The 72,089-nt window shown below is 42.1% G+C and overlaps 4 protein-coding genes across 4 annotated transcripts; 1 reads left to right on the plus strand and 3 right to left on the minus strand.

The window, feature by feature from the left end:
• Positions 1–10,511: 10,511 nt before the first annotated feature.
• On the minus strand, positions 10,512–12,838 carry lrrc4bb (leucine rich repeat containing 4Bb; the record flags this gene model as incomplete). Its single annotated transcript, XM_080517687.1, has 2 exons — positions 10,512–12,497; positions 12,596–12,838. 2 exons carry the CDS (start codon positions 12,836–12,838, stop codon positions 10,512–10,514), a joined length of 2,229 nt encoding a protein of 742 aa, XP_080373813.1.
• A 17,751-nt stretch (positions 12,839–30,589) lies between these two features.
• On the plus strand, positions 30,590–35,217 carry LOC308145838 (heparan sulfate glucosamine 3-O-sulfotransferase 2-like; the record flags this gene model as incomplete). Its single annotated transcript, XM_080517416.1, has 2 exons — positions 30,590–31,167; positions 34,599–35,217. Exons 1-2 carry the CDS (start codon positions 30,695–30,697, stop codon positions 35,215–35,217), a joined length of 1,092 nt encoding a protein of 363 aa, XP_080373542.1. The 5' UTR covers positions 30,590–30,694.
• Positions 35,218–48,450: 13,233 nt separating this feature from the next.
• Positions 48,451–61,303, minus strand: LOC308145920 (ubiquitin carboxyl-terminal hydrolase 31-like; the record flags this gene model as incomplete). Its single annotated transcript, XM_080517511.1, has 16 exons — positions 48,451–49,976; positions 50,089–50,241; positions 50,334–50,492; positions 50,569–50,794; positions 51,129–51,248; positions 51,474–51,603; positions 51,767–51,844; positions 52,709–52,803; positions 52,990–53,101; positions 54,855–55,035; positions 55,279–55,429; positions 55,535–55,670; positions 55,911–56,003; positions 56,750–56,838; positions 56,955–57,092; positions 60,767–61,303. 16 exons carry the CDS (start codon positions 61,301–61,303, stop codon positions 48,451–48,453), a joined length of 3,924 nt encoding a protein of 1,307 aa, XP_080373637.1.
• Positions 61,304–63,495: 2,192 nt separating this feature from the next.
• Positions 63,496–71,516, minus strand: cog7 (component of oligomeric golgi complex 7). The gene is made up of 17 exons (XM_080516600.1): positions 71,109–71,516; positions 70,245–70,393; positions 69,885–70,001; positions 68,846–69,014; positions 68,645–68,727; positions 68,409–68,531; positions 68,121–68,319; positions 67,913–68,040; positions 66,996–67,150; positions 66,788–66,904; positions 66,607–66,672; positions 66,121–66,307; positions 65,870–66,010; positions 65,633–65,716; positions 65,056–65,170; positions 64,422–64,565; positions 63,496–64,295 (listed from the first exon to the last, which is right to left on the minus strand). Exons 1-17 carry the CDS (start codon positions 71,272–71,274, stop codon positions 64,129–64,131), a joined length of 2,310 nt encoding a protein of 769 aa, XP_080372726.1. The 5' UTR covers positions 71,275–71,516; the 3' UTR covers positions 63,496–64,128.
• Positions 71,517–72,089: the final 573 nt, after the last annotated feature.

Genomic DNA, 72,089 nt, shown 5'->3' on the forward strand with positions numbered 1-72,089 from the left:
TTACTTGAGTCAACACCAAGGCGTTAGACCCTGCACATATAAGATCAACAAAGTTAGATGTTCATTTGTGTCATTATGTTTATTTGATATGATTAATATCCTTTCAGTTTATTTACGATATATCGTCCAAATGTTTAGAATCTTTTTAACATTGAGATAATCTTTTACTACGCTCTGTCACAGTCCTGGATGGATCCACAACAACCAAACAAGAGCCACACAAATGTGTTCTGGTTTCATTGTCCTGCATATAGTTCATATATTTCTGGCAAGGTTTAATCTTGCACATTTGTTCTGTTTAGTAAGCCACCATCTGAATCCCTCGCCTTCATGCACTGCACTGTGTGTGTGAGCAATCTCTGAAACACTGGCCTCCACAAATAATCTTACAAGTCAGAGGCACAATCTGTCACAATCTGTTTTTCTATATAGAGGCACATAAAATGTGACTGCTATGCCGTGTCATTTTTAGAGGACAGCCACGGTGCCCTCTCCTATTTGGTGGTACGGATCTTTTTAAGCCTCGTCGCCACCTCTGCAGCTGAGATTTGGCTCGTGCTCAACAGCCTACTGATTCTCCTCACCCTCTGCTCTGTTCAGGGAGTTTAACAATCCAGTTTCTTCAAGCAGGTTTTCACCAGATCTTTCGCAAACATTCTGAGCAAAAGTTATTTCATAACAAACTATTACCCTAATTTATAAATTACATGTAATTGTGGAGTAATTGTAATTGTACTGCAGTATGTGGCCTGTGACACAACCGAAAAAAGATCTTTAAATCATTGGGTTTCACAGGTAGATGTGAAAGATAGTATTTTGAAGAAGGCATCACTTGTTATTACTCTTAAATTACTGTTTCAATGAGTTTCTTTGAAGGCAAAACACATTTTGAATGCATGTCCTTTGATCAAATATTTGTGACATACAATTAATAATTTCCATTCCATTCGATATATTATCAAGTCCTTGTGGTTGATATACTTAGTCACAATTTGGCTGCATTTCATAACTTATATGCAGCCCTCAAAATCATTTTTTTTTAAAAAGTACAAAAAACCCCCAAACAAAACAAAACAAATACACACCTCAACCATAGTTCAATTATAATGTGTTACATTTAGAAAACCACATATTGGTATGTGTATCTCGCTATTTTTTATGTCTATGATGAACAATTCCAGTGCCACAAAGATATGCACTTTTATTAATGATAATACGGTAAAACATCTGACGGAGGGACACCCTATAATCCAAAGGCAAGTGTCCCCTGAAGACAGATGTCCCCTCTCCAGAGGGACGGGTCACAAGGACAAATTGTAGGACCAGTTGGTATTGAACGAACCAAACACGAAAATATGTCATGGTTATTTAAAAGCACATAACTGAACCAATACAATATGTATACAATAAATATATACATATATGTACATGTATATAAGATGTATACAAAATAATTATTAAATAAGATTTAATTTACTGCGGGGACCACATACAATCCAATTTCATCTTGAGTGGACCAGACTGGTAAAAATATTGTCATAATAACCTTTAAATTTACACTTGAAAGTTTTTCTTTGTTTGTATGTGATGGAATTATCTGCTCAAACAGTTAGTACTGAAAATGATTACAATCTCAACATAAACTAAATTTTAATTAAACATCCTGGTACACAATACAATGAAATGTCAAAAGAACCTACATTTGTATAAATCCTATATAAGCCCCTTGCTTGGTGGGTTTGTGGGACCAGATTGGAGCCTCTTTGTCGGTTTTGGCCCATGGGCCTGATGTTCTCTGCTGTAAAAAGAAAATGAAACCTTTGTGTGCGCAGAGCACACGTGACATCAAAATCGTCATCCACCTTGTGCGCGAGGGTCCGCGCAGCCCAAATTTTGTGACCGCGTGACCTGTGCGCGCCGACTGCACATGCGCCAGAGCCGACTGGGCGTTTATGTGAGGAGATCCTCCGTCAATGCGGCTGAACAATTAGAATTTAAAAGCAAATAAAATTAAAAGCGAACATTCCAGATTCTCAAAACTAATCTCCTGACACCACCACAATGTCTGATTATTCCAATAATCGGGTCCAGCCCAAGTATTTTGGCCGTTTCAGTGTCTGCTCAGCTTGAAATTTGCCAGAAAAACCTGTCCGTTGTCCACGTCAAGCAGGTTGTTCGCTCATTAAGGTGTGTTAACAGTTGAATTTGTGTCTGTGCACAGTGACGTGTTCGCTCAGTACAGGGTGTCGCTCATAACGGGTCCGCTTCTCAGAGGTTCTATTGTATTCCTACTTATTAAGCATGTTCATCCCTTGGCGTGCATGGGTTTTCTCTGGGTACTCCTGTTTCCTTCCATAGTCCAAAACCATGCATCTTGTGTTTATTTATGACTAAATTGCCAATAGCCATTAACATGACCATAGCTTCAGTGTGTCTGAGTTGGATAGAGCAATATAGAAGATGGATGGATGTATACTTGTTATGATGGGTTTTTTTTTTTTTTTTTTTTTATTCACTCAGTGTTAAAGATTAAGGATTTAGTACATACGTATATGCATGCTAATTGGAAAGCTGACAACCTGTTAACACAGCTCAGCTTGAAGACTGGAAACTAGGGCAATTAAAAGAGCCAGAGAAAGCCATGCAAGCTTTTCCTCCCTGTTTCAATTCCATGTGCTAAACTGAGCTATCCAACAGCTACAGCTCCTTTTATTCATTTAATTACTCCTGCCACATCAATACAACTGAGGCATCAACACCAGTGAGTTAGCTGAGAGTGGCTCCAGACTTCATAGTCCCATCAATGGCAAAAAGCATCACATTCGCCAAGCTGAGTCTAAAACATTGCCCCCATCTGCAGTTACGGTAAATCAATACTCAAGTTAGTGTAATAATCTCATAACAACATCAGCAGAGCGCCTGAGAAGTGTGTTAGTGAGTGGGAGTGTATGCACTGGGGAACAATTTGCTACATACCATCCTCCAGTAAATACACGGGAAGTGTCTGTTCATAATGCATCCTGGAAGCAGATATTAATAGGAAAGTAATTATCTTCTCATCCTCCACCATGGGTCTACGCAAGGAAACCTGATGACGAGTTTGCAGATACACTGGTTTGTCTTGTTTCTTTGGCAAATTTGGTAACAAAGCAATGTAACCAAAAGTATCCATCACAGGCAGTCACACATATCCACGTATGGGCAATTTATTCCAACAACTAACTTTCGATCCATGTTTTGAGACTGTGGGTATAAACCAGAATACCGATAGAGAACCCCCACCAGCACAGGGTGAACATGCAAACTCCAAGCCACTGCACCATGTAACAACCGATATTGTAATTACTGCCATTAATGGAATAATGTTGGCTATTCTATGTGTAATAATACCAATAACTTAATAACTTAGTAATACTGATGCATAATGTGATTTTTCACAACCATAGTGAAGAGAGTGCCACAAGGTATGTTTCTTCTATGAATTGATATGACAACATTATCACCTAGTGGCCTTTATTACAGTGAAACATGCCAACATTATTACATTATTGACCAGTACTATATTTTTAGGTTTTGTTTTTGAATGGAAGTTTATTTCATATTTTTCTACTTTCAAATTGCTTAACTTCTCTTGGTGTAACGCTTGTGTTGCTTTTAATTTGAAATATGTGGTCGTTCTTCATATCACATGTGCAACTATTAGTGCTGGTACACTCTCAGTAATCCCCATTTATGAACTTTAGTTTGGCATTGTTGTATTTAAACAAGAAATAGTCTTTGCTCCACTTATTTCTTTTCATCACATTTTCAATTGAAAAAGTAAAAGGTAAAAAATATCGTTGGTGTTCTTTAAGTAGTTTCCATATTTTTGGAGTAGTTGTAATGGTAATGGTATCTGTTCACATATTAAAAATAATATGTTTTTAGCTGTGAATTATTTTTAAAAAAAGCCACAGACCACATGAGAGTCTGGCATAAGTCATCATCAGTATCGACACACATATACATGTACAACAGTAACTCCACGCCTACTCAGATATATTTAGTGGGAAAACAGAGTTTGTCTCTAATTCTTCTTATATTTCGTATCATCATATTTATGAGTGCCATGTCTCACTGGTTTCACTTTCAGATTTATCTTCAGAAGAAGTGCAGAGCTGTCTGCAGCCATTTTTCAAAGTTTGCTGGATAATGATACATGTCCAGCAAAATATCCATCCTCTAAGACATCTGTATATCTCCTCTCTCTGGATTATTAATTGTGTGAGAATGGGAACTGTTTCACTGAGCGAGCAGATCTTCAGCATGGCGTCTAATGATTCTGGAAGAGAAAAAATGGGATCTAAATATAGACGGAAACAAAAGCAAAGTATGTTCAGTACAGTAGAAGAAAACCCTCTGAGAACATCAGTAGTAAGCTTCTAATTCACCAACATAGTTTCTTGTAATAACAGTCAAGAAATAAATCTTTAAACAAAGAGAAGACTTTGAATCAAAGAGCCTCTGTTTTTCTTTTATGCGTCTTACATGAATTAAGTCCAACTGGGTCACTTCCATGTTTTTCTCATACTTTCCTCGATACTTTGGGCTCAGGCTGTGCTGGCTGGTGTAGTCCATCTTCAAATCAACAGAACCTAAATAGGCCACGCAATCTATACTTAGTTGTTGTTTTTTTTCCCTGCGATGACTTCAGCCCACACAGCCATATCGACCACACCACTCTCATGTTAAACGAGTGTTGTTGGTCGTTCACCCCCCCACCCCCCGAAAATAGCCTTTATAAGTGTGAAGGAATAAAATGTTTTCACATTTTCATGGCTCCCCGATCAGCAGTGATGCGGCCCACAGACTTTGACACCTCAGCCTCACAGTGGAGTTTATGTTGTGTCAGGTTCCCCACAGACTCTGCAGTCTGTCTGCGGGCCGGGGGGAGCTGGGGGAATCCCTGGAGAAACGCGCAGCTGGGAGGTTATTGAATTTGAAGGGAAAAGACAGCAGAGAGAAGACAAGACTATAGTGCAGACCCAGAGGAGAGAACGACTGCACCATAACCGCATGGATGCTGCAGACTGAGACACGTTGCTTTCACCAAACCTTTTTTTTTGTTTGTTTGTTTGTTTGTGTGTGTACATTTTGCTATACCAAGAGTGAGTTGATGTGGCTCTGTTCTATGGATTACAGTCGCTTCTTGCTGCAAGGGATGGAATTGGCGTATTTTTAAATTCCACCTTCTCTAATTTAAAATTAACCCTCCGCATCACATTATTTCCATGCCAAGATCACAGAATGCTCAAAATGTATTTGCATTTGAGCATTTCCCTTTCATCTTCAGTGCATATTAATGTATTCTTTTTCTGCAGCACACACGCTCCTTGCTCATTCTGGCACCCCACCCTCACATGAGCATCACCCTTTTCAAATATAGCAAGAAAGGACAAATTCAAGTCTTCCTAGCATTCACCATATGTTTGCTTGTTATTAGCGCAAGCCGAGACAGGAAAAATCTGCCAAACATGGATACTAACAATATGCTTCAAAATGTGACACCTCAAGGTGTTACAGGATATGTGGTTACATGTCTTTCCTTTAGGTTACAGAAATACTACAATGTAGCCATAACATAACGAAGCCGCCTCTTCTCATCCTCTCGTGCTGTGAAGAAGCCCCTTTACTGTATATATCCGAGGAGTCCCGTGGGGACTGAGGCCTCTGGAGACCAGAGTACATGCCAAGGACAATTACATTCGAGAAAATTACTTTACATAGTGTCCCCTAAGATATTTCAAATACAATCATCCCGCTGTAAGCCCCAACATTTTATCTAAACATATTCGAGTCCACGGGTACGGTTTGCAGCTGATGCAATCCCTTGAAGTTGCTGTTTACATAATGTGGTTCGAATCTTTTGATGCACAGTCAACTTCTGTGATAGTACATACAACTTTACCTCACCTCAGGGTGTAAAATAATTTTTTATCTGTTTGTTTTGGGTTGGTGATTTTTTTTTTCTTCTTCTCCAAAATCCGGAGTGCGCAGCTGAAAAACACAATTAGGTCAAGAAATCTGGCTTATATTATGTACTTTTTCAAAAAAATATTTAATGACTATAGTCCACATAGGTTCTACACTTTGTCAACAAATTTCAGACATAAAATCTAGATTCAATTAATACCTGTTAAATAAGAAAATTATCTAAAAGATGTATGTTGGTTGTTTGGTTTTTCATTTCATAATAGATACATCTGAAAATAAAACCAGCATTTTTGTGCAGGTTCATTCACAATTAAGTGGTTTAGTTTAGTAGCTGTTCTCCAATCACTCTTAATCAATTAGTCAACTAATTAGTTTTTACGACTTTCAATCAATGAAGCTTGAGATCAGTAAGATGTTTTCAATTCAAGACAATTCTGTCATTATAATAGTTTAAAAAGGTTGTGTTTTTCTTTAATTACGCTCATCCTTATTCATTATTTTAAATACTTACAGTTTATAAAAGGGAAGTGAGACAAACATGTTTAATATGTTTACCTCTTCTGCTAATTGTGTGACTGTTTGACAGTTTATCAGCCAGCTGGCCCTCCATAAGTTCTGAATAGCAGTAGAAATATAAAGATTTTCATTTACCTCCAGGTTTACATATAAAACAACTGATTTTGCCACACAACTATGCACATAGCTGCCACCCACAGCTTCGTTTTGAGAAGTGTTTCCTGTCTCAGAGTAAACAAAAATGGGAACACAAAATGGAGTAAACGCAATTATTGTTCAGATTCTTCTTCATTTAGTTTTATAAAATGTCACTCAACAGCTTTTTTTTTTTTTTTCAAACATCATTCACCATTTTTGAACTTGTTAACTCATGTCTGATGCAGTTAGTTGTGATGTTGTGCAAGATTAAATCACAACAAAAAATGAAAGTGGTATATGTCTCTAATAGCAGTAAAACTCCTTACAGCGAGCGGTAAATTGAAGTCACACAAGTAGCAAACAGTGAAATCAGATACCTCTCAGTCAATGTATGACAGTCATTGAAGTGCAAGTACAGCACGTGTTGATTTTGCTTTAACTGAAGAAAATACACTCCTCTGCCACACTGTGTACCTGGATGAGCGCGTGGGGGAAAAAAAGTACATTTAATGACAATCCATAAAGACCTAAACTGATAATACCACATACTAACTTACAGCCAACACCTGGAAATTAAAAAAAAGAAAGGAAAAACACAAAATGACATTTTATATAGATATATATAGATATATATATATATTTTGTGTTAAAGAAATCTATTTTTTTTGAGTGCTCAACACTTTTCTCTGTCCTTTCAAAAAGCTTTCAAAGCAGACCAAGTTTTTTTGTTGTTGTTGTTTTTTTGTTTTTTTTTAATAACGCTTTATCAAACAGAACAGCTTACCTTTAAAGGACCAAAAATGGTCAGTCCATTTTCTTGTTCTTGCAATTTGGTGTCTCAGATACCATAATCCATTTCATTAAGGAGCTTTGCTTGCAACACACTAAGAAATGTCATCTGGACTGAAGCATCCGCTGTAAGCGACTGGTGGCGCACAGGATACACACATGTCAGTACTCCATCTGTAGCCAAGCTGCATAACGCAGTGAGGTACAGTTGCCCAATATGTACATATTCAGATTCCAGTCTCAAGCTTGTAATCTTCATTAAACTGAGTCATTTGTCACTTAACATTACATGAATGAGTTTCCTTCTCTGTAGCATCAAGTATATGTACAATGGCAGCCACAATACTGAGATGCAATAAAGCCCTTCTGAATGTTCCTGCAAAACTTTAATAATAATGATGATAACTGTGCGTTTGGCGTCCTCTGGATGTTTAGAGGTATGAAAGAAAGGAACACTTCTGTGCCGATTAGGTGAGTCACCGTCATAATAACACATTGCAACAGTAACGCTCAGATAAGAAGATTTGTTCCACTGTTAACATGCAGAAATGTACCCTAATACACAGCACACAAGGAGGTATCTGGTATGCTCTTTGAAATCTGACGGCTGAACCGACGAATGTAGCACATCAAGGGAGCGGCCATATGCTGTGTCTTTAGCCTTCATTTATATTCTATTTGTGTCTCTGCGGGGCTACAGTTGAACCCTGCCTACTGGAGCTGGTGATTGTGGCGCACATTTACATTTACTATGGATTTGAATTGCATCCAAGTTGTGAAAATACATAGAAGCAATTTAGACAATTTTAGTTTTTCTCTCAATCCGCTTTCATCAAGTGCTGTTGTTGGTATGATCAGACACACCGTACAAGGTGGCTTAGATTTTCAGCATTACGCACTGACTCAACAATGTGTGCGTGAATGCAGAAGGTGTTCCTGTTTTGCCTGATATCACATTATCATCATCATTATTACTATTCTTTCTCATGTCGTCTTCTCCGTGATAACAAAAACCTTGGTAACGCACATAAAACACCTCAGAAATGAATGACATTTGCGGGTAAAAAAACAAAACAAAACACTAGGTCAGAGGGAGGGGTGCAGAATTACAACAAAACGAAGCCCAGCAAAATCATACACAGCTGCATTACAGTCAAAACTTTGTACTATCTCTGCAATAACTGGTCACATGACCAGTTTATGCTCAATTGCAACAAACATTTTAGGGTCCTGTTTGATAAGAGCAGTCAAAACATTCAATTTGTTCAATATATTTTTTTTCTTTAATTGTAGTTTTCCATTTCCAACCAGTTCAAACACTAGTGTAAAAGAATGACTATGGGAGAAGCACACTAAGTGACTTTACACGAAGCGTCTTCGTCGAGAATAAGATCAGAAAAACAGTAATTCACCAAAAATCTGTCATGTCTGTAGCCCATCTATAGAAGCATGACTAAAAGCCTGTCGGAACACGTAAACAGAGCAGATGGCACCTATCATTACCAGGCTGACTAATGGCTCAACCACAAACCATACATTCAAGCCAGGTTTAGCACGGGCGACTGCATAATGTCTCACTCTTTACTTATGTGGTTGCCATATTGACCCGCCACAACCCAATATATGATTGATTTATTTCACACGTAATGATACATGGCTAGACAACTGTACACATTATATCAAACTAACAAAAATAAAGAAATACATAGTTGAAACGCAAGAAGCGTAAATGGCATTAAACATATGAAAGTTACACTGTAAAAATGTGGATCTTACAATTGTCATACAACCAGACATTATTATTATTAATATACTGTACATTTCCATTCATTCCAATCATCCTAAGATGGATGTTTAATCCCTTCTTGAATGCTGCTGCAGATAAATGTCTAATCATCCTTCTGACAGCATTTTATGGCATGATTATGGTAACCATGAGCAAGGAGGTCATATCAAATTCCTGTCTAAAAGCAAATATCTGGCTACTGATCTGATTCAAATAACACATTGTCAACACTTTGTTTAACCCATACAGATCTTTGCATTGGATTACCTTTTTGTCTTTGTGAAACACTGCTTTTTTTTCCCACCATTGTTTAATGCTGGCATTTAAGTATCAGAATTGTCAATTCAAATACCAAGTAGCTGGCTTTTACAAAATACATAATACACTCTCAGAACACAAAATATTGTAATGATTATTACTGAAACAACAGACAAAAGTTTGTCAAACAGAGATCTGCATTTACTGTTCCACAACCTAAATGGACTTCATGTTACAAAGCCAATTCAAAGAATCACAATGAGTGTTGCAATTGAGCCCTTATGTTTCTGAGAAGTAGCCAAACTTAAAACGTATCATAACAAACCTCCACCGTCACCGCCCCTGATTATTCACAAAGAAACAAACTATACCAGCTTATACATCCACCCCAAAATATGTCTGCATCGGAGTCTGCAATGATACATATTTAGATGAAAATATATTTATATAATTTGTGGATTTTTCACAGTAGTTTGTACTGCACTGTACCTTTTTGTCCATCTATTTATGCCTACATAATTTTCACCTTGAGAGAGTCTATTGAGTCACTTGAGAGAGAGTGTGGCTCATGGTTCTTTTTTTTTTTTTTTTTTTTTTTTGTGGAAGAAAAATGTCTCTTGGATTTTGTTCTGCAATATCTCTGATCTTCAGTGTGGCAAGTGCTGTGCGTGTCTTTCAACTCTGCTGGCCAACAACGATTTGGGGACTGATTACTCTGAAAGGCTAGTTTTTCCTATGAGAACACAGCTTGTAGAAACTGCAAAAAACATTTGCTTTGGCACAGATTTACATTGTAGCAATGTCCATTCCTTGATCTCCATGGCCATGATCGTTACTACAAACACAAGTGGGCCATTGTGGTAATCCTTGGCTCAGTACACTGTCACAGATAAGTCTATGTGTTTGTGTATTGCCGTGTCCGTCTATCCTCTCTCCTTGTGTAATGTCAATGCACTCTAGTGTCTAATCATTCCGCACGTAATACCCAACATCAATCCCCTCTCTGTCTTCGTCTCCTGCTCACTCTCCCTCTTTACTCTCACTTTAGTTTTTAGATCTGTGTCTCTTGGACGTTTTCCTTTGAGTTCCCCTTGAAGAGAAGAGGCTCCATTTGAGGATTCTGGTTCTGGCCCATGAAACCCTTGATCGATCCATGTAAGCCCATGGTGGGCATGGGGAGAGACATCGGCAGCGGAGGGGACATAGAATTGGGGTTGGGGTTGGTACCGTTGCCTGATGTGGAGAGCAAATTAGATGTAGACATTGGGACTGAGGTACAGGAGATTGGGATTTCCTGGCCTTGCTGCTTCTTGCTATTAAGCATCCCTCCTGGACCCATGCCCTCACCGCCAATGCTAAGACCCATGACGTTGTTGTTGAAATGGTGCGTCTTGTAGTAATGGTTGAGCGTATCTGTACGGCCAATGTTGGGAAGGTTGACCATTTCTGGATGATGTATCCTCAAGGTTCCTTCTCCACCTGTGCCAGAATTCATCGTTGAGCCACCAGAGATGCCACTTCCGGCCCCAGCTCCAATCTCATCTTCGACATTGACAATTTCAATGGCTCTGGCCGGCCCATGGTGCTTGTGCAGCTGGTGCTGTTTGCGGAGTTTATAGAAGACCACCAACATAACAGCCGCCATAAAAGTAATGGCCACAAAGCAACCAATGATGATCTTAGTTGTTTTCATTACGTCGTCCAGGCCCGGAATATTAGTTACATCCATTATGGACACAGTCACTGCATTTTCAGTGGCTCGGTTGGCTCGTGGGGACAGCGAGGAAAGAGAAGAAAGGGAAGGCGATATAGTGATGCCATCTAACCCTCTCTGAACAGTTGGATTAGGTAAATCTATGAAGGTCTCATTAATATACTGTCTTGCCGAGTTCTCCTCTTCTCCTCTTACAGTTTCCACTGTTTCCACAGTGACAGTGGTGAAATAACTGTAGCTGTTGCTGGGGTCTGAAGCAGACACATTGAGCACGGCAGTTGCGGTGGTGTTTCCGGCAGAGTTGGTTACCATGCAAGTGTACTGTCCGGTGTCCTGCACGGTCACATTCGTGAAGTTCAGTGTTCCGTCGTGAAGCACTGAGATCCGAACTCGGTACGATCCATGGGTCATCAGAGTGCCATTTGGAGTGAACCAATTCACAGAGGTCATCGAGGTTCCAGTGCGGCATTTCAGCTCAGCAGCCATGCCTTCAGTGACATTGAGGTCAGTAGGTGGCTCAACAATCACTGGGGCATAGCAGATAAAGTGGCTCTGGTCTAGTTCACCGATGTACTTGCCCTTTAGACCAGGGGGTGCATGACAGCGAGCACAACATGTGGTGTTACTGGGTACTGTTTCTTTAAGCCACCAGCTGAGCCACAGAACATCACAGTTGCACACCCAGGGGTTGTGGTTGAGGTGCACCCTCTCCAACTGGTGCAAAGGGGTGAAAAGGTCATGAGGCAAGGAGTGCAGGGAGTTATGGGAGAGGTTGAGCTCTTCCAAGTTTTTGAGATCATCAAAAGCGTTGCGTTCAATGACTGACACTCTGGAGTGCATAAGCCATAGCTTGCGAAGTGACACAAGACCCTGAAAGGATCCGGGTCGGACTATCCCCAGCTGGTTACCTGATAGCTCCAGCTCCTCGAGTCGCACTAATGGAGTCAGATTCGGAATATCCTTCAAGCCACACATGCCAAGATTCAAGAAACGCAAGTTTACCAGACCTTCAAAGGCAGCCTCTGAGATGAAATCCAGCTTCCTGAGTTCCCCTAGATCGAGACGCCGTAAGGAGGGAACACGGTGAAAGGCAAATGCCGGCAGTGTCTCGATAGGGTTGTTTCGTAGCCATAGTTCCCTTAGTTTGCTGAGGTACTCAAAGGCTTGGGACGGTACCACTGTGAGACGGTTGTCAAAAAGCTCCAATGTGTTGAGGTTGGGGAGGCCATTGAAAGCGCCCACCTCAATCTGCCGAATGTGGTTCTTGGAGAGTTGCAGTATTTCCAAATGCCGCAGATGCTTAAATGTGTCGGACTTGATCACCTGGTATATAAAAACAAGAACACAGGGGCATGTTGTAGCAAGATAAGAATGCATGTGATCACAATGTATGCTCAGTTTATTTATGAAACCATATTTACCTGAATTGTGTTCTCCTGTAGATTGAGGTATCTTGTGTTCTCTGAAATACTGTCGGGGATTTGATCTAAACTCTTCCTCGTACAGATGACACGGCTCGCCTGGTTGGAGCAGGTACAGGGGCTGGGACAGGGGGGTGCTGCCTCTGTCAGCTGAGGTCCATGGTTGTGAAACCACAACAAAAGCTGGACCAACCAGAGGAGGGGGAAAGGGGTACAGGGGCTGGTCACCATGACAACACGCATGGCAACTGAGTCATGACCCACCCCTATTGCTATGATGTTGATAAGTCACCTCCGAACAAGGGAAGTTAAGTGCTTATCTCCATGTTCATAATTGATGCTGTTATTCTGTTTTTCTCCTTCGCTTTAAAAATTTAGAGAAAGATGCAATGTTATATTAAACACTCTATTTATCATTAATAGATTCTCATTTTACTTTGCTCATACTTTTTCTTTATCAAACACATTAATGTTTTTAACATATCATTTTTGGGAAACCAGTATATTTATTCCCATGACAATTATTCAAAGAGAAATCCAATTTGAGGGATGATTTGCTGTTGAAGTGTTGTCACGACGGAGGCTGATGCTTCTTGCTGCAGGGGGAGAGAGACAAAAAGAGAAAGGAAGGAGGTCAAGTAAATGCATGGAGCAGTAGCTTTTAGATATTAACCGAGCAACATGCATGCACGTTTTCGCAGGAATGCATGTCAAATGCTGTCTGTCGTGTAACTGGTGAGTCAGCTGCCATTTTCTTCATCGCTTGAACTCAACACTGAGGTCATGGTCTGAAATGGCCACAAACGTCTAAAACCACAAGTTGGGTGACAAGTGCTGCAGTTGATCCATTAGGATAACGGTGTCATCATCTACGCTGTGATTTCAGCAAAGCTTCAAATGCATACGCACAAAGGTAAAATATTGCATTTTAAGGAACGCAAGGTTGTTGAGTGCCGTCACAACTGCTTGGGGAATTCATTAAGACCTAAGGTTAATGCAGAGATTCATGCAATCCATCATGAGGCAGCAGTACAGCATTACAAATGAGATAACAAATTATGTCTGCATGCAGCAATTTAGCAATTAAGATATGAAGGAATGATTATTGACTCCTGACATTTTACTGCAATGCCCATGCTGTGTACAATATGCAACGCTCAATCAGACCAGAGCCCCAAACACTAAAGTTGATGAGCCAGATATGGAAAGGACAACCACGTTGTGAACAAATAGACAAAAGAAAAAAAAAGACGATGCAGATAAATTTCATGTCTGCCGCTTTTGTTTCACAGATTTGCATTCACTTTTCCGAATGCCTTGTTTTGGTTGAGAGGCCGTCACACATCTTGAAACTGAAATGGCTGCAAGCATCAGCAGACTCACTAAATTTAGAAATCCGCTGGCTTTTTTTCCTGATAATGATCAGACAAAAAGTGTTCATTGTTTGCTCAAGCACGTTATGCCTCGACACTATGACTGTAGTGGTCACAAGCCTGGGATATGGGCAGAAAACAAGGAGGATCTTTGTTTTTTCGTCACAAACGCAGCAAAAATGTGAGCATAACTGGCGTTCTGTTCACAACAACTCCAGGATACATTTTGTTTCCTAATCACTAATTCATATAATAAGCAGATTAATTTAAAAAAGATTTGACGGCAGTCCTATGTGGCGACGATGCATGCTCTCCTAGAAACACGGTTGCTGTGGCAACCTGCTCACTCACCATCTTGTGTTTTTACTGTCCAATGCCCTATTCCACATTACTGTGGTAAGCTGAGCTTGATGAACATTTGCTGCTCAGAACCGATAAGCAGCACCTTTGAGGTTTGAATCAATATGCATCTGACTTAAAGCTTAAAAGTTGTATCTCATCATCGCAGTTTTTTTTTTTTAAACAACACATAAGAAACCAATCGGGCACCTTCTTTATCTTGAGGGGGAATACAGAGTGTTGGAAGTGTGTGTATTCGCATAAGTGCAGACATAAAGCTGAAGAGGCACACGGTTGAACCTTGACCTTCAGTATTATAGAAGAAGGAACAAATCCGCCATGAATCTTAATATCTACAAGGTCTGAGGATTAGGTCAACATCGGTCTTTATTAAAAGCATAGTTCTGAGAACTCTTAAAGCTGCTATTAAGAAAGCTCATAAGGGAATGTATGCTAAAAATAGGCTTTTTCTGATGCTCTGCACATCCCACAGAGTCTCTCACCCTTGCTTTCTCTCACTTTGACACACGCACAGAGGCACACATCCATATCTACTACCATCTTTACTTCTGTGGAGAAATACCTACATGTTACTGACCTCAGAATAGAGCATATATTGTATACCCAAACAACATTCTGTACATCTCTGCACTTATTTACACCAGTGCTCTTCCTTAAATAGCCGTCTTTCCGTCACATAATTAAAGGGAAAAATGAACAATTTAAAAGAGTTTAAAAATGTCACAATGCCTCAGTCACAAATTAATCTGATCCAGAGTGGTGGTTTGATAGTTGCAATGATTCATGAATGCATCAAAACACAACGTCATTAATATTCATTCGGTCAAGGGACAGATCATAGCAGTGAGCTCACAGGTTGTTTTTTTTGTTGTTTTTTATGCAGCGTTTCATACACTGGTACTACATGAACCTTTTTAAACAAATAACTAAATATTTTTTCAAGGATCCTATACTTGAAATCCAGCGACTTGAAATAATAAAATATAGAGGTAATGGCAGAATGTGTGTCGTACACTGAGGGCAGAGGCAGATGGATTCAGAACAAACCCCTATTTGAATTGTAAAAATGCAGAACAAACTTGTGTTTCCTTTATTGCACCATTAAAAGTAAAATGCATTTCCCATCAGATAAAAGCCACAGGCACCTGTCAACAACAAGCTGTTTGATGCTGTATGTTCTTCTTGAGATGAGTGCATTTAGGGGGGGGCTGTGATTTACTTTTTTTTTCTTTTCATTAGATGAAATAAGACAACCAGGGAAACACATTTATAGGGAGGAACCTTGAATCTACAAGCTGGGTGCCTGTTGACTTGACCTCCCATCTTAAGATTTCTCCAGCACATTAAATCCCCAAAACAACAGCATACAACATGATGGGCTTTATTTTTAGAATATAATACCTTGAGTCACCTGAGGGCCCATTCTACCAGGGGCCTTGTGCACAACGAGCTTTGTATGGGGTTTCTGACATGGATTGAAATTGTTTTTTTATTATAATTTTTTTTTAAGAAATTCCACTCAGGTGTATTTCTCTTTCTTGATTTTAGCATGGGTTTTTTTTTCCATGTCAAGTGCAGATTGCAGCCATGTATTTATTGATTATTCGATCAAGCCTGAGAGAGCGCTCAGTCGTGAAAAGACAAATTAGCTGCAAGCTGCTGACCAATTGCTACAAACCAATCACATCATCGTAAGCGCCTGATTGTATCAATGTCCTGCTTTCCACAACAGAGTCGTTAAGGTTTATGAAGAGGAAAAAAAAGAAAGGAAAAAAAAAAAAACATGGTGTTGTTTTCAATAAACACGGAGTCCGTGGGCTGCTGCTGCTGCTTGCATGTTATACCTGCACAAGGCCCAATTAAAGCCCATGTATTTACAGATGGTCTGCATGAGCACAAAGCGACACAGGTGCAGCAGGGCCAACATCATCTACTGTAACTATGACAACACTAGATTGATTCAGGACGTGGGAATCGGGCTAGGATGGGACGCAGTTCACCAGTGTGGTAGAAAATTCATGCATTATGCCCCCTCCTCTTCCTTCTTTCCTCCCCTCCCTCACTTTCATCTGATGATGACAAGTATATTCCCCTCATTTCACGGGTATCAACACATGTTAAATTTAAAAAAAGGCAATAATCTTACTATTTTCACCTGCAGCCTTCAACCTCTAATCTGCAATCTCTCCTCATCATATAGCCCCCGGCATAATATCTCTTACAATTGCACAGAATGGCCTTATTCATCTATGCAGCTGCGCTCACTACGGCGCACCTTCTCGGGAACGCAATTGAAATTCTGAATAGGCCTAATTCTGCACATGCTGCATTACAAAATGGCTTGCATCCATTCTCTCTTCAGGGTAATGACAACATGACTGCACCCAAAATAATCCATAGGCACTGCATTTTGCGGGAGATGATGTATATCTGCGTGTGAATTAGACAGGCTTATATAAGTGAACGATTTGTCAGCCTCGGATTTATTCCACTGGCATCGACTGTATTTTTATTTATTTATTTGTTTATTTATTTATTTATTTGCTCGTATTAATTATTTACTGAAATTGTAACCTATCTTTGCAACCTTTGCACGTTCGTGGTGTCAATCGTTTTGCCATCTGATCGTCAGCATCCATGCAGATTAGGTAACAAAATGAGAAATAACAATTACGCCGGCCATTTCAGCGGCTTCTACCTGTAATATAACCAACACGTACCTTAATGCCTTTTTTTTCCCCCGCGGAGAAGGTCGATGTTTTTTCCACTCCTCGTCAGATTCCCCAACCTCGTTATTCTGTCCTCTCCCTTTCCCCTTTCTCTTGCCTTAAATTGACTCGCTTGTTTCCGCGGCTGTGAGCTGGCTCTTGTTCTTGGAGGATAGATCCGCAGCGCCAACGCAACGCGGGGGGCTTTACAGCGATGGCAGGTTACAGACGAACACAATCCACACTCACACGAGAGAGAGAGAGAGTGAGAGAGGGAGAGTGAGAGAGAGAGAGAGGGAGGAAGGAGAGCAAAAAAAAAAGAAAAGAAAAAAAATCATCAAAAGATCAGATTAAGGGTCGTTGGAGAAGATGATGTTATAATTATCGCGTTTAGGGGACGAGGTCGGGGATGAGTGCGTCGATGCGCCTTATCATCCTTGGAGAGGAGCGCAGGCAGCAAACGCGACGGCGTCCGCTGGGCAGAGCAGTTTGCGTCCAGCATAAGCGGCTCTTTACGCACATTCCGTATGTTCCAGTCTGAATCCGACTAAGACGGCGCTGGGAAATAGACGAAGGAGCAGCCACTTATATGGATGCTTTCGAGATGCTTTAATGCCTTGAAACTGCAGCTTATACCAGGAACAAGTCATTGCCGATTTTATACGCATGTTTATTTTAAAATTTTTATTTTATTTTTTTATTTTTTTAACTCTGCAGGTTCTTGTTTAATATTCCCTGTTGCAGCATGAGCCCCCGGCATGTATTGAGTAGCTATGGAGTCACATACTTATTAAAATGACTCAGCAGCACTGTATGATCAGCAGGGCAATCTGAGTCAGTGTGTTTCTACTAATAAAGACTTGAAGCTTTTCAATCATGGTCACCTGTTTAGCCACAAGCCACTTAAAAAAAAAAAAAAAAAAAAACATACAGAAAGAAACAATTCTGTCCCTTAAAGGGTTTGGGGGCCTACAAACGTCCACATTCATAATGAATGGCCCAGTGCTAGCACATGCATTTTGATAATAGACAGCTCGGATTAAATCTAGCAAACTAATGAGGTCTGTTTTCTGCAGACTTAGCATGTGAGTATTTGTTTTCCTTTCCCCTTCCAGACCTCCTTGACTGGATTTCCAGCTGCAAAAAAGGAGACAGAAACAGACAGAAACAATCTGCAGCCCCGTGCATTTTGCACGGTATGGAAATGCAAAACTTTAAGAATGTGCATGCAGAGTTTTATTCTAAGCGGTTTAATGAGCTACCAGTGTCCTGCTGCATACTTTGATTAGTGAATCCCGAAGAACACCAGCAAGTTATTAGCCAATAAAGAAAGCTTTATTCAGTAATGAGATGCCAGTCTTGTTAAGTGGCCCATATTGATCTTTGTCATGTGTGAGTCTACATGCGTGCAGGACATCAGTTTACACAGATTATCCCTTTATAAGGCAAAGTGATGCTTTTTTATCTAAGACTTTAGCGAGGCCTTGTTTGGAGCTTTGTACATGCCTACTAAAGCAATGTTTGTTGGTAAAAATAAATCTCAGTGCATCTTTGCTCTGTCTCAGCTCACACTAAAGGTCAAAGGACACAGAAGGCCAGTGATGCTTCAGAAAGACCCCCAAGATATACTCTCTCTCTCTCTCTCTCTCTCTCTCTCTCTCTCTCTCTCTTTCCTCTCATCTCTCCCCCTTCCCTCCTGCCCCCTCTCCCTCGCTCCTCCCCTCCTCTCTCTGTAAATGCCGTAGTGAGCATTGTTCACGACCACTAGCTTTTGCTGAAAGCTGCACAGCAATGAGGTCTCTGTGCCTTTTGCCTCTCTCTTCCTCTCCCCTCCCCCTCCCCTGGCTCTCTCTCCCTTTCTCGCTTTCTCTCCCTTCCACCCATCTACCTCTCTCCCCTACCCTCTTTCTCCCTCTATCTCTCTCCCTCTATTAAATTTCCAGTCACACAGTGGTGCAGAGGATATTCCTCCTTTCCTCCTTTCTCCCTCTTCCCTCATTCCCCCTCGCTCATGTTGAAATCTTAGCCCATATCCCGTCTAACATCCAACCCTGGCTGCCTTTCTGTGCTTTTCTGCCACTCTCGTCTCTGCTCTCTGGGCATCTTTTTTTTTTTTTTTTTTGCCTTGCAACCCCCGCACCATTTAAAATGACTCCATGCCGTCCATGCCAAACCCACCCTGTGCCTCTGCTCTCCTTCCTTCCCCCCTCTATCGACTCTCTGTCCTCACTGTGTCATTGCACATTGAATCTGATATCCCCCTTATGCATGTATAGTATGCCTGTGCACAGGCACCCTTGAGCGTGTGTGTGTGTGTGTGTGTGTGTGTGGGGGGGGGGGGGGGGGGGGGGGGTGCACACATGCATCTGTGCACAGTAAATGAACAAACACTCATTGCCGTATTGCTTGTGTCATCACTACAGGAAGGCTCCTGGAGTAGAAATACGGCGGATAGAGCTAATCCCAGCATCCAGAGGACGAGTGCATGGCATTTCCAATACAACCCAAACCCCATAAACTCTTAATGCTGTGTTAGTTGCCACAGGGGAGGAGAAGGGGAGGGTGATGGGGATTTGGCAGCAACATGCTAGTGCCAAGACATATGTGGCATGCTGATAGCACTGGAGAGGTGCAGCTCACACTGTGCAGGAGCTTTGGAGGGGTGCTGATACGCATCCATCACTTTCTATCGTTTCAGGAGCTACAGGCCTCTCTCGCTTTGGAAGTGGGTGACTGAGTAACTGCACACAATTCAAAGGGAGAAATTCTGAATGTGGCTGATTTCTGTGGCAGTAGCTCTGTTGTTAGATTTGGGTGAAGAGCAGCAGCGATCGGTTTAATGGCCCCAAGCATCCAATTGGGAATGTGAACAAAGATGCTTTTGGTGGTTATTTATAGAAATGCAACAGAAAAAGTTGAGTTGGTGCTCATTGCCATCTGTGCAAGAGAATAAGAGAGATACAAGCAAGAGTTTCGACTTATTCATGGCGACATTCCTGTGTGTGTGTGTGTGTGTGTGTGTGTGTGTGTGTGTGTGTGTGTGTGTGTGTGTGTGTGTGTGTGTGTGTGTGTGTGTGTGTGTGTGTGTGTGTGTGTGTGTGTGTGTGTGTGTGTGTGTGTGTGTGTGTGTGTGTGTGTGTGTGTGTGTGTGTGTGTGTGTGTGTGAGTGAGTGTGTTAGAGACAGAGAGGGAGAGAAAATAGAGAGAAAAATCCTAGTGTCACAGTATCTTAGCAACTGCCTCCATCTCCTTGGAGACAAGAACTGACATCATTTCCTGTCTGTGAGAATTCACTTTTGGTTTGTACACAGTGTCTTTGTGCATATAATTGTGAGGACTTCTATGTTTGTGTGCGTGTGTGTGTGTGTGTTACCTGTGCGTGTGTGTGTCTCCATGTTCATGTGCAGATGTGGGCCTGCAGTTTGTGCACTAATGCAAAGAGGTCGCATTCGGCTGTTTGAGTCCAGCACAGAGTTCAGCTTCGTGGGTTGCTTGTGAGCTTTCATTTAAGCTTGTTTAAGCTCAAAATGTTGTGAAATGAGAATATCTGGCTCAGCAGAGGATCCATTTTCCTCCCTGAGTCCATAAGTGTAATTGAACCACCACCTTTATACTGGAGTGAGCTTGCTGTGGACATGTCAAAGATGTAATATGTTGCACTTGTATTGTCTTTACTTTTCACTTATTCGCATTGTCAAAGTCCAGATTCCGTGTTTATTCCATGAAATCTGACAGTTTATAGAGAGCCTGCTGCTCATATGCCTATTGAGCAGCTGCTGCACTAAACAAGCAGAAAGTCTCGTCTTCAACTGCCACCTTGTGAGCGAACGAGTGAAGTGCAACAATAAAATAAAATCTCCACCACATCAAAATCTAAATTGCTGCTATTACATCAGCAATTGGAAACACTGATTATTGTGAGGGCCACAAATGTTTTATCCTTGTGGGCAGGTGGCTAAACTATAACAGTGTTTCTAGCAGTTGGATGTATCAAACTTACGGCCAGCAATACACTAAACATATCAGGCTTATTACTTTTATATGCCCACATATGGTTTATTTTTAATATTATTATTATTATTAGTAGTAGTAGTAGTAGTAGTACTAGTAGTAGTAGTCATAGTAGTAGTAGTAGTAATAGTAGTAGTATTTAGACACACTTTAAAAACTGCTTTAAAGACAGTGTGAAACTATTAAAAAAAAAAAAAAAATATCTAATGCATCTTATTTAGCAAACCACACTAATTTATTTCAAATATATACAAAGTCTGTAAAATCTTTCGCCTGTGGTCGAAAAGTTTGGAATAGCAAGATTCATATTGCTGTGCTGTATGTATGCAAACTACAGTTTTACACAAGAAAAAATAATCTTTAGGTGACAATGAATCTTCAAAAAACACAGTGAAGTTCTTCTCAGTAAAGGTGTCAGGCACTCCAGGAGTAGTTACGACAATAAGCTTTTATTTCCAGACACAACTCAACAAATAGGAAACTCAAGGCCGGAAACGTTGAACGGAGGGAGGAGATTATGGTAGAGATGATTGCAAATAAATGGTACAGCACTGAGCCATTGATTTTGTTGTGTTCGGACATTCAACATCAGCTCATAGAAACAGAGCTGGCTGCAAATAGGTTTGAAGGTAAAGATTTTGTTTTGTTTCCTTCAGATGCAGTGAAAAGACTCTATAGGGAGATTGATGACACGATGTGCTGCAGCAGCCACACAAACAGAAAATACTCTAACGTCAACCTGATACCCTGGAGGAACATAGCAACTTACTTAGTGTTGCAGTGAATTTACGGCATTGTACTCAAAGCTGGCTGACAGGTACCTGTAGACTGTCAGAGCCTTGATATTACAGGTCGTATAGAGCAGGAATTATGGCGCATACAAACCCCAAGGCATCAGGGCTGCAGGTATGTCAAACAGCCTGGTCTCAGGCGTCCAACAATCCAAAGATGCAAAATGCCACAGGTCTAAACGGCCAAGAAAGGTCATGACAAATAGTACAAACCTCAGTAAAAATGAGTGAATACAGAGATTTAACCTTCTGCTGGAACATTACTATTCCAGGCCCGTATGAATCAACAAAGTCAGCAAGACACAGACCATCATACAGATCAGCATACGATTTACAAGATATCCCAGGGGAATCAGTGTCCAGCGCAGTGCCAAGCTGATGCTTCAGCAAATCTTGCGTACTTCAGCAAATCATATTCAAGCACTCAACTTCATCATTAAAGTACCCTCGATCAAACGGGAAAAAGCTGAAGGGAGGAAGAGGCTGCAAAGTCACTGCTGCAAAAAACCTGAGGTGGATACCCAGATGTGTGCGCTGCAAACGGAAATGAAGAAGGCAGGACTGCCTGCAAAGTGAGTGGTGAGTACAGAGGACTTCTCATAAAGCCACTTTATGGATAACATGGCGGTTAGCAATATTTGATTTTTATAGCATTTAAAACATACAATGCTCAGTTGTAGTATGCCAAACATCATGTCGTCACTTCTTTTGCTATCAATAATCAGCACACTGTGATGCACTGACACCTTCAAATAAGCAGCATTGTATCCTCCAGTAGCTGGAATTCAACTTCCAAACTTCACCCCCCACCATGTGCATCAACGTGTTAGTGGCACCCTATCTCATATCTCTTTCTTCTTTTCAGTGGTGGATCTGCAGATCACCGTCAACCAGAAATACCCATCAACACCTGCAGCTTTGGAGATGCTCTGACCCAGTCGTCTCGAAATCCCGATTAGTTTTCCATCAGACTGGCAATTAACTTTTCCTGCTTTGAACAAATCACCTTTGAGGGGAAAAGGGCTGCCTCATAAATCCTACTCACTAACAGGCTCCGTGAAGACAATATAATGAGCGTTTCTCACTTCGCCTCTAAGTGGTCATAATGTTATGGCTGATTAGTGTATCCTAAAACTGATTATTCAAAGAGAGTTAAATAGTAGCTAAGATAGATAGATAGATAGATAGATAGATAGATAGATAGAGAGATAGATAGATAGATAGAGAGATAGATAGCAGTAAAATTCATACTTTTTGGCAATGCTTTCATGAGTGTTCCATTACTCTTATTTTTTCCCCCGTTACTCTTATTAATGTCATCCTGAATCTTGAAGCTCCAACAGAGTTTCAAGAATTCACCACGAGCAAAATTTCACGGAGCCAATTTCAAACCCAACAATGAATCCAGTGAAAGTGCAACTTCACAGATGGCGCACGAAGTCGGAGAGTGTTGACACTTTGCAGAAATATTCATACGATGAGGAAAAACTGATGTAGCTGTCAGCCCAGTGGAGAAATGTGCTGTATATAAGGATGTTACAGGAAACACATTGCTCTAAAGTTTTAGGAGTGAAAATGCAGGATTATCTCTATTATATGCTATCTTATTATACATTGCACCAGGATGCAGAAGTGTTTTGTCTTTTTTCTCTAATATGCAGAGAAGCTGAGATCCTTTAGTTTGCACAACGTGGATTTTACGGCAGAATATTTTCTGTCCACCTCCACTGTCCACATTTAAAACTAATCTTAAAACCCCTTTTAATTCTTTGGCTTACAACCCAGCTTGAGATTCTGCTCCTATTTCTATTGTTGCTATTTTGTTATTTTTATTGTACTTCATTATTGTTATATTGTTCGCACTTCAAGTTTTTAGGTATAACTATGTACAGCACTTTGGTTCAACTGTGGTCATTTTTAAATTGCCATATAAATGGAGTTGAGTTGAGTTGAAGCAAAGTGGGACTTTTATAAATGAAACTGATAAATTACTAAATTACTATAAATTAAGTACTATGCTGAAAAGAATACAAATCTTATCAGCTTCAGTAATGAAGCTTATAATCAAGTTGTTTTTTTATTTGCCCATTGCTGTTTGTTTCATTAGATCTACATTGGTCGATGCAATTTGTCATTCTACCTTTTGACATTACCATTTAAGCTATCATTTAAACACTTTTCTCATTTACCGCCAGCAGCTTCTTCAATCACAATGTGTGCAGCCTACTGCCATCAGTGTGAACAACCTACACAGCTCTGAGCATATAATGAGGAAGTATCAGATGAATGGTCAAAGAATCAATGTAACTGCAGTGGCTCAGACTCTGCAGCTGATCCTCTGCTTTCCTATATCAATATATAGGCCCTGGTGTCAAAGTGGAAGGACGACATGGTGTTTAATCTCAGTGAGTGATGTCAAACCTTCTCACCCAAGAAATGAGCCAGGATCAAAAAGACCCCTGTGAATGTTATTCCTTTATTAGGCAGTTCACGAGCAACAAGGACACGCATTTAACAGAGCACCATGCAAAGACATCATTGAAAAAAAAAAAAAAAGGATAAGGAGCATCACTCACATGTACACACAGGGAATTATACCATTAGTATGTTTAAGAGCAGTAATGGAAAGTTGGCAGCAGACCAGAAGAATTTAAAGAATCCTTAAATTTGTTTTAATTGTTGGAGATTTCAATCTCCCTTTTTCTTTTTTGACTATAATGTCCGTTTTGAGAGCCCCAGCTGTGAATGAAACAAGGAAAACAGAACATTTTAAACTATGTTTTATATAAGTTAAAACATGACAAGAATGTCTAACAGCCTCCTTGTATGCCACCTGAACCTCGATCTATTCAGTTTCTGTGATTATTTACTAAGATGTGAATGATTATGGAAGCGTAGACTTGATCGTGTTCATTCAAATTTATCAAAAAAGGTCCAAATAAGAAAGTTTGCATGTATGTTGCGGCTTCTGGATTCTGGAATTTTGCAGACAACAGAGCAAAAAGTATTAAGTCCTTTATTCTTCCATCCATCCATCTTCAATACCATTGTATCCAACTTAAGCTGACCCGGTCTGTCTATTAATGAAGGACTATTACAACTTGAACAGGTCAAACATACGTCACAGAGCCAAAACAGAGAGACATAAAACTCCACTCACTGACTTTCACACCGACAAACGACTTCCAGCCCACAATTAACTACCACTGCATAGTTTGGCACCGTCAAAAGAAATGGAAAACGTGCAAACAGAAAAGCCTCCAAGCCTGAACACAATCCTTGGATAGTGACGTTTTACGCAAAGCCTTGAATTCACTGGGATAAACAAAAACCTAGTGAATTAGACCGAATGGCTGATCATCTTCGACTTAGCACAAGTTTTGCCGCTAATGATTCAACACCCAGTGGGATCGCCACAATAAAGAGATTATTATTGTTATTCATATTACTTAGTGGTCATTATGTTATGGCTGGTGACTGTATTTTGAAATTTAAAAAAAAGACCGTGGACTTCAGCTGGGGTGCATGATTAAACCTCGAATCGAATTTCGATTTAATCAAGATGTGACGCTACAGCACAAATAAGCATTTAATCCTGCGCTCTGTTGCAGAATAAAACTCTGCTTTTTAATTAATGTGTGAGTGAAATGACACATAAAACTCACATAAAATTGTATGTTCAGATTTCTCCATGTCTGCTATATTTATGAATGAATAAATTACATATTGGATCTTCTTGTCAATCATTATCACCTGACATCCTTTCAATTAAAGGGTGCGGTGGATATATATGATATTAGAACCAAAAAAGTATGATTACCTTTTCTAAGACCTGGTTTTTTTTTTTGCCTTTTTATTGCTGGAGCATTTCAAGAGGCCCCTTTTGAGAAAAAGACAGAAAACAAAAAAACAAACAGTGCACAATGAGATTCACTGCAGGGTAGGCCGCCATCTGTTCACGCTGTGGTAAGGGGTAGTTTCGATTGAATGTGTATTGCATTGCCACCACAATCAGTTTTTGTTTGTTTTTTTAAATTGTCAGGAGAATCTGGAAGGAATTATTCCGTTTTTGATGTCATTTTCAGCAATAAAAAACAAAAACGACGTTGGATAAAGCTGCACCGATGTCTGTCTCAAAGCGGCTGTCAATGGGACAGAACAGGATGGTCGCGTCACTGTCCTCGACATCGGTCACAACCTTGGCTCCTTTTTTCCTGAATTTGTTGAGGAATTGTGGACGATAGTTCAGAGGGTTTGCCAGTGAGCAAATCCTCTCCCTCACCATGATTACTGAAAACCAGCCAAGACAATTTAGAGTTAATTCTGTCGTACTGCACGTCTGAGGAGACTTTGGCAACTATAATCACTTTTCATATTTTTAATATTCATGAAGAAAATCACACAAATATAAACTGCAGGATTTCATTTGGCTTTGTTTTCTAACATTTTCCAATTTATCTCTGGATAGAGTTCCGCATATGGTGGTGATAATGGAGTTAAAAAGTAACTAAACTTACTATTTTATTGATGTCCTCCGTCTGGCCCGCTCTGCAATAAACAGAAAATATTCTAGTTCGGAGTTGAATACTTTCACTTCAGAGTCAAACCTCAACGACGCACCAAGTTATGCATTACCGTAAAACAACCAGTAGATGTCAGTATTGTAATAATAATGCTTGTGGTTTTGTCGGCCTCGTCTTTGTTACTGTATAAGAGCGTCAAACTGATTTCAAAAAGGTGACATGTATGCGATGCAGATTGTACATTTATTATTTCTAAACACTTCTCGACTGTTTTCCTGTTTGAATTCATGGAGGATAAATGAATCATGGGAGTTGTACAGCACTATGTTAATTGGCGATCTGGCACATGAATAATAGTGTGACAACACGTTTGTCACCACAGAAAACAGTGTGAGCTTTTTCTTTTTCTTTTCTTTTTTTTTACCATGGAGGGAGCGGGGGGATGAACTGAGTCTGTGGGAGTGATTCTTCGTCCATCTGTAATGTAAAGCTGTGTGGATCATCTGTATCTGCCCTCAGTGGCTGATCGCACTCTCGACAGGCTGATGTTTCCCCCCTCGGGCTTCACTTTCTGCTGACAAATGAGCAGTGCAGCTGATGGAGTGGTCAATGAGCAAACTGTGGCCTATATTCAGCAAGCTCCAAGAGACAAATGACTATATATGTATTAAAAGACACACACATTGTGTATTCAGGCACGTTGTTTATTTTTGTGTGCTTGTTTCCCCCCAGAAGTAAACCAGCATACTTGCTGTCATGTCAGGAATCATCTAAGCTTAAACCAACCTTGTTTTTTATTTTTATATATTTGAATATTATTTTTAGTTCATCCAAAAAGGTCTGTCCGTCTGTGTTATCCATGCAATTGGCTACCACAGTCCAGGTTGTGTGTAGTGGTTTGCACTCTTTCCTCAAAATGAGAATGTTTCCCGGTTTGAGTCTGATTTGTTCTTGTTTGAATCTTTTCCCTGAGCACACTACAGTTATAGCTCATCTTCCCTTCATCTAAAAGCATGTATATGAGGCTAAATGGTGATCCTAAATCTTCGTGAAACTGAAGGTCTGCTTGCCCTGTGAGGGACTGGTGACCTGACCAGCTGCCTTGGCCCAAAGTCAGCTGGAAGTGATTTCCCCCCACCTTGACCCTGAGTGGGACAAAACCATGTAATTTCACACTGCAAACTTTAGAACCGCCAAAAGTGGTATTTCTCTATCTTTTCTTTTCGGACCTCATCCAGTGATCTATTTAAAAAAAAAAAAAAAAAAAGGCTGATATCTGATTTGCAAAAACATTACACTCATTCACACTGACTCTAAACTAGAAGATGAGTTTGCAGATCTTCAGATTCTGGTGTTTTATTATCATTTTCTTTGACATGAGAAGCCTCATAATCTCTGCCAATTGCAGGTGAGGGACCACCTTCTAAAGGATAAGCTGCTTTATCTAATCTCCACTGGATTAATTCTCTCAAAACTTTACTTTGAGCATCCATGTGTTTCCTCCTGCTTTATTTATTTTTCCTGCTTTTTGCTCGTCTGTCATAGTTTATGTACCTCCCGAAATGTTACACTCTGCTCTGAAAAATGAGACATATGTTCTGTGAATTAAACCAAAGGTAAACTGATTTTTCGTAACACTATTTATGAGCGTGATACAGAAAAGCCAAGCGGTGCACTCAGCAGAAGTGATTATAACATTTAATCACCTCGCCCTATCGCTGAGCTTTGCAGGCTTCTTGCCCCAAGGTTTGATTTACCCGCCCTCTTCCAGAGGAAAAATCTCATTCAGTAGACGGATTGCTGAGCAGGTCTCTCTGACCAGCCCCTATAAATCATTCTTTAATCAGAGGCCTCTGAGATTGGGCCCAGACACCCGCAGGAGCACCACTGTGACACCTCAACTCCTCCCCATGCGTCTCTGCTGTACAGGGAGTTTTTATCCTATTTGGTTTCCACCATGGGCTTGTCTACATTTGTATCAGTCATCAGGAAACTAAGAGGGATGACCACACACACTTCCCATGCTTAAAGGGGAGGGATGCTAAAGAAGCCCGGACCAAGGAGAAGATTATTAGAGTTCCAGGGTGCATAGGAACACGGTGCAAAGTGGGTGACTGAACTCATATGGCCCTGAAAACGCGGGATTACAATCTGTGGGGCAGCGTGTGGTAATTAAGAAAATAATTGACTTGGGAGGCAAAAAAAAAACATTAAAGAAAATGCTAATAAGTAGACACATGACACACTTTGTTTGAAGAACTCCTCTTAATTTATAAGAATCAGCGGATGAAGAAATCATACACATTAGGACTTTATTTAAAGACACTTTTCAAGGTGACCTTGAAAAATGCAAAAATCTTAATTATACAAAAAAAATTATATGTGGAACTGCATAAAGGTCTCTGTGACTTTCCATGTAACAAATTAAAATAAAGGGTGTGTTTTTACTATTATTACTATTTATTTAGCATCTACAGTACAAACTCAGTATTAAAGAAAAAGGCCTGAAAACTCTGATTTTGTTTCCTATTGACATCACACTCTGGACAAAAAAATGGATCATTTGATTCTGCCATTGAAATAACCTTTGGAGGATAATCATGTCATTTTTAATCAATGAGATTATGAGCTCACTGTGTCATAGTTCATTATTGTGTAATGTTGAATACAGAAAGATCCAGCTTAGTGGTGCAGTGTGTGTGTGTGTGTGTGTGTGTGTGTGTGTGTGTGTGTGTGTGTGTGTGTGTGTGTGTGTGTGTGTGTGTGTGTGTGTGTGTGTGTGTGTGTGTGTGTGTGTCGATGTTAGTCCTGTGATGAGCTAGTAAGCTGCCCAGGGTGTACCCTGCTTCTAACCTGGAGGAATAACATATACTGTATATAGAAGACGGATGGATGATTATAATATTGCCACAAGCCATAAATGCATTGTGACACACTAAGCAGGGATTTGGGCTTTCTCCTCAGGGCATGCCCCTGAGCCCAAGTTAATGGAGGTCCTTCCCACATTGATAGACTCTGGACAGGTCACCAGTCCTTCCCAAGAGAAACACACACAGACAGACAACCACACACACTCACATCGAGAGGAAATGTTGGGTCACTGCTTAACCTCATTTACATGTTTTGAGAACACACAAACGCCACACAGACAGGCTTGGCCAGTATTACCTTCTCACTGTAAGGCGAGAGCGCAAACCTCGGCTCCACCATGTAGTCAAATATCTCCAATCACAAGACTTTTCTTTGACTTTTCTTTTCTGAGAGCAAACCTCACCACTACAACCGTTCTCAGTTTCTGGTGTAAAATGTGCATTTTAGAAAGACAAAATATAACTTAATATTACCTCAAACACATTTAGCTTAGCTCCTTTGAAGCTGTCAGTCATATCAAATGATATTATAAATGTAGAAATCTCAAATCAAACTCCCCAACGCATCATCGATAAAGATATATTGTGTATTGTGCTTCGTGTTCAGTGTTCAGAACTTTAATGCACAATCACGAGAAGAGAGGAAACCCCCTGCTGTGGTTGGTGCAACAGGAAGAGCTCTGTGTCTCAGTATGGAAGGTCTTGTTCCCTTTTTTTTCTTCTTGAAGTGTTAAATTATAGATTTCATGGATGTGTTTCATCCTCCAGTTTTCGGTTCTTTCAAATGTGTCTGAGCCAATGTTAAGCTGAAGCGTCAGTAGTTTTTCCATTTTGTTTTGATCTTCGCCTTCAAACATATTCGAATTCTTTTTTTTTTTCATGCAATCTTGCTGTAGGGAAAAATAAGCTATAAGGATATGCGCAGAAATATTCACTTTTGATGGATTCTATGCTGAACAGGGGATGAGAAATCAGAGGAGTGAGACAGCTGAATACTTTTTTTCTTAATGTAACGCAAAGATGCTCTGACGTCATGGCGTGGAAACATTTCTTTCTGTCGCTCAGTTTGAAGCAGTCCGCCCAAGTTGCCGGAGAGCGCGCTCCCTCCCGCTGCCTCCGTGCGTAATGACCATGGAGACGTCCGGGAGTTTCACAGGACGGTGTCGCCTCCAGATTCAGTGCGCATGCAGCGCAGGATGCGTCCTCATTTCATCAAGTGCAGAGATTCCCATCTCTCGTCCCATCTCGGACGGATTGTGGTAACACTCACCGCAGTCAAGTGATGGAAGTGTGGACCACCAACTGAATGAAGTTCTTTTTTTGGGGGGGATTTACTTTGGAGTCAGAGGACACTTCAGCCACTGGAGATACTTAAAAACAATCAGAGGGGACGCGGCGCAAAAAAAAAAAAAAAAAAAAAAAATCAATTAGATAAACCATGCACTGTGTATATCCATGGAGAGATGGCATGCGTGCTCCTCTTCAGTCGACTTCTCCCTTTCTCGCACCGGCTCAGAGGAACATCCATCTGTCTGCTGTCTCTTTTTCTATCATATTTGTGCTACTGTGCGCTTTTCCCTGACGGCACCGTCATGCTCAAGTCAGGTGACCCGACAGCCAGCTGTCAGCGCGCCGATGGTGCCAAAAGGCGCCTCCAGAAATCACTGCCGTGCGTCTTGGACGCGCGGACGAGCAGCGTGGACCAAAGACCGCCGCCCTTCACTCTTCACGCCGTCGGGAACGACACGCCCAGTCCCCCCATGAGCAATTTAAAGTTTGGCAATAAAAAGTTACCGAATGCCATCATAGTCGGTGTGAAGAAAGGAGGGACGCGAGCCGTGCTGGAGTTCATCCGGATCCATCCAGATGTGCGCGCGGCGGGGACAGAGACTCACTTCTTCGACAGGAACTACGACAGAGGCCTGGAGTGGTACAGGTGAGAGCAAGTCACACCTGAGCACGTGCGCGCGTCAATGCAGATTGGGCTCGAAATTAAGTGAAAAGGAGGAAAATTTGGAGTGCAAATATAGTAGACAATTGTGAACACATAATTAAGATGTTTGACACGTTTAAAAACAAAATCAGCGCTCGACATTGTTAATGTCATTAATTTGGAATTGCACCAACGCTTTCTCTATTTTCTCCATTGTTGCAACAAACCTACCAACATGAATTATGTTGCTGCTTTGCCAACTTTAAGGTCAGCTGTGCTTCATAATCAGGCATGCATCTCCTCTCCATCTTATCTGAATAAAGATGATGGAAAAGCGTGTAAATTATTTACTACAGGGCCACTTTGCTGTGCATACTAATTCATATTAGTGTTATCTTTGCTCCATCAGAGAACTTTGGAAATGTAGAACTTTGAAATGCATGTCTGCAAATGTTTTAATGTGTGTGAGCCCGAATTTCCAGGTGTGCGTTTATTCCAGTTTAATATATATCATGAATGCCGTTCACATCAAGAAAACATGACTAAATTACAATAATTTGAGGAATCTCAAAATAGAGGTAAATGTGTAATTAGCTTTACTCAACCCTGAAATCCCCTTTGACTTAAAAATCAGCAGGTTCAACTTCAGAAACCCATGTAGTTTTTTATTTGCCCCCCCTCCACCCCCACCCCCAGTGCTCCTCCTCTGTGTATATTGTGCTTTGAGGTGGGTAAACATGCTGGTTGTGCTCTCCGCAGTCTCTCGACTCATTTCAACTTCTTATTGCAAAGAACTTTGGAGAGCTTTGTTTACACTGGCAGAACAGTGGTCCCTCCCCTCGCTCTCTCTCCTTTTTTTTTTTGATGTACTGTAGAGCAATTCATCAGATTTCTCATAAAATCCAACCTCTGGGGGGAAACCGTGTAAAGTGCAATGTGCAACCCTGCTGTAGCTGCCAGACATCTGAGCCGCAGTCCTGCTTGTTTGTTGAAATATTTAGAAATGAGCTTAAAGTGAATGATTTATTGAACTGAAAATGCTGCATAAAGCCCCACTCACAAAGTGTAATCTCGTACATTTGCTTTGTTTGAGTGATGATCACATACTCCACAGCGATTACCTAATTAAAGAGTTAAAACAAATCTGTTGGTTCAGTCAATGAAGGATGTGGATGAATATAAACAGCCGGTTAAATGACAGATAAACAACCACATTCATCAGCGTATCTGTCTCAAAATGCATTTCATGTTAATGATTGGCTGTCGTGTAGTCTGTAGGAGGAATGTATATCAGTCTTATATAATAATTACAGACTGGAAGTATCTTCACTAATTGGCACTGCTCAGGATAGTTGGCAGCTGAAGCCCTTTTATCTCAGAGATTTGTCTTAGAGATGTGAACCTTCGCCCATTACTGTAGTTTGATTGTCAGCTGTCAAAGCTGCAGAGAAAAGGTCAAATGAGGATTGCTTCTTGAGAACTCTCCTGCCGGTACTCATCAAAAAGAGTCCAAATTATTGTTTGGAAGCGTCTCATCCTGAATGTCCCATTGAGCGTGCGCCGTGCATGTTTTGTATTATTCAACATCAGAACAAAAGAATAAATAAAAAGGAGCAGCGAGAATATCCCTGAAGTGAATTTGCCAGACGTCAGATGGTGGTTCGATTGGCCAGATCACAGCGGTGCGGCCGGCTCAACATGCCCTCGCATCAAAACAGCACAACAGGTTGATTTCCAATCCCTAAACAACAGATCTGAGAGTTTTGATCCTCATTATCAACACATCTTCACACCTATACAACAGAAAAGGTGCTAGCGGGAGATTTCTGTTGCCACGATACCAGTGAAAAACATGATTGATGTTATGAAACATTAGCAATTTATTTAGAAAACAATACATTTGCAATAAAGCTGAAATCACACTAGTTACAGCACAGGTTATATAACATATCAGACATGCATTTAATATATCATGGTGCATTGTGTTACCAGAGCTTTCGCCAGTCTTCTTATAAAAGATATACTCACACGTTATGAGAGCAGATTTTCAGCATTGTTCCTGCCATGCACACTAAACCCACTAGAGGTCGCAATTTAACAACACCTACGACATCCAATGAGGATCAAATATATTGTGACTCAAATATACACATCAGATATGACAGGGTTTAAAACACGTGAGAGGAAAAGTCCTTCCTCTAACAGATCTTGATGCACATTTTTCTGCCCCAAACCCTCCAGCTTACACATTCACTGCAAATACACTGATAAAAAATGTTCTACTAATGTACTTAAAACATTAAAAAAAAATAAAAAATAAGGCAACTTTTGCATGACTTATTTATTTTGATCAAGTAAGATTGTTCTTTGTTCAAAGTACTTACTTAAAAAAAAAAATCCAAACAAAAAAGATTGTCACTCATTTCTTCTTCTTATTAAATTATTCACGTTCGCAAAAAAAATTACAGTGTCTTGTATTTTGAGTAAATATTTTTGACTTATACCAGATATACTAACTTGAATTCTTAGTGTTGATTTCACAGATTCAATTCAGCTAAATCTACTCCTTCTAAGATTTAGCACATTAGTGTTCATGGTAGGAGACGACAGGCTTAAAGCAGACATGTCATAATTTGTCGTTTTTCAAAAAGACAATCCCAACACTGCTGTAGAATTCCTCAAGTTCATTCCTGGGACACTGAAAAGACTGTTTTGATAACAAATATAAATGATCACAAGTATTAGTGAATTTTAATAAGTGGTGCATTTGGCCTTTGATTTGCAGTCATAAAATGATTTGATTTGAAAAATTTATCTTTTGTTTTGAATTGATTAAATGGATAAAATACTGCTCAGAAGTTTTGACGCTGATCATTAATTGCAGCTCTTTTGTAACAGGCTCTTTCGGAATCCCTCCAGTCGATCTTCAAACTTTTCTCCTCCCTGTTCAGTTCGCTTCTTTCAACGACCACAATGACCCAGTTTGGAGACCCAGAAGCAACCTGACAGAGTCAGTCTGCTGTATGTGCTCTGTTTGCATTCATCGTGATTTATTACTCGTGAAACATGCTGTGCTGATGTACGGGAAAGCTGTCTGCTCGACGGGTCTCCAGTGACAACAAACTACTATGACTTTGCTTCGGTGCTCCTATTATCATTTACATGAAGAAACTGGGTTCAGGGCCCAACTGGAGCATTTTTATGCTTGTTCAATCCACTGGTGTAATGCTGCCCTAAATAGACGTCCAATGTACACTTTTTTACTTTTGACAGAGTGAACACAAGGACACACCGCCCTCCGTGTCTGAGTTTGTTAGCCTTTGGAGCAATTAAAGCAGGGTTGTTTTGAGAATGTGCCTCAGTAACTTAAATGGAAATAAGAAACATGATAATCCTCACTGAATCTTGTGTGTGTGTTTCCATTTTTCGTTCAGAGGCCTCATGCCAAGGACTCTTGAAAGCCAAATCACAATGGAGAAGACGCCAAGCTACTATGTGACAAAAGAGACGCCTCATCGGATCTCTGCCATGTCCCAGGACACCAAGCTCATTGTGGTCGTGCGGGACCCCGTCACTCGAGCAATATCCGATTATACCCAGACTTTATCCAAGACTCCCGACCTGCCCAGCTTCCAGGAACTGGCCTTCAGAAACCAGAGCCTGGGCATCGTGGACATGTCCTGGAACGCCATCAGGATCGGCCTGTACGCTTTGCACCTTGAAAACTGGCTCCGCTACTTCCCGCTGGCCCAGATCCACTTTGTGAGCGGAGAGCGTCTTATCACAGATCCAGCTGGCGAGTTGGCTCGAGTGCAAGACTTTCTCGGGCTGAAGCGCATCGTCACAGACAAACATTTCTATTTCAACCGAACCAAGGGCTTCCCTTGCCTTAAAAAGCCAGAGAGCAGCGGCTCGCCTCGCTGCCTGGGCAAGTCCAAGGGCAGAACTCATGTTCAGATCGACAGAGATGCTATTGAGCAGCTGCGGGACTTCTACAGGCCTCACAATGTCAGGTTTTATGAAATGGTGGGACATGATTTCAAGTGGGAGTAGAGGTTTGAGACCTATTTTTACATGGCACAGGAGAGATTTATATATTCCACAAACAGTTTGCCTACAGTGACATGTCAAACCGCATAACTAAGTATCAGCAGTCTCCAGATGATTTCCGAGTGAAACAGCAGAGGCAGTACTATTCTTTGATGTGACTCTAATGAACAGAGCAAAATCCAAGATGACATTGCTTTTGCACTTGTAACGATCAGTTACCGGCGTCAGCATCCTGTTTGTCGCTAGATATAGCCGTCATTTCAGCTTCGGGATCACATGGTTTCAGTTCCTGTTACTGTGCATTACTGCTGACTGGGCTGCTGACGGCTCCACGGGAGAAAAAAAAAAAAGGGAAGAAATTCCAGGCAATGGGATTAGTTCCTTTTAAAATCTGCCTCACTAATCAAGGCGGGGTTTGAAAGCAAGTCCTTGGAAAATGTCAGCAAAGTCTTCAGGGAGAGAAAAATTAAGCTGCAGCACTGTGGTGGTAAATCCAACGTAAAGCCATAAGGCAAGTCTGAAGCACCTAATATTACTTACTGTTCAGTTTTGTGCGCAGGGTAAAAGCCGTCACCCCCCTACCCCCACCCCCGTCTCGTTCTCTGCAGCATGAATCAGAGCTGTCCGTGTGTGCTGTAAAGAGCAGCACCTCACTTTGTACTCTGTGCCAAATGTCTCTGCTGTGTTTGCAAAATCCATGTTTATATTTTTGTTACCAAAAAAAAAAAAAAAGAAAAAACAATTAATCACTGCTTGTACATGAACCTCATTAAATGAAACAGAAGCACAATTTACACCAAATGATTAATTCTGTCTCATCTAAAGTGACCTCGATAAGCTGCAGAAATCCCTCCCTTTGCACCCTCCTCCAACTTAAAGTTCCAAAAAATCCAGCACTTAAACAGAAAATTCACATCACTGAGAAATCTGAACCTCTTTAAAAAAAAAAAAAAAAAAAAAAAAAAAAAATCTTTACTATACCTCCATCTCTGCATCTAGTTTGTGCGGCTGTGGCTGTGAGCCCGCCACCCTTTGAGCTTTTATTGCTTTCTGTGGGGTTTGTTGTGAGCATTGGCGGCGGCGGAGGTGGTGGCGGTGGCGGTGTGTGCACGAGTGCGTGTAGGAGGGGGGGCGGGGGATTTCAATCGCTTTTCAAAGACAAAGCAGGCAACACCTAGTCGTGGTGGGTTATCAAATAGATGCCGGTACTGCGTGTCACAAGATTGCAGAGAAAAGTTTGGATTTGGCTACAAGGTATGAATACTAAAGCCCGAGCTGTCTGAGCCGGAGCCGGATTGATACACTGCAGTGGAAACAAAGGCGAAACTTTGGAGCGGGAAGAAGAGCACGTGTTTTGAAGCAGGCGCTGATTAGACACACAAAACACCTTAATAACACTTCATACGTTTATGTTTTTTTATTAGAGTATAATCATGAGCTGTTATTCAATATGTATTGAGTGCACTAGTGTTAATGACAGTTTAAAGAATTTGCATTCATTTGCATCTGCTAATGCAACAATTTTGGAATGTTGTTGACACTTCTAAAAATAGCGGACACTTACTCAGCAAGTTTATGTGTCCTTACCATTTACATTGAGCGACTGAAGTCTGGGAATCTGTTTTCTTGACTAATAATACTCGGTAATAAGTGTAACAGTGAAATATAGAATGCGCTGCTCCTTATCTACTTTCCTCAGAAGTGGAGTACTTTTATCTGTTTGAATGCTATTTCATCTGATCCCCCTCCTCCCCCTTCAAATTTGCATGTACCAGTGTACCCTTTGAAGATTTCCTCGTGTTTGACATTAGAAATCCAGAAAGTTTGAGCTGAGGAAACCTGTTCTTATCTTCCCACCGCTGTATGTTCAGACCCTGTCATTCTACTGCGGGTGGTCACAGTGCATTGTCAAAAGAAAGGAAAATCATGAAAGATGCTCTACCCCCAGCGTGACCCTCTCTCGATCTAGACGTCTGTCTTTTTCTCTCTCTCTCTCTCTCTCTCTTTCTCCCTCTCCCTCTCTGTCGCTCTCTCCTCGCAGCGTCTCTCTCGCTCGCTGTCCCAACATTCATTAAACTCATGTGACCTCCAGGTGGGAGAGAAGCCGGCGTGGCTGCACCACCTCCGATGCCCTCCTTGTCATCGTGCTCACCAGAAGCTCATTTCTGTGGCTTATTGAGCACACACACACACAGACACACACACACACACACACACACACAAACACACACACACAGGTGAACGTCTATCCAGTCGTCACTGTTAGCGGCAACTTTCTGTATGGTACACAGGGGTCCTAATTAGGCCTGAGGGCTGGAGAGAAGCAATCCCCTTGAACAAGCATCAGCCAGAGTCTGATTAGACTCTGCAAGTGAACAGCTCTCCAGAGATTGCTTGCAGGTCAAATCTCTTCTTCTCGTTTCCCTTTTCTCTCTCTCTCTCTCTCTCTCTCTCTCTCTCTCTCTCTCTCTCTCTCTCTCTCTCTCTCTCTCTCTCTCTCTCTCGCTCTCTTCTCCTCTCTCTCACACACACACACACACATATGCATGCACCCAGCTTTCTTTTCAAACATGAAATCCCCCAGGAAGCAGTCCATGCAAATCATGAAATCCTTTGCATTTTGGAGCACCACGACGTGACCTATTTGCACTCGAGCTAATGAGGTGCTTGTTAAGCTTAATGAGTATTTGTTAAAACTGATGCGAAAATCATGATGATTAATATTTCTCCACGCTGTTATACAACATTAAGACCAAATGAACAATTTGAAGCGAATCCTCATCCAAGTCCATGTTTAATGTGCCAAATGTTTGGATTACATTTATGATCAAACAACTTGGAAATTTTTTAATGCAATTTACATTACTTCATTCCCATGGAGCTACCCAGTAATTATTAAATCCTCAAAGTACCTGAGAGGCTCAGTTAATAGTTCACTGTAGCGTTGATAAGCACCAGTTATTATTAAGACTAATACCAAGACTTCAAGGGTAAAAGTAATCACACATTGTTCTGTTTTATCTGTCTCACTCTGTAGAGAATTTCAGAAATGAGCTCAGAGCAATTGTGTTGATAACTCCTGAGTGCTGCGATCTGATATTGATTAATGCCTAAAGCAGCAATGCTGCATTATAATAGAGAATTGAAAATCAAAACAGAAAAGGACTCATTTATCTCCAGAGTGGCAGAAAGCACAAAAATAGGATCACAACAGTGACTAAGGGTGGGCTTTTAATTTTTTTTTTTTTTTTTAAATGTACATAATGCAAGTTTATGGTTGAGACAATCCCCCCCCCCTTTTTTTTTTTTTAATTCAGAAGTTGCTGCAAATGATTGTTGCTAATCCCCCAAAACATTAATATTACAATCATCTTATATATTATTCTTACTATTGCTGAAGAAATTGCTTATGCGTGCCAGCAGGTAAACACATTGTACATGCATACTCCATTTAAGCTGCATTGAATTAAAGGAGCGCACATTCACACAGCCTCCCCCGTCCTTTGCTCAGGATGTCCTCATGGGATGGAATAAGGTTCGCCGGTACCCAAACGAGACAGCAGCTGACATCGCAGAGGCAGAGATTCAGCAGTGTACCTCTTTCGGTCCGAGCGCTTCAGAATAGTTTAACTCCTGCAGCCGACAGGGTGTCCCAGCGGTCGAAATCACCAGTGGCTTAGGAGCCAAATTAAAATGAAGTGCTGACAACTGTGGCACAGACTCAAGTATGAAATGATACATGTTCTACAACTATTTGTAGACCGGTCTTAGAACTGCAGTCTGTAGGGATGACACTTAATAAGTGTGTGCATGTGATGTTCTTTATAAACTTAAGGAGGAAGGCGTGGAAGGAATGGAAGTTTTGCAGAAAAATGTGGCTTTAAATTTAGGCCACAGTCTTGGTGCAGAGGAGGAAACTACAGGAATCATCATATGGTGTGCACATTTGATTATAGTTGCATCTTGATAAACATACCTACTAAAAAAATGACTGGTAAATCATGAATTGTTTCAGTAGTTTTTCATATGTTCCTGTGGAAGAGGGTACAACTTTAGGCAAACAAACAGAATTTACTGTAAGACCTGCTCACAAAAGAAACACATTTATTAATGATAACAAGAAGAAGCAGCTGAATTAAACTACTGACATCCAAGCAGAAGCTTCAATGCATCCACGGGGTAAAAAGTTGTCTTTGTCTGCAGCTGTTTTAATGAACAAACAAAAAGCAACAAGCTTAGGGAACCTTCACTTAATAAGAATAATCAGTCACTGTGATGTTAACATTGAAAATAGCGGTGCTGTATTATCATGTTGCTTCATAATGCATTCCCCTTGAACACTGATAATAGTTACTGCGCCAATAACATAAAGCTATAAAACTCCAGAGGCCTTCATATTGGCCTGCTGTTGATTCTCCTCACCGAAAAATTGCTCTTGAGATTTATTTTTCTTTCTCTTACCTCCCTCTTCTCCAAGGTCTAGTGTCTCTCTCAATTTAACTGGTAATTCCACCACCGAGGGGCTTTATTTCATCTGCAATCAGATGTTTGCATCTATGTTCAGATCCACAGCCACCTGCACGCCCCTTTTAAACTCGTCTCCAGCGGGGAGCGAGAGGGAAGATGGCAAAGATGTGAGACTTTTGTTGGGCATGTGCCCTTTCAAGACTCAGATCTCTGAAATTCTGCGAAGTCCTCCAAATTAGAAACAGTCGTTGGGTGCCATCTCCTTGTTGTTGTATCCATTTGTCAGACGAGCAAGAGCCTGTTTTCTGTGGAGGAGCTAAAGTGAGGCAGAAAGCTGATTAGATTGGAGGAGTAGTCAGACCCCGGCGTCTCTCTCACCAGGAGATGTGTTCTAATTAGAGAGCGTGCCTCGCGTCTCACTGAGGAGAATAACAAGCCCCATCCCAGGGCTGCCTCCAGATGAACCTCACATCCTCGGCAAACCAAAACACATCTGATGTATCAGCAACCCCTGGACTTCAGACTGCACCTGAGTCGACACGCAGCGCATTAGGATGGTGATGTTGGGGGATTTACACTGTGTGGCTGCAGGAAGCCAAAGCCACCGTGACAGCACACTGTCTCCGTGTGACGGTTTCAATGGTCAGGCCGATTTTTATAACGGCAGTAAACAGATTCTCACACCACAATCATGAGGAAATGGGAAATTGCATTAGCAGAGATTTGTGTCCTTCACTTGCAGGGAAAAGGCATTTTGTCAGCATATGAAGCAGCTTTAAAAGCAGCGACCAGGAAGATGCTCCCCGCTGAGAGATTATTGGATTGATGAGGCAAAGATGATCCTGCATAAACCTCCTCTGATGTGTGAAGCTATTTGAAATTACGTGTCAGTCTTGATTTGCGTTACACACATGTAACAAACAAATGCTTTCACACACAATCTATATTTTAAATAAAAAGGAAGGTGGCTTTGAATGTTCAGCCTAAGGCAAGGCAACTTTGTTCGCGTAGCACATTACGGTAACAAGGCATGACGAGAAATGCGAATGAAGACCAGTAAAGATTAAAAAGTTAATCCATTATTAAAGATTTTTTTTTTTTTTTTTAAAGGAAATGGAGTCTATGAGTTAAAGTTACAGAGCTGCATAAAATGGGTGATTTCTTTACAGAAATGTATTCAGTCTTAATTTAAAGGTGCTGCTTTTGGGAGCTTTTTTCAAACGAAATAACTAGAAGCATCTTGTTGGTGTTTGGTTCTGACTGGAAACACAAACCAAGTTCGATCCAGATGAACTACAGACACAAAACATACAGCAGAAGATCAGAGATATTTCAGTACTTTGAAGGTCAGGTGTAGTATTTTGAAGTCAAGCACACAAATAAAAGTGTTTTCAGAAATTAATGATTCCACGATTTACGCTTTTCATCAGTTCTTTCAACAATTTCTCATTAGTAGATAATAAAACCAGTATCTTTCATCAATGTTTCTGCACATCAAAATCCTAATTAAGATCAAGCAACCATTGATAAAGCAACATTCATGTTTTGATCTATAGGTAATCATTAATAAGAATCCTAATGAAAAGCTGCTTATTCACTCTGATAGCAAACTTCAATATTTGGCTTTTGGTTAGCGCTGCAGCGACCTGAGCTATTCTTAAGTACTTTCAGAAAAATAACCATACAGTGCTTTCCCTCACAAAGAATTAAATTGTACTCCATCACACAGAAACCCACACACTCACACACACTTACAGTGGAGGAGGGTCCAGCCTCCCTGTGCGGCTTGTCTCAGATTGGATGTCAGATGCTGGAGACAGCTGCACTCATCACAGCTTTTATGAATACATTACCTTTTATGTTCATCCAAACACTAATTTATCTTCCTCAGGAAATCAAACAGGACAGACGTTCACTCAATCGACTCTCTGGAAAATTGCAACTTTGGGAAACTGCGTCTGTCTGTAAGACAAATATGAGCAGCGAAAGTAACTGCGAATCTTTCAGATGGGCGGTAATTCGAACCTCATCGTTGACAGAGTGCATTCGCAAGGGTGTGTGTGTGTGTGTGTGTGTGTGTGTGTGTGTGTGTGTGTGTGTGTGTGTGTGCCTGTTTATGCCCAGACTCTCTCTCTCTCGCTCTCTCTCTCTCTCTCTCTCTCTCTGTCTCTCTCTCTCTCTCTCTCTCTCTCTCTCTCTCTCTCTCTCTCTCTCTCTCTCTCTCTCTCTCTTTTAGCTGAGATGGCTTGCGAAATATCAAAGTGTGTTATTTGCCTCCACGAAACTCCACAACATCAAAGACTTCCCCCTCTCCCACAAGAACCTCCAGTTTTTTTAGCCTCGCCTGTCTCCCATCTCAGCATTGCTCAAAAGGCAAAAGCCTCTAATGATACAAGATACAAGATGGAGAGACTGCTGCCAACTAAATAGGGGGGAGGAGTGGGGGGGAGGGTGGGGGGGGGGGGGGGGGGGGGGCGGAATCAACAACCAAACAGACACATTTTAGGTGATGATTGACATCCCTGCATCTTTTTATTATTCCTGTGATGTTCATCCAGACGCACTGTTGCCAAAAAACTGTGGCCTCACACTTTGGCTGATGCAGCAATCTGGTGATATGCGCCGCTCTGCCTGCCAACCACCTGGCTGGAAGAAGCATAATCAACCTCTCAGTCAATCACTCCTCGCATAGCCAATGGTGTAGGATGGGTGTCAGAGGAAGCGTGGCAGACATGCGCTGGCTGTACGTCCAACTCTGACACTTCACACCCTGCGCTCCAGCATCCTGATGAGTCGTCTCTATTGGCAAGGCCTCCAGATTCCAGCTACCCACTGCTGCGCATTAGGGAGGAGAAATGACTGTGCTGCATGTGGGACGAATACAGCTGTCTCAGACATTTTTTACAGGTCGGGGGTTTCAGCGAGTAACCCCCCCTAACATAAGATGAAAGAGCACTCAGCCGCCTAAATGTCAGCGAATTAATTAATCATAAAGGTCTGCGGAAAATTACACTGAAATTAAGTCATAATTAAAGCTGTGAATGAGAGCAAAGAACAATGGAGATTATGTTTCGCAACATTGTAGAAAAAGCCTCTTTGATCACTCGTGTCTCCCTAAAGGTACTGGAAGGCTCATGGGAGTTACCTCTGTTCCACAAACAGCGAACACCGCTTCATTGGGTGTTGAAGTTGATTTCAAGGTACCACCGACTGCTCAGGATTACATAACTCAGCCACGGACGTCCCACATGGCACGTCATGTATATTGCATCGGTTAAAAAGCAGCTCCGTCTCTTTGGCTGCACTCAAGGCCTACTAGATTTTTCATCTCCAATTAAAAGAGAACTAAAGTACTCACTGGACTCAAGAGAAGAGAAATAATTGACAAACTTGCTCCTGAAACAAGTGAATCATTTAATTTGTATTTCACTCAGCAGGAGAGAAAGAGAAGAAAAAAAACACTTCCATTGAAATACATTTGGTGACAACGTGAAGGTGAAATATTTATGCTGACATAATGAATTGAAGGATGGAAGGATTGCCGATGCACACTAATGTCTGCGGGAAGCATTTGCATTATGATCTGTTACGTAAGTGGACAAAGAGGCTCAGAGAGGACATGGTAACAATAAATAGCAGGTGCAAATTCAACATGGACAAAACACCGCTGAGTGAAATGAATAAAATGACTTCCTTTTTTTTTTTATTAACTTAAAAATTATACATTAAACATCTGTGATGAATGAACTGTGCTCACATGCAGCTTGTGAGTTCAGTCCAAAATCCTGCAGGGATTTGATCTGATCAAAGGGGTGTTTTGTTGCAACAATGAATAAATAAGGAGTTTCTTAAGTCCAATGTTTTTCTTTGATTGGGAATATAAAATTGTAACCTAAAGATTGTGTAACAAACTAGTTAAGACTGTCTTTTTCCTATGATAAAGATTCATCTGGTTCCCCCTCAATAGGTTTATAAATAGATAGATCTTTATTACTTTCATTCAAAAATACACACCATAGGCATATACGCGAATGAAATTTCTTTGCAAAAGTCTCACACTTCAGGCTTTAAAAGTGTCTCAAAACAAAACAATAAAAAGTATAAAAAAACACGCATTAAGCAGTAATAAAGTGCCAAGATGCATCATAATATTGACCTGGATGTTGCAATGGAAGTTATTGCACTGGATCGTTGCATCATCTTCAGACCTGCCAGCAGATTATTTGCAGTTCAGAAGTCTTCTGGCCAGAGGAATCAAACTGTTGCAGAACCCGGTTGTTCTGCACCTCATTGAGAGACGACCACTCCGCCACCGAGCCGCAGTCACCCTCCGCCAACGTGCAAATTAACAACCACCAAATGCATGTTTTTGGACATTTACACTCGTCACAGAGAAGCCTTAAAGCCCAACTCAAAACGGACTTATGAAGCAGGCAACGTGAGGCCCCTTGGCAAAATGTGGTCTGTGTTATTTCAATAAGTTTTATTCATATATGCCAATTACAACATAGCCCTCTCATGACATTTTACACCCAGTGAATAAATAAAGCGTAGAAGGAGACTCGATGATTCCACATCGGCAAGCAGAGAGCAATTTTACCAGGAAGAAACCAGCAGATCCAGACACGGAGGTGGCAGGTTTTCGGGGGCTAGTAAGAGAGAAAAGGATAGGACGCGAGACAAGAGCGCAGCAGACAAGTTGAGAATCAGACAGCAAGCCAATTCACAAGCCGCAGACTTGATGTGGGCAGGAGGCGAAGCTCGCAAACCTCCAGATCCTGCTGGAAGGTACAGAGAGGACAAACAGGATGGAACATAGACTGGTGGAGGGAGACACATTTAGTCAGTGACGAAGTGGTTCAGGAATATATCGGGAGTAAAAAGAGAAGGATTTGCAGGATTACCTCATAAATCTTATACGAGACATGAACAAGACATATTTCACATATTATAGGCATGCCGTATGCTGTGAATACGACTTTCATCTGAAGGGTTAAAGTATTTGTCTCAACAGACGTGACGACAACGTTCTCGCACTGGAGTGCCGTGTTGTTTTATATAATAGAGCTGCGTACGGCGCCGCGGCCACCCACTACATGTCACCTTCACCACAGTCGTCGGTGCATTGATCCATCCAAGCTGCAAGTCGTGAAAAAAAAAGTGAGAGCTAATCGCGAAGATGTTGCTGGTCGTCCGCTCCCACTGGGGGACTGAGTGTCTCAAAATGGAGACTTAGTAGCCGCAGCAGCAATAAGGATCGTATTTGGCCCTAGGAGACGCCACGATTGGATTGATCGATACAATTAGATTGCCTTTTCTGCGATGCATCAGACACATTAATGCAGCAGCGGGAAAACATGTAGACTAATTCAACAAGTTAGACGCCTTGTGCTCAGGAGTCAAGGAGGGTGATATCACGGTTTGTGAGTTAAATCCTGATAAAAGTTGCAGAACTCTCCACTGAGGCCTTGCTAATGATGTTCTCTTGGAACCGATACAATTGGCAAATGATTATTGATTTGAGCACCAGAGGAGTCTGCCTCGTTTACAGAATGATCTTGTGCCGGGTCACAGTGTGTGAGTTTTGTAATTATACTGGTTCATGCATCAGTCACAAAAACTTCACATTTTTCTGTATTGTGCGGCAAAAAAAAAAAGGCGCCTTCCCGAGAAGATACACAGCACAGAGCCATCCTGCTGCACACGAGAGAAACATGTTGCAGCTCCATCACACCACAGGCAATCTTTAAAAATGGCATCACTCCGACTGCACAAGAGGTGAGAAGTGAGAGGGTGAAAATGTAATTCCCCAAACCGATGACTGTTATAGAAAATTACAAGAATGGAAAGACAAAGAGGCAATATTAAGTCTTAATATGCCCAGCCTTGGGCCAAACTAATAAAAGCAAAATTGCATTAGCTCTAAATAAATGATGGTGCTGTAGTTTAATAACATATCATCTCCTCCCACTGACAGCATTAGATATGGCACGAGTATAAATCTTAATAATCACACAAGTTGAAAGTGAGGCGCATTCGTCAGAAACAAACGTTATTTTCCTAACTTGATATTTCAGTGTCTGCTGAGATTCTCAGGCAAACACCGAGCACCACCAAGTGGAGGCGATGAGAAACGTGGAGCTGCTTTCAGAAAGAAAAAAAAAATGGAGGAAAAAAAAACAAACACCCAAAGCTACAGACTTCAACAAATTTGATAGTAGTTTTATTTTCTCATTTGTATTGCATCGCTAAATAAACGTCAACACGCACTGCTATCCCCAAAAACAAAAATATGAACACAGTACATGTAAAAAAAAAAAAAAAAAAAAAAAGGAAAGGAAAAAAAAATAAAGTCACAGCATATAAATGGAAAAACAAAAAATCTCATGCATTTGTGTGGATAAATATCTGTTCATAGTACTTCAATATATTTCTACATCACTGTCATGTCCTGACCACTGCAGGGCTCCGCTGGACGTGGATGTGACATACATGAGTCTGTTTCTTTACTGCATGTGTTGGTGTGATGCCACGGCGTCGCACACGCCGCGGCCACCAGGCACTGAAGAGAATACCTTTTGATTTGTGCAGCACTGCATGTGCCAGAAAGCTATACGGAGCCGTTTTGTCGCTCGGCTGCTCGAGACACTCGCCCCTCATGGAGTGTGACATTCAAGACAATCCAAAAATTTACCCACATTACATTTACTGTCACCGAGAAACTTGTGGGATTTCTTTTACATAATTCCTTGTTAAATGGCGCTTTCCGGTGCAGCCTTTCACAGTGAAAGTTTTACAGTTTATCTGTCTTCGACAAGTTATTACTATGATTTTTAGGCTTTTTGAAGACACATTTGGGGTTTGATCACACATGGGTTGAATCAGATTCATATATACAGAATTATTGCACATTCTTGTCATTAAGAAACGTTTAGTCGAAGGTACAAGACAATATGGTTGCACAGACTTCAGTACCTTGTTATAATCAGTCCCAGCCTGTCAAATTTCGAACAATTCTGTTGTCTGAGTTGTCTCATAAGATTTGGTAAAACCTTAAACACACCTTAAATGTATCTCAAACTATAACGTCATAATCTGCACCAGTGCGTTGTTGCCAGAATCACATGAAAACTGTTCAAATGTGAGACTGTGAGGAAACCTGTAAGACAAATAAATACAGTACAGAAAAACATTACTTTTGCACGTGAGCTGATTTTACTTTTGAGAGGGTGAACGAAGCAATACGTATCATTCATACAAAAATGTATATATTACTCTGAAGAAATGTGCAAACAAAGCTTTAATAAAGGATGCCTTGACATGCTCTCCGATGCTGGCATTTGGAAAAAAAATAATAATACAATAAATAAACATCCAAGAGTAGCACTTCTACATACTCAGTGTGGGCATTAGCAAGAGTCTGCTTGCATAGTTAAGTGCATGCATAAGCAATTTATCATGCAACAACTGTCATATACTTCAAGGACGGTGATCTCTTTTTCTCAGTCTGTCAGTGCGGATTCATGTGGATCTACTCTGTGACGTGAGCTAAAGATGAGCACAAGCTGTGACGTGAAGACGGAGGACGGGAGAGACTCAAACGCACCATAATGCCCTATGTACATGTATGGTGTTTCGACGGAGGCGCCCCAGCTGTCCCGTCGGGAAACGTCTTCATGTTTCTGTGTGTTTATAATGGTTCTCTTTTCTTTTTTTTTTTGTTTTTTTTTTTACAGTAACCCTGTGTTCATCTGAGAGGAATGTTTGGAGATGTCTGGCAGTCTGAAGAGGTCGATTCCCCATGAGGCGCATGGGCACTAAGTGTTGGCATCAGTAGCTGGAGGGCAGAGGCGGTGGCGGGGGGGGAGGAGGAGGAGGAGGAGGAGGGTTGTCTGAGGGCTAACAAACACGCCGTTACTGGTAAATAAAACATAAACAATACAAAACTGTAGCAAAGAAAGGACTTCAGACGTTTAACACCAACGACACATGCTTCATTCCTGCTCATCTCTCTCAGTGACGGTCAGATTTTTTTCGCCGGACAAAAAAAAATACTCCTCAAAGGCCGTTGCAGAGTTACTACTTCAAAGAGAATATGTAAACAGCTGTTCAGGGTAAATAGGCGTAACTGTGTTTTACTTGAAATTACATTTTCAGTGCTTAATAAATATTAAAATTGAGTTACAAATTTACGAACACCTGCAGTTATACAATTTAGATTAAATACTCTCTATGATTATCTGAGGCACTGATGTTTGTTGTTGACATATGGCTCTCGATAGTGAGGGAGAGCTGTACATAAAGATTGGAAAATAACTCACTGCATCAGCATGTTAAAAATTACCAGTAAACTTCCTTTGGTGACTGAGTAAGTCCAAGTTTGATGTATTTCAAAAGTTTCTTCCCATCTTGTGCAAAGTGATGTTTATTTTCACCTCCCACTAAGACGCTTGTCTCCTGGCGATGCTACACACAGAACAAGGCAATAATGTCAATACATGTCCATGCTTATTTACAAGACAGTATAATATTCCTCAATGCAATCCATACAAAGTGCTTTGTTAAAACCCATTCCTAAATAAGTATTTAACAATGCGGACAGTGGGCGTCCGCGATGGCAGCTGGTATTCAGTAATCACTGAAAAGCTACAGGTGCTTTAAAGTTGTTTGACAGACATTCGGCCTGATTTGATGGTTAAAAAAAACAAAAAAAAAACCCAACATCTTAGGAGCTGCATTAAAGATTTTTGTCAGGCCCTAAAAGTAGCATCACTTGGATCTCTGGCTAGTTTGTGTAGAATTAATGGGAATCTTCCGAGACTGTATTGTCTTTTTAGCAGGCTCTTTCTTTGAAGGGTCCTTTGCACTGGCAGAAGACTGGGTGGTTGTTTCTGCTCCAGAGAGCTTGGATTTTGTCGATGGCAGGAGTGAATGTTTCGCTGCACCGGATCCTTTAGAGGACTCCTTGTCTTTGGCTGTGGTCACATTAGTCTGGGCCTCTGAGGCAGCATTCTGGGTCTTTTTGCTCACTCCGTGAGGGGTTGCTTCCCTAACTGCATCCCCGCCACCGTCGTCTGGACTTCCTTTGGCGTCTCCTCCAGCTGTTTTCCCGCTTTCGCTTGGTTTACGAGTCTCTTTCGGCCTCAGAGCAGTTTTAAAGAAGGACAAACCTTTATCCTCGGTCTTACTGTTCCTTCGAGGGCCCTTTGATGGCGGGGCCGAGCTCGAAGAGGAAACGCCCACGCTTGAGGATCGGAGACTGGTCATGGAGGAGCTACTGCTTGTGCTCCGGCCTACTACCCGGTCCTCCACGGCCCGGGCCGGCTTGCTGGCCGCACTCAGCCTGGAGGAAGGACCTCCATGACTGACCTTCCTCTCCGACGGCACACTGGCCCGCGAGGAGTCACGGCTCGTGCTCCTCTCTGCCGCTTTAGTCCTTCCCGAGGCCGGGGTTTTCTCACCCCCTGCTCGAGGTGACGTCCTCCTCGGAGGGTGCGAGCTCTGAGATCCTGGAGAAGCGCTCTTCCTCTGCTGGGCAGAGTCGGGATGCAAAGCCTCCGGGGTCTGGGAAGTCCCTTTCTTAGAGGGGGTTGCAGTTCTTGAAGAACCGCCTTTGCTAGTTTTAGACGGACCGTCACTTTTGTCCTTCGGATTAGATGCTGACGGTGCGCTCTTGGTCTGCGTTCGAGACGGCGACTTGTCCACGGCTGGAGATGCCGGAGAGAGAGAGCTGGATGATGTCGAGGTGGTGGCAGGACGCTTTTTAGGACTCCTCTCGCTCTCTATCCCGGTTTTGGCAGAGGTCCTTTTCGCACCATCCGCAGCCCCGTTTCTCTGCTTCAGCTCCTTTGCGGAGGCGGCGTGTCGAGGACTGACCTGTTCAGCAGCAGTACCAGCATTGTTGTTATCCCCTGCCTGGCCGGAGCTCCTCTGCTCAGCCTGAGCCACGGCTTTAGAGTGCACCTGCTCCAGCAGCCTCTTACCGCCGGCGTTGCTATCCAGAGCGGCTGCACCGAGTTTGCCCCCCGACAGCCGGTCAGGCTTAGGTGACCCAGTGAAGCACGAGGCTGACAGCTTGTTATCCACCACCTCTCCAATCCTCTCCAGCGTCGGGGAGGAGGAGTGGGACTCCAGGGAGAAGCGGGAAGGAGAGTTGGAACGGAGCTGGAGCTTAGCGGAGTGGGACCAAGACGGTTTGGTGCCATTTTCACTCAGCACCAGCGGGCTGGCAATGGAAGATCTCGAAGAGAACGTTTGCCTTTGCATGCCCCTCACAGCCTGTCGACTCGATAAGCCTACACAGCGGAAAGAAGAAGAAAGAAAAAAATGTTACACGTGTGCCAATTTAAAAGCAACAAGCAACAAAGTGAGAGGGGCAGTGTGTGTAATTCGGTGGGCGCTCTTCACCATCGTCCTCGCTCCGTTCACCCGCAAACTCAGCAGATTCGGAGAGCGAAGCCAGCGAGGTGCGTCTGGAGGAGCCAGACGAAGCCTGACTGGGAGGACGGCTCCCCATCAGCCGACTGATCCAGTGCTCACACAGAGAGGAACTCGTGGAGCCTGAAGTTTCAAAGAGACGGGCGTAATGATTCCCATACAGAACATTTAGTCTTTTAATAAAAGAGACCGCACAAGCTGATTTTACAAATTACCTCCCACTGAACTGTTGGCAGACCACGAAGGGATCGTTGCACGCCTCTGATAAAACAAGATGTAAGCAGTCTGCTTGCAGACGTCATCTTCAGATATGGGATGCACGTCGCTATCATCAAAGATGTACCACTGCCCGTCAATGGAGTTCTTGCAGTGAGCTGCGGACACAAAGCCACACCAGGCTTGAGTCATCTCAGACAGACGTCGGTGTGAGTAACGGCGCGCGGTGCCCACCTGTGTAGTGTCCGCCCTGCATGGTCCCGTGATGGTTGCACACTGCGTACAGGTCGTAAAGGTAGTCCTCCGGATCGCGGCCCATCCCGTAAGGCCGTCTCCATGGCGACCAGTGGGACGGGAGACTCCAGCTGCTCTGGCTTCTTTTCACCATGTGAGGCGCCATGTCCATGCCCGTCAGCGGGAACTTCACCATGTTCTGCATCTTCATCCGGCGATCCCCGTCCTGACGTGGAGGCCGATTCCATTCACAAGTGGAAAAAAAAGCACACTCATTTTCTTTTTAATCAAACAAATTATTTTATCCAAAACCAAAAAAAAGCTTTTTTTTGGGGGGGCAGTTTGAGATAACTAACCATAACCCAACTAACTATAAGTGAAGTGACACACACACACATAGTCACTCACATACCTATGGGCAATTTAGTCTCAAATGCATGTTTTTGGACTGTGGGAGGAAACAAAAACACTCAAAACATGCAAACCACTACTCCACTTTACCACACCAAGCATTTTTGGGGGGCTAATATTCCCATGAAACGGATTGTCAGAGTGTGTACCTGTCTGAAGCGTTTCAGGTGAAGTATGAGGATGTCTGGTAGCGTCCACAGGCTCAGTTTGATGCTGCCCTGCTGCAGCTGCTTACAATGTGGGCATCGCCATGCATCATCAGGCTCAAGCTGCATTCAACATAAAGAAAGCGTTAATTAAATATACGGTCGTTTTGACCCTGGACATCATTTCAATTTGCTATTTTCTGTGTTTTTTTGGTGAAGACATTTGATAACCTGCATCATAACAGTCATTGGTTGAGAGTCATAGTAAAACCCAACACAGACATTTTTTTTAATAATCCTAATATTTTAGCCATGTGTGTAGGCGAGGTGATCCCAGCCTCGGCCTACCTGTTCCTCTTTCGTGTAGAGCTGAAAGCACTGGGCGAGCGAACAGGTCTGAGGCTGCAGATGCTGCTCCTTCGCTTGCCTCACGCTCTCGGCATCCGGGATGTATTCATCCTCGGTTCTTTTGAACAGACTGTGGGCGTAGCGCGGCACAAGTCACAGAGGGATCACACAGAACTTCAAAAGCCAGTCACGTATGTCGTGCGATAAAACACGCCGCTGTAAGAGGAGACGTGACACGTCGCACATCTGCCCCGAGCTTAATGAAGGGGGCCTGTTTGCGTTATTAGACTTACTAATCTTTCGTCTCCTTGTCCCACTCCACGACGATTTTGACATGAGGTGGCCCACCAGGCCCGCAGGATTTGAACGCTCTGTTAGAAATGAGAATAGATACGCATAGTAATTAATGTTAAACGTCAGACCCGGGGGGGTAATTATTATATGTGGAAAAATCTATTTTCAGAGTGGCAACGGAACCAAAACTATGATTTAGTGAGGGTTTGAGCAAACTGTATGTAACCCATTCACACTGAAAAAGCCAACTGTCAGAGGTGTAGCAATCCAGAGTGAAAGAAGATTACTATTTTGGGGGGTTTTAGTTTTTATAATGTAGAAAATAATTAAATTTTCACTCAAAACTATGGTACAGATTAAAACATGATCTGTGTCATTGCTTGATGTTTAACCTGGTTTATACACACTGATCAAAAGAGAGCAGTGTCTTGTTAACGCAAATATCTGTAGCCTATTCTGCGTTAACTGGACAACGTGATGACTCTTTATGCTGTCTGCCAGCATTATATATTTTTACTATTAAAATGGAACTCAAGGTAATCTCAGTTTTCATGGACTTAATGTTTAAACTTATCTCTATTATATTTAATACAACTATTTTTCATTTATTTTCATTTGGATAACTTTGTGATTGTGCAAGAATATAGCTTTGCTCCGCATCGTCGGATTTTATCCATGATTTCATGCCTGAAAACTGGCACTGGCACCTGACACACTGGAACTAGTTTGTTTTCTTTCTATTAAAATCCATAACTTTATAATAATGCCACAACAACAGAGTCAGCAAAGGGTAAAATCTACAAACGTCAGACAGTATTTTGACATAAACACAAGAGGAGACATGCTGGCAGACACGTCACAGCCCCCCCCATGTGAATTGAACAGGATTTATGTAACATTTCAATGTATCGCTGCCCCCTCGTGGTGAAAGGTGATATTACCTTTCCACAGAAGGATGGCAAAGGGGTTGCTCCTCCTGAGGCAAGAGGTAAGTGATGCCAACCACTCCGACCACACGCAGTGTGAAGGGTCCCACCTGAACAGTAACACACAAAAATTATTGTTATTAATATGGGGCTGATAAGATCTTTTTTTTTTCCCCAAAAGTTATCTAATAAGCATCCTTCAGTACAGAATGATGCAATAATTAAGAAGAATACCACAACAAAGAAAGAAAAAAGGTCTAAACATCCCACATATAAACATTGATAAGCATGTGTACCTGCACAAAGACTCCCGGGCGCAAAAGATGTCTCATCTTCTCCAATATCTCCTTTTGCAGGACATCCCATGTCACTGTCCTTTCCAAATATAAGATAAATGGATTCCCAAACCTGCAGTGAGAACATTTCAATACATTTATAGACATGATTGAATTCCATACACACTGCTGTTCATTAATGCAATTATCTTGAATCCATGGGGGCACAGCGCTGCGTGTTCTAGATGTGTTTTATCTAAAACACGCAGGGGCCAGATGAAGAAAAATGGGCACAGGTGTGAATAATTCTATTGTAAAAATGCCCCTGAAGATCTGGAAACAATTTAAAAGCTACAATGTCAGCCAGAATAAAAGCAAACTATGCCTTCCCACCAACTTTTAAAGAAGTACATGTTGGGCATACTTGAGGACTGTGAAGATGCACTGGACAGGTACATAGATCCTCTATTTGTGCAAAACATGGAACTATCCAGAGCAGAATCAAACACCGGACACACTTCACATCCATGTTCTGGTGTGGTTCAATGATGTATTTCTCCTGGGCAAACATTACTGGATCAATATCCAGATTTATAGGCAAATTTCTCTTCATCCCTGTCTTGTCACAAAGTGGCCTTTATTGTATTTTTGACCCTGTTATTGTGGCGGTGAAAATCAGGTTAGATCGGGGGGTCCCTGAGGAACTCCATTAAACCCCCCCCCCAGCAATATGATGAATAAATAAAAATGATAAATGACACTGACCCACAAGGGATTCAATAAAATATGCTCTCTTCTGCTAAAAAGACAATTTTATTAAAATGGAAATCTCCAATTACCGCTTCACATTTTCTTTTGGATGAAGGATTTTCTCCATACATTATTAAACTGAAAAAGATCATATATATATATATTGAGGCGCTTCATAAACATTACGAATTACGAATCGAGGTTTTAACATGCCAGACATTGCTGAGTAATCTCTTACAGTAATTGCAACACTAAATAGTACTTTTGTTAAGGCATTAAAAGCTAACTTGTGGTTATTTTATTCAATTTATTATGATTAGGTCTAAAACATTTCCATTGTTCACTGCAGCCTTGTTTCTTCCATTGTTTTCTAAATTATTAACGATTGTCATTCGAAATAGGTTTGTTCTCACTTGCGCTACGAAACTGATTCTGGTTCTTGTAGGTTTTTTGTTCTGGGAATTCAAATAAACACATTGGAATTAAAAAAAAAGAAAAAGAAAAGGATAAAACCAGGAGAAAGAGAATTAAGAAGCTGCTACTGTTTTAAATGTCTCATAATTAGTCAATAATGTGAAGAAAAAAAATTTGTCATGTTCAATTAGTGCAATTTTTTCTTAATCTTTTGTTTTTGTCAGTTTAATTTGAGTGCGTATGACTTCTAAATCTTCTACTGTCAGCATTAATATAAGCTTGATTACTTGGTTTTCTTCGCTGCATAAGAAAAGCAAAAACAAATGACCAGACAGCTTAAGTGCTGCAAAACAAGGACATTAGTCTTTTTTTTTTTAAGTGAAAAACTCAGAAATGGCCCTCAAGTATAATTAAGGACACAACCATTCCAATCCAACACTTCCTATTCTAATGAATTAGGGTTGACTTCTATAATACCATGTTGGGGGGAAAGTTTTACTAATGACTTTTGAGGGGGCAAAAGTCATTTTAAAACCGGGGGGGGGGTAGATTGGATTGGATTATTTGCCCCTCAGTGCCACCGTGGCAACTCCACCCTGGACTGGAACTTTCTGGCTTTCTGCAGATGTTCATGATAAAATCATGTGTTTTCAAACAGAGACAAAGCAGAAAAAACATGCAGCTCCCGAGGAGCAGGGTTGGACACGACTGCATGGACGTACCTGCGTCCCTGCTGCCCAGCGCAGGCCCTGTTGCACACCAGCAGGACGATCTTCTCGGCTTGTCCACTGTTCTTATTGGGACTCGACGGCGGCGTCGTCGGTTCTTGTATTTGGGTGGATATCCTGTTGTGATCGGCGCCATACTTCAGGTTGTTCTGGTTGAGATTAGCATGTGGACTCCCTGAAAAGAACAACCCCGCCCAAAAAAAAAAAGGTTAAAAAAAAAAATATATAAAAACCACATGCAGTCAAACGACGCATTTAAAGGATCCAGCCGATCTGCTTGTTGGCCAGTGTGGGTTGCCACTTCCTGTAAATGGCTCTTCTCCAATATTAGTCCGTTTCTAATCGAATCTCAACTCTTCTCACTCGAACAAGACAAAAAGCTAAAGTGATTTCAGGGGAAATAAGCAGGATGTTGTACCGCCTCGCTTGGAGCGGATCTGATCCGGTCTGAAGAGCTCAGGTGTCTCGAAGGCGAAAATGGAGTCGCTCTCCTGAATGATCTCGAGGTCGTCGTCGTCGTCGCAGAAGGAGCGATGAAAGCCATCGTAGTACATTTCAGTCAGGACGATCTGCAAGACAGGTTGAAGAGGCCATCGCAAGCACAGTAAATACCACAGGACATTAGAAAAACACACATTGTAGGTACAGTAGTGGTTTTTAAGAAGAGGCGGCACCTGCTGGGTAGGGATTTTGGTCTCTTGGGCCACAGCTTGTCTCAGCCTGGACACAGTGCCGGAGAGCGGCACCGCCACCCCGACTCTCATACAGTGGGAACACTTTCCTTGGTACACCACCGTCACGTACAGAGGCCTGTCAAACAGAGGGATAGAAAACGGCTGGACTTCAGAGACAGGCCGGGGCGTCTAATTTTAGCTTCCTCTTGTCACATTTTGCCTCTGTGTTTGTCTGGATGAGTTTGACGTTCTTTGTGCAACTCGGTTCAAACCGGGTTTCATCTTGTTGCATTTTTGGAAACAAGGACTTCATTTTTTTTTTTTGAGGATCGTTGGCTATTGTTTTACTCCTGAACGAACTGCAGAGTCACCTTACCGTGTGTGAGGTACTGGAATTGGCAGTGAGATGCAGAGGAAAGGATCGAAGGTGTTGCTCTGTTTCTGGCAGTGAGGGCAAGTCAGCGAGGACCTGGAAAAATAGAACACTTTCTTTTATTTCTGTCAATACACATCAATCTCCTCCATAGTTTCTCTGACTCTCAGAAGATCTGCTGACAAATAAACCTTTTATAATACACTGGGAAAAGAACATAATCATAAAATGGGCATAACACTATTTATACATCTACATAGTTTTAATGAAATATCTGTTTTTTTTGCCATTGTGTTTCTTCTACCCTTTTCATATTTGTTCATGGTTTTAGCCAAATAGCAACTTCAGCAGTTCGAGCCATTTTAGCTATTTGACCTTTTTAGGACATTTATAACCGAGAGAAATAAGATATTATAAGTCAGATCTGAATTACATATATAGCAACCAATAACGTGATAATTTGGGCCATTTTCAATGTAATAAAGCCAATAATGTATTACCTTGATAGTAATGTAATAAAATAGTTTTTAAAAAAGGCCAGAATTATGATATTACTGGCAGGTTGTTAGGGTTGAGGTTAACATTGTGTGAAAACATTAGGGAGCCACTAGAGGCTCTAGAGAGCCACATGTGGATCCACGGCCACAGGGTGTGTGGCTTTATGTAAATATTGTCCTTTCGTTTGAATGTGTGTGTGGGGTGACTTTGCCTGTCTCTGTGGTTGCCCTGTGGTGGACTGGCGACCTGCTAGCTCCAGTGCACAGCGACCCTCAACTGGTTATAGAAAATGAATGGATGCGTAGAAACACCGATGTATAAATGCAAGTGACGGATGAGTTCACCTGTATTGTGCCTGAAACAGCTCCTGTACAAAAGATCCAGGTGCTGGTAGTGGAGATCCTTCAGGAACAGTTTCTTCTTCAACTGGAGGCTGGAAAATCAGGGAGTGTAATTAAGCAATCGTCAAAACAACAACAGCCGACGTTAAAAGTCACAGCAATACTGACCAGCAGGGCAGCAACAAAGATAAAGCGTGTTGATGTTTACCTTCCTCGGGGGCCTGATTTCAGGGTGGATGATTTGGTTGAGGTCTTCGTGAACTCTATCAAGCAGCCAGAGGAGAAACTCCTGTGCATCATGCTGGGAGTTCCCCCTGAACTGAAGAGCGCTCTTCGACACCACATTCTGCAGAGGAAACAAACCGGGTTTCAGCGGACGGCCGCCTCTGCTCTCGACGCCGCCGGATCATTAAATATTCAGCACGTTTGACCAGGACCAGTGATCAGCACAATCCTAAAGGTCGGCGGCTGGGTGCTGCACCGTGGAGGACTTTTTTTTTTTAAAGCGAGGGCGGAGGCTGGAGCTTGACCTCGCCGATGATCCGGTGGGGTGGGGACGACAACGGAAGTGTCGTCTACCGAGCCACTCGGGCCGGCAGCTGTGAAGTCACCCCGACACACCCGCTATCAAAGGTCACGCAAGGTCAAGTATATGAAGGGACTGAGCATGTGTGTCTCCTCGGCCTCTCCTTTGGGACAATCCTCCTCAATTGAAATGAGCAGTGTCAGCAAAAAAAAAGAAAAGAAAAAGGTCAACAATCCCTCTGTGGCTTGACCACAAAGATTTTTTTTTTTTTTAAAGCACGTGTTTATGGAAGTGAATATTAACTATGTTGAAATAGCACGCCCGGACAAAAATAGCTTCTAAGAAGGAAGGTGCAGTTTATTTTCGGTGAACAAAGATCCACAATAAACTATGACTGTGACTGCAAGGTAAATCGTTCTCGAGTGCAGTACACAGTTCCGTGCGAAAACGCAAAAACTGTGAAGCAAATATGTGTAATTTGTTTAAGCAGCCGCCACCATTTGAATGTCATCAGTTCAGAATTAACATGTAACTCAGAAGTTCCAAGTGCAGCTGTGATATGTTCATGTTCAGTCAGCACACAAACAAAACAAACACATGTCTGGAATTTGTTTGTTTTTGTTTCTCCGCATGTGTCAATATGTGTCAAACCCTCCATCTCCAGTTAGAAATACCTACAAATGTATCATCGGGGTCACTTTTTTATTATAATATGTCAGTTTTTGTCGCAGGCTGAGTGACACTTTTCGTCATCAGCCAACCACCCGTGCTCTCATTTCAGCTTCTCATATACAAAATGCAAGGAAAATGAATGCTTCAGAGCTCAACATAAAGTGTAAGAAATGTATATGAGTCAGGACGGATCGACTAAGAGAACATATGACATAATTACTGCAAAAAAAAATCACTTGACTAAGAACATTTGAAATAAATGCTATTTGCATATAATGAAACACGTCACAAAAGGATGAAATCTCACTGGGTTCCTGTAAAACATTGAGTTTTACTATCCCACAGTGTAATGCCGCAAAGGAGCTTCAATATTCATATTTACTCGAAGCACTGGGTGACGCTTTGAAAATGGATAAATTGTCACTTGTACTGCAAAGAAAGAAAATGCATAAAGAACCAAATAGGATCATCCGGGTCAATATGTTGTTTGGCAAGAAAACCTCACTCACAGACCAAAGAATCTTCAGGACATTAGTGTCAGTCTGTTCTTAAATTCATAGCAGACTGTTTTGTTGGTTTTTTTTTCCCATAAGGCCTTGCGATAAGTCTAAATCAACATTGCATGATTATGGTATGTTCTGGCTCGTTGCCACAACGGATTATACGTCTTGTATGTTTTGATTTGGCACAAGTTTTAATCCCTGATGTGACTGGGGCTGCTGTGGATTGAGTGCCTTGCTCAGGGAGCCAAAGTGACGACCTGTCGACAGCGGGATTTGAACCAGCAACCTTCCAGGCCCATAACCTCTTGACCAACCGCTGGTTGCCTTCTATAGATTCGCTGTCATTTAATAGACTGTTTAGTTTTGATTTTGCTTGTTTTTCAGTCGTTTGTTTAATAGAATGTGGCTTAATAAACTTTTACTGGTACGTTCTATTAAATCTATTGAAAATAAAACGGTTTTATAAGATTTTTGCCCTAAGTAATAAACAAAGCCATAAATCACAAATCAACTCAGTCAGAAAAAAAAAAAAAATCGGATAAATTCCAAAAAAAAGCAGTATGTATTAAAAGACAAACATGTTTCCTGAATTAGTGAATAAAACTGACATGCATCCTCCAGTCACGTGTCATTTACAGACCTCCGCCATCACTTGGGCTTGTGCCATTAATCACGCTGTCAAATTAAGTATCACTTTCCACAAACTCCGACTATCTCCCGCGATCATCTGTGGAACTCGGGATGGATTGAGCTTTCGGGCCATTTGCAACAACATTTTCCTCAAAACCAGCCACTTGTGAGGAGAAAATGGATCCCGGGACACAGCAGATCATTCCTCTCTGTCCTTATTGTAGTCGTCTCCACTAATGATGTTTAAGTGCTCTCGCAGTTTGGGCTCACATTGTGGTCTCAGACAGCTGTCACATGTGCATGCTGAGCTGTAATGCTCACTAACCACTGATGCAGTTTGCCTCACTGAAGCTCAATTAGCTGCCTTCAGAGTTGTGACGCATACGATGGAGGATAAATTACACATTTCTGCCTAACCTTTAGAGGGACAGCTTGATTATGGGTGTATTTTCCATCCATCCAAGTCTTGTTGGGAACATTTCTACTGCGTGCTCTCCAAACGTTTGACATGATACCAGCATCAGTAATCACATCCCCCAAAAAAAGAAACTTTATTTAAGTGTCTGTACTTTTCCTATGCAGTTGAACACATCCGTTGCCTCTCACTCTGATGAGAACAATCTATATCCAATCAGACTGTTTGTACTCTGGCTGGCAACCAAGGTAGAAAAAAATGGACAGAAATAGTAACACCATCAAGAATAAAGAATAGGCTGTGAAGCCCGTTTTGTATTTTGAACTTTTGGAGATTTTTAAAAAAAGAAATGGAAAAAAAAATCTTCCCTTTGTGTTTGTGACAGGCTGTTTCCAGAACAGGTTTAAGAGGTAAGACGATGAGAAAGCAGGATAGAACAAAAGATGACAAGCGTGGGACAGACAGTGAAGTGGGCAAAAATAACTAAAAAAAACAAAAGAACATCAGAGTATTATTACAGCCCAGCTCCAGGACTCAAAGCTCAGCTGATCAGCTCTGACTCTGGCTTTGCCCGTCTCATGAGGCTTCACTCTGCTATAAGACGGCTGATTGTGACTGCAAACATTACATAAACTGGGAGCTGTGCCAACTCATGTATGCAAAATAATCCTTGATCGAAAGCAGAAATGATCTTCAATGTTTGCTGTATTCTAAGCAGAGCACAATGGACAGGGCGATTAATCATCTAATGATCACGATATACAATCAGACAAGTCAAAGTTTGTGATATTGAATTCATATTTTCTGGGTAGCCATTAGCAAAAGGTGATGAATTGATGAGAAATGTGTTATTACTCAAATAATATAGAAATTACTGTTACTCTGTTGCACATGTTTGTGTCTCCAACCGTCCTTGTTGGTGAGTATCCTCTCCTCATTGAGAAACTATTGTGGGTTGGAGGCCTTTCTGTGTGGAGTTTTGCATGTTGTCCCTGTGCGTTCATGGGTTTTCTTCATGAACTCCACAGTCCAAACACATTTAGCGTGATCCTTGCGGGTGTAAACGTGTTTGGCTGTCTGTCTATAATGACGTGTACGGACTGAACCCTGCCTTTGGCCACTTTTGGACTGATGGGTGCAGAAGTTTGGACAATGTGATACAACAGCTTCACGGCCGGAATTGGTGAATATTTCAAAGCCTGTGCTTTGATGAATCTTGGTGGTGATGATGAAGACGATGATAATGATGATGATGATGATGATGCACCCCCTACCTTGAAGTCCCTGCTGTGCTGAGGCGTGTACTCGAAGGTCCACAGAGCCCGAACCAGGCCGGACAGCTGCTCGGTGACCTCCCCGGAGTCCTGCTGCTGGCTGGCCGCCTTCTTCTGCACCAGCACCCCGTTGGACTTGGCCTTGTCGTTGTTCCCGGGGGCGTCCGCCCCCTTGAACTGCTCCAGGGCCAGGTACTCGGCGAACAGCTCGGTGTTGCTCAGGCACTGCAGGATGGCGTTCATGAAGCAGGTGTTCCCGTGGTTCTTGAGCCCGGCGACCCCCGGCACCTTGTCCCCGAAGGGGAACCCCCCGCAGTCGCTGTCGTCGGACGGGACCGACCCCCCGGTGGTGTTGGGGATCAGGGTCTGGTCGTCCTTCTCGTCCTCGGCGGCCTGCTCGTCGGTGCTGAAGTGGGAGAGAGTGGACAGAGTCCGGAGAACTCTGTTCATGAAGCTCCCCACGGAGCGCACCGAGCTCCTCCGGAACAGCTTCTTGCTGAAGGATTTCTTCTCCTTGTTGCTCACAACTTTCGACATGATCGGTCCTGGTCTGCTTCTCTCCCCCCCGCTGGGTACAAACTGGAAAACTCCCTCCTAGAATTCAGAGCATCGCCTCATTCCTCCCGCACAGCATCACTTTCTGCTGTTTTCACTCGAGGCCCGGGCATTTTTATTTATTTACCATTATCATTCAGAAACATTAATAACAATTAAAAAAAATTTGAAAAGGCCTGGCGGCTGTGGGGATCACACATCGTATGGAGGCAGCGATCAGATCAGCCCACTTGCAACACTGCGTCGGATTGCATAAACAGCCTCCACGGAGAGCCTCGGTCAGGACGCTTTGCGTGGATCCCAGCGGCAGTCCCGCACCGGCCCGCGGCCATCACCCTCCCCGCCTGTCGGTCCGGTGACATAACATCACCTGGGTCATTGTTCGGTACAAAAACAAAGAGCCGCGATCAGGCAGACGTCAACATCAACATCGCATCCACCTCCGAGCGGGACGCGCGCGATTCCTCATTATTTATTAAAGAAACCGCAGCTCCACCCTTTTAAAAAGGTATTTCTTCACATCCGAGCGTCTGATCCGTTGAAATCTGGCGGCTTGGTTGGTTGCTGGAGGTGGAGGTGGAGGGAGGAGGAGGAAGGGGTGGAGGGTGGGGGGGGGGTCTACCCGGTGGACGTCTCCCTGAAACCGCCACAGCGAGGAACCCCCGGAGCGGAGCGGCTCAGCCCGCCGCTCCCTCCCGCTTGGCAGCTGTGGGGCATCGCTTCCGGAGCCAGATGTGAAAGGCGGCCGTGTCCGTATCCCGCATCCGAAAGTTGAATCTTTGAATTGGTATCGTCTCTCCTCCCGCCTCCTCCTTCAGTCCTTCTCTCGGTCTTCCGCGATTCCGCCGCCGGATGGTGTTGCTGTGGAGGCCGCTGCTGCCGTCTCCATCATCTGTGGGCTCCACTGCAGGCAGGGCGGTGACGGCTGACGTCAGGCCGGAGCACGCTGGAGGAGAGCAGGTACAGCGGCACGTGACGCTCCGGCCCCGGTCCCGGCCCCACTGCTGGACGGCTCGTGAAGCTCCGGCAGCGCTCGTGGACGGCATGGACTCAAAACAGCAGTGGAATCCTCATCATTCGTAGAAAATGCAAACAGCCCTTTTTTTTTATGTTTTGGGTCCCCCCCCGTAGATGAATGGAAGCATATTTCATCTCAAGAAAATAAACACTTAATTCAAAGCTCCATCTCACACCAAGTTTAATGAAATTTTAATGTTGAATGCCATTCTCTCACATATATCATCTGAAATTATATATATATATATATATATACATATATATTTTAAAGGAAGAATTTAGGATCACATGACACTACACTATTGTGCTTAATCACAGCAAGAAGTCCATCCGTCTACTTTGTACCTGAATACATTAAAAACTAATGTTATACTGAAAATCAATGATCAACTGCACTTGTTTTATCAATGTTGGAAAATACGCTCATATTAAATGAAAATATATGCTGCAGAAAGCATTCGAAAGAAATAAGGCAAGATATAGTGGTTCTAGTGGGACTTCGGTGAGTGGTTTCTTTGGAGATACTCTACTTTCTTCAACAGTCCATGAATAACTCTAAAAGGCACACTGGTGTAATTGTTGTAATGGACTGGCAGCCTGTTCAGACCAGGGGTTGCCCTACTTTCTACTTGTGATACAACAATGTTCCAGTTCCACATCGCCCAAGTCCAAACGAAACTTATATTGACAATGAATGAAAATGATAAGGTATGTGTTTTGGAACCATTTGCATTACATTTAGTTGATTTCATAGTGAACGTTACATCTTTTGCATATTTATGCTCACAAACTACACTTTTGATTATTTTTTTAGGCTAAAATCAATGAACTTCTGCATCCGATATGTGATTTTAGGACAAAAGCATTAAACATGTTTTTTTTTCTTCCTATTTTGGAACCTTACCTTATGTGACACTCTTCCATCGCTTCTTGCATCCCCCCAGACAGTAAACTGTGCGAGACATGCCCATTTTCATGATTCTAGGGTGCAAAATACACTCGACATCAGTTCAAAAGGCAGAACGGTAAAACAAGCCGCTTCGTGATAATAAGACAATTTCAAGTTCTCCACTGGGATTCTGCAAAGAAAAGAGTCTGTCAGTGCCTCATCTGAACTTATGAATAACGCAACATGATTCACTGGTGGTGTCAATGTTTTATGTACACATTTTCACAATAATGCATGAACAAATATGGAATACCGGCCATATTAGTCCATCCCATACCACAACAACAAAGAAACCAGTCACCTCCTTTAATCATGAAATTAAATATTGAAAATGAAGCCCAGTTAACAAAAATCCATAAAGCTCGTATCAGAAATATTACTACATATAATTTAATAGCCACAAATAATTATTATTAGTATGTGTATCAAATATATTGGTCATATGTTTCAATAAATGCTATGACACTGCCCTACCTCATAAATGCAGAAATCAAAAAGGAGAAGTCATAGCCATTTGGCTTGAGTTGAAGGCATCGACATTGTGGTGAGACATCAATGGAAGTCAGATCAATAATATCAAAAAAAAGAAAGAAAAAAATTTAAATAAAAAAAAAAAAAAGCCAAAACTATCAGAATTTTAGCCTCCAAACATTTCCGTAACCCCCTCAAGTAGACCGAAATGCCCCGATATGCTGTAGCCCTAAGTCAGATACATCAAAAGCAAGAGAAGAGGAACGTTTACATGTAAACCCGCTCCTATTGATATCACATTCCCCTGTTTGTTTACAGCACAGAAGGTGTTCAGTGCCGTTCTGGGAGTCCTTCTCCTTCTCCCAGGCCGTTAGTAGTCGATGCAGCGGAGCGCAGCGATGGTGGAGGACAGTCGTCGAGGCAGCAGCTTGGCCGTCTGCCTGTACTCTTCTGGTTTCGCCCTCAGCAGTGTGACGATGTGCTGCAGGGTGCGTGACGGCTGCAGGCCCAGGGCGTCCATCACATTGCTCAGGTAGTCTGAGGGGGCGGAAACGAGACTCGTCAACACCAACTAACGTCCAGTGGAACTTGTCGTCAACATGCTGTTCAATGCGTCACTCTTTGTAACATCCACAGTCGTATGTCTCGACAGAATGAACTTACCAATATCCGTGGCCAGTTGTTTAGTGGAATGTGGGCTGAGCTGGGGGATGAGCAGGATGGCGTCGCTGTAAGTCTGCATGGTCGCACGAGCAATGGAGCCCAGCCAGTAGTCTGCAGTGTTGTCCAGCTCAGGGAGGTCGTCACCTGGGGAAAAAAAGAGGATAAAGATCCCTTAAACTTTGTCTATTTACACTCATTATCAGTCGGTGACAATAATATTTATCGAGTGGTTTGTTAACATATGTTAATTGAGTAGTGCAGAATATTAGATATGGATTTCATTGCATTGAGGACAAAAACAGTGTATTGCCTGCAGTGAGCCGTTGCCACATGAAAGGATTGAAGCCGTCAAAACTGACGTTACTTGTTGACCTACAATTGGAGACTACGTCTCAGTTGTGACCAATTTATTTTCATGTTCGTGCAGAGATGTGGCAAGTTTTGGTTTTAATTAAAGAGCAGATAATTAAGCATGAAAAGGGAATATTTGCCTCGCTGCATAAATATTTGCTGTTAATTATTTGCGTTGCAGATCTGAATCACTGCACAGGAACACAGGGGCGAGTTTCCTCGGTTTCGTCCACAGTGGAAAAACGTGCACCGGACACGAGTTGGACGCTGATCTGATAGTGACCTTGCTCTGGAGGGAACGGCAGCTTCCCAGCATGCAAGGCCATCTCTAGCGCTGGATCCTCCTGTGTGACGAAAGGCTCCAGGTGGAGCGGCAGAGACATCAGGTACTGGCCGATCTGCAAGAGGAAAAGTCATGAAGGTTGATATATGTGGTGCCTTTTGAACTGCAAAGAACTCCTTATATTGCACAGTCATTATCTTTATGTCTGGTTTTATGTCGCTCATATCTGTTGTTTTTAATCTTTGCTGCTGTGTTACAGTCTTTTGATACTTTTATATATATGTATATTTTTTCAAATAAACTTTGAGAGTTTCTTCAGGTTCTAGCCGTTTGTAGCACTTGCTTCAATCAAATAAAATGTCAATAAACTTGACTTTTTGAGGACTAATTCCTAGAATTACTATTACAATCTCGTAACTGCACACAAAGTTCATTAGTTTCACTCAATCTCGTCAAATGAATCCAGTTTTTTTTTTTTTTTTTTTAACGCACTGATCAAAATGTAGTGTTCTCAGAAATTAATTAACATTAAATCATTAAAATGCCACCACTTTCATTAAAGTCCAACCGGACTCACATTTGTGATGTACTCCTGAGGTGACAGGCTGAAATTCGGCAGGTCATCACTGTAGCTCTCTCCCAGACCAGGTCCCTCTTGATTCTGAAATCAAACCGCATGTGATCAGAGATTAATCGTTACAAAACATCAGAGATTTAGGATCACGTCCACAGAAGCGATCCAAAGCTCCCAGCACTCAAATCTCATCTGTCGGAGGTTCAAATCAAATAGAGTGGAAACCCGACACGTACTCACCTCCATCTTTGAGACGAGGCAGAGCTGGTGTTTGATCTGCAGGAAGACAGAGTCGAAGGCCAGCTGGTTGGCCTGCTGATTGAGTCTGGTCAGAGCGGCTCTGGGCTCGGCTAACAAGCTGGAGTTCCCTGTGCCCTTTTCCTGCGAGACGAAAGGAAAGGAGAGACGTGAGCGGAGCGCGAGGGGGCGTCCGAGAAACCAATTACAACGGTTTCCTTCGGAACGAGTCAACGCTTCGGCCCGGAGCGCACCTTTAACGAGTACAGCACTTCCATGAGGTTGTTGTACTCGGCGACGTTGCCCCTCTGGAGGTAGTTGTATTCCTGCCACGGGTTCTTGGTGGCGCTCTTCCTCTCCGTGGACGTGGCCTCCTGGATGCCCGTCAGGCTGCGCGGACTGTACGACTCAGACAGGTATTTACCAGCCGTTCCCAGGATCCTACAGGATGGGTTGGAAGATGATGATGAAGGCAGTTTTAAATACAACAATCAATAATAGGGGGAGTGACTAATAACAACTGTATCACAAAATACATAAATAACATAGATCAAAGACACTATACACAAGAAAATGATGGTTTTACGATACATACATTATGCATACTGTATATAATACAGCATGTACAGTGTAAACATACAGGTACTCTTATAAACACTGTGCAGGTCACTTGAATAGCAGCTGAATGGTTTCTAGACTATAAACAGTATAAAATATTCAGCATGTGACATTTCGCTCACCTGTTTGATAGCTGCTGTTCAAACGCTCCGCACTGCCTGAGTAACTCCCCACATGTAGCAATGATCCTACAGAGATCAACACCAACATAGAAAAAACCCCAGCATTATTATTATTATTTTTTTTTTTTTATCAATAATTTACAACATGAATAAATCCCTTCACAAATCAGAAAGCATTAACCTGACTGAGTTTTGAAAGGCCGTCCAGTCCTCTTGGAAAACCGAGGAACTTTGCATTTCTTCGAGTTTACACTTCTTCCTGATCGACTGGAGCGTTGTGGAGAAGTCCGACACGTACCTACGACCAACAGAGCATCATTTACACTCAAATCGACGTGAGCAGTTTCTATCCAGAAGACAGAAAATGGGGAGGGGAAGGTTCTTTTTACTTGGTGAAGAGGGCTTTGACGGCTCTGAGGAGGCCACACACGGCAAGCCCATCAGTCAGTTTGACACAGCGATCCACGGCTGCACCGGCCAGCCCAAACAACTTTCCTACAGAGTGACTCAACTCTTCCACACAGTCAATTACCTCCCCGTGTTCCTGGAGATACGAGAGGAGGCAGAGGGTGTAGAACAAAAGATGGCACAAATGAGAGGAAAGAGAGAGAGAAAAAAAAAAAGGAAATCACAAGCGAAATGGAGACAAATTAAAGTTGTGGTAACATTTTTAAATAAATACAATATTATTGGTCTGAATAGAAGACAAGAGCCGTTCTTTATAAGGTTTAAGAAACGCCTTTTCTGAAACAACATCCCTGAAAATTGAACATGAAAGAATTAAACGGCGGTTTCTAATACCTATAATGGGACGCCTCATTGCATAGACTTAAATACAGTGTCTGGAGTCCACAGCCTATTCCTCATACAGATCTCCTGCCTCGCTGGTGTCTCTTAAGCTATTATTGGCTTCATGTTCCGGTTCCTCTTGCTCCTCCCATAGCGCGCCATCCTCACTGCCGAAGCATTTGAGATGCAGCATTTTAAAGCCTTTGAACAGCTGGTCAGTAACACCGCCATCAAGTCTGTGCATCATAAACACCTGATGTACAACTGGCTCAGTCTGGCAGGGATTTATTGTTTCTGAGGCCAGATGCTGCTGAAATGCAGAATTTGGAATAACTTGGAGATGATCACAAGACGATCTTGAATATAAGATGAGCTGAATAGAATACAACCGCCCACACCAGAATGATTTCCAAGAAAAAAAAATTGCCTTATATTCAGACCAGTATAGCATTTTGTGTGTGTGGTCTGTGTGTCTGTGTGTGTGTGTGTGTGTGTGTGTGTGCGTGCGTGTTCTAACCAGAGGAACAGCACTGAGCTGAATGAGGAGGTGACCTTCCTCCAGCTCTCCATACTGCAGCTGATAGGATTTGTAGGGATCGTAGAGAGAGCAGACCAGCTCGTTCACCTTCAGCAGGTTGTTCTCACCTGTTAAAAAAAACAGAACACGTGAACAGGACTCTCCCTCCTCTTCATCCCCTACATCGATTCCTTACGCGAGTACGGACCCAGGTGTGGCAGCATGGCGGCCTCCAGGTTGTGTCCGAACGTGGACGCGGTTTGATGCAGCTCCAGCAGAGTGTTCAGACGCTGTTCCTGGGCTGCACGCTCCATGGAGGAGCTCAGGCAAACCGGTATCGATGGCACCATGGCTCCGAGAGTCTGGATCAGCAGCACTGTCACCACCTCGTACGGGTTCTTAAACACCTGCCACAATTAGAAACAACAAGTTGGCGTTGGAACTAGTCACCGAAGTGAAACTCTTGTGTCTATTTCCATGCCTGTGGGTGTCTCACCTGGCTGCTCCACTGCAGCTGAGTGTGATACGAGGAGAGCAGTGTGTCGTAAAATTCAGCCAGCTGCTGATTCAGGCTGAGCTCACTCTGAGCGAGATCCTGCCATATGCTCACCAACTGTCCCTGGTGACGCCAAAACAGACATTAATGTTTGTTTATACCTGAAGTCTACAAGAACTTTGCACGGGTTTGTTTATCCAGTCTTTTAATGTCGGGGAACGGACGCAGATGCTTACTTTATGACACTTGTAGTAGTATGCAAGAAGCTGAGGCATCCTGTCGATCTCTGTGAAGACTTTCACAAATAGCTTCGCTTGGTCTGCAGAGAGGAAAATCCAAATAAGTACGTGGGCTCAGAGCAAACTGAAGCAAACATATTCGACATGGAAGACAGAATCGAAATGAAAAAGCAGAGGCTTTTCCTCCAGGGTTCCTACCTGTAGACATGGAATTAAAAGTGGCGACGATTTGCGGGCTGGCCATGGCCTCCAGTCTATTTTTCAGAGCCTCTAAGTGAACACATTTTTCAGAGTAGTCTGGAGTGTCCACCAGCATGGCCAGGCTGTTCTGCATGCTGGTCAGCTTGGAGGAAATCACTGCAAGGTCCTGGGTTAAAAAACAAACAACACCAAATAATTACTATTGTCAACATCATGAAAAAATAGTAACCACTAATAATAAATTCAGGATTTGATAGTCTCTCTCAACAAGATTTTTTTAGGTTCAATATCCATGTTGAGTTGTCCCAAGAGGAATAGATTTGTTTTGGATGAAAAGAAATGATGCACAGAAATACACGACTAAATACTAAGACATTAAAATACAATCACAACAAAAGACCTAAAACATAGAATTATAAATTAACAGAGGTAATGAGATCATAAGAACAGTCAAACAAACCAAATGTGTAAAATGTGACTTTCCTATTTTTGACGGCGCCTCAGGGGCCTGTTGTGTGACATGTTTCCTATTCAGGATCATGATGTTTGTACTGGCTGTGTTTACACAGAGGCACCCTGTATCAAATTTCCTCAGTTTTGTATGACGAATCCCGGGTATATTAGATGTGTTGTGTCGGCTGAAACTGGGTTGTCTCATGGTCAACTGCTCAAAGAAATCCTTGGACGTGTGGAGAGAAATGTTTAGTGTGCTCACTAATTGTCTACTGCTTCAACTTGGCTTTGGATTTCACCATTATGTTGTTGAAATACGTAGTAATAACATTCTCGTCAGACTCTACTGCTGCTCCATAGATCCCAAGAAAGTGGAGGCTCTGGTATTGGTAGGAGGTGACATGCGTAACTCAGCTAATCCAGAATACCAAGGAAAAGGTTCGGGTCTGCTGAGGCCATTCTACAGAAATGTTTCAGTCGTGGAACAGGATGAGCCACTGAGGCTTAATATCACTAAGCAACAAGCCCAACAATAACATGAGTGCACAACAGGAAGTCTTGCTGCAACGTCATTTATCAATACCTGTGTTTTGAAGGTCTCCTCGATGTCTGCACTCAGCGTGCTCCATTTGTCTGCTTCCTGCAGAGCTTCTGCTGCCAGCTGCATTCTACTCTTCACTTGATCTATCTCCACAAGGACCTGATGAACACAATCCAAGATTATTGACTTGAAAGCTGAGACTCGTCCTTGTGGCACCGTGCATGCACTCCCTCAGCTGTGACTGAGGCCAACCTCCTCCCAGGGGGATTTTAAATACATGATATTGGTCTTGGTTATTGTACACCAGCATCTCGGTTGTTTGTACAACACACATGGATAAGAAGAACAAATATTTAAACGTACAAAAACACTCAAAAAGAAGAGATGGAGATGCTCACAGACCTGCATGGACTGCACAGTGTCCTGTTCAAACTTCTTGATGTCCTCTTTGACCAGAACCATCTGCTCCTTCAGGAAGGAGGCCTCCTGTTTCAGAGCCTCCACATCTCGCAGCACTCGGGGCATATTTTGAAGGGCTTGATTGCTGCTCTCTTCACAGAACAACACACAGTCAGTCATTGTAGGAAGGTCAAAGTTGATAATTGCTGCATTTTTAAACTAAACTGTACTTTAAATATATCAAGAAGCTTTAGTTATACTGATAGTATGTAATGATTCAATTCACACCTTTAAAATTGATGATTAGAAACTTGAATCACAGCTCACGGACACTTTGGTCACATTTAATACATCTGGATTTCTGAATGCTATAGCACTGAGTTGCTAAAGGTTTATGCAGGTTTATCAATCACAATATTCAAACCTGTTTAACAAGGTGGGAGTTATTAAAAAAGCGCTAACTCTTCACCACACTAAACTGTGTCCAGAACACACTCTTCAAGTTTTTATTAATAACAGATCTCTGACGCAGATGTGTTACTGAATCCACAATATGTACTGCTCACTAATATCTCTTCCAACATTATTTATAACATGTCTTAGAAACTTATTAGCTTTTATTTCAATGTATGTGAATTTGCAGGATTCAGAACCTCACTTTGTAAGTGTAAAGAGTAGTTTTTAGGAAGCTGTTTGGGATTATCCAGCCAATAGAAATGTGTATTAATGTATGCAATAACAATGACGTGGCCATACACATAGTTTTTGACAACCACCAACACGCTTTTGCAGCATACAAGAGATGCAATGCAAAAGAGATAAAAACCCACTCAGTCCTGTGAATTTGATAACTTGATGTTTACTGACCCTCGATGGCATTGTTGACCTCCTGGATGAAGTGCTGCAGCTTCATGACCAGAGTCGCAGCATGTTTGTCCGCCTTCCCCGGAGCCTCCTTCTGCACCACCCTGAAGGCTCCGTTCACCCAGTCCTTCACGTCGAAGTCGTCGTCCAGGAATTTAGAGAAATCCATCCTGCGCGTCTCAGCAGTGAAAGCCAAAACCCCCCAAACCCAAATCCAGCTACACTGTCATCGAGCCATGCTAGCAGCTAATGTTTCCCAAACAGAGGCTTGGACAGGAAAATAAAATAAATTGCCCACGAAAATGAAATTATCATGACAACTAAATATAGTTCCAGCAATGCGACGGCCTCCTCCAGAGTTATGTTTGTTATTATCCACGAATTCAAAGAGAGAAAAGAAAAAACATGACTTCTAAATGTCTGAAGCTAGCAGTAGCTAAACAGTGACAACAACTTCCGCGTGTGCGCTATTATTTATCTTCCCCGGAAACACGCGCTGATAGAAGAAAAAAAAAAACGCTTCGGTAAAGCGCCACTATGCAGGGAATACTGAATTATTTTTATTTTATTTATCAATATTGATAAAACGACATTGTATAGGTCAGCAGTTCATATAATAATAATAATAATAATAATAATAATAATAATAAGAAGAAGAAGAAGAAGAAGAAGAAGAAGAAGAAGAAGAAGAAGAAGAAGAAGAAGAAGAAGAAGAAGAAGAAGAAGAAGAAGAAGAAGAAGAAGAAGAAGAAGAAGAAGAAGAAGATCATCATCGTTTGTATTTATCTATCATATTTCCAGGATGTGGTGGGACGCTCTGGGGCCCTGATCTCCTGAAAAAAAGTCTTTGCTCAATCAGGTGAGCTACTTGGAAACACACTTATTGTTAATACATTTTTGCAAAATGACATTTAGTAATGGTTTTAATACATAATAGTCCTGTAAAACTCCTTGCTTCACAGTTATTCACTCAGACTTAAAGTA

The sequence above is a fragment of the Blennius ocellaris genome (assembly GCF_963422515.1).
Source record: "Blennius ocellaris genome assembly, chromosome: 21".
Classification (NCBI taxonomy): Eukaryota; Metazoa; Chordata; class Actinopteri; order Blenniiformes; family Blenniidae; genus Blennius; species Blennius ocellaris.

Bases quoted from the DNA above. Each gene is read 5' to 3' on its own strand.
- cog7 (XM_080516600.1), bottom strand. From the start codon at position 71,274: ATGGATTTCTCTAAATTCCTGGACGACGACTTCGACGTGAAGGACTGG. The intron at 67,151-67,912 runs GTTAGAACACGC...TCGTATCTCCAG, and splicing joins AGCTCAGTGCTGTTCCTCTG to GAACACGGGGAGGTAATTGA. The intron at 66,673-66,787 runs GTTAATGCTTTC...TGATCTCTGTAG, and splicing joins GCCTTTCAAAACTCAGTCAG to GATCATTGCTACATGTGGGG.